Here is a 72,089-nt window from a genome sequence, read left to right on the forward strand (position 1 = left end):
ATAGTCTATCCAATGTTTATTTGTTCTTTGTCTGTTTGATTTATTCTCTTTTGTGAGCTTGTTACAAGTTGTTACAAGTTGCAAACCATTTAAACAGTTGGATATTTAAACAGACACTTAAATTAGGATATATGTGTTTGGACATGGAGTAATTATGCAGAAATCTTTGTTTAACATTTTGCAGGTCTTAAATATATTCCCTAATGTATAATTTAATAGCATACTATTATTCGAACTATTATATTTCATACTACTACAGTATATTAAAGGTTAAATGTGCACACACAAGTATAGAATTTTTGTATGGTGATGTTTTTGTTCACATTGCATTTGGTTGTAAATGCTGAATTACAACCACAATTACAAATATATTGGTGCGTATGTTCAAAATGTAAATAAAAACAGAAAGCAATGATTTGCAAATCTCATAAATCCATATTCTATTTACAATTCAATAAACAAATAAAATGTTTAGAATGAAATATAGACTATTTTAAAGGAAACATTTAGAATTAGCTGGCTGCAACAGTTCTCAAAAAGGGCCATGTTTATCACTGTGTGGCATCATGTCTTCTGTTCGTATACATCTCAGAAGTGGGGAGACCAGTTACTGAAGTTCTGGGAGGGGAATGTTGTTCAATATGTGTCTGACACAGGATTCTAGCTGCTCAACAGTTCTGCATGTCCGTTGTTGCCAAACGTTTTTAAATGTTGAAAGGTCTAGACTGCAGGCAGGCCAGTTCAGGGCAGTTGTATAATGAAGTCATGCTATTGTAATAAATGCATTATGCAGTTAGCATTTTGTTGCGCAAATATGCAAGGCCTTCCCTGAAAAAATGTTTTCTGGATGGAAGCATTTAAAACCTATATACTATACCATTCAGCATTGATAGAGCCTTTCCAAATATGCAAGCTGCCCATTCTACAGGCCCTAATGCACACCCTTACCATCACAGATGCGGCTTCCTGAACCCAGATAACAAGGCGGATGGTCCCTCTCCTCTTTATTCCAGAGAACGTTGTGTCTGGTTTTTAAAAAGAAATTTGTCTGACCACAGAACAGTTTTCCAGTTTGCCTCAGTACATTTTAAATGAGCTTTGGCCCAAAAAGGATTGTACTGTTTACGAATCATGTTCACTCATGCCTTCTTCTTTGCATAATGGAGATTAAACCTGCATTAAATCTACCATGTAAGTGGCATTGCAAACTGTTTACAGACAATAATTCCTGGAAGTGTTAATGTGCCCATGCAGTGATTTTCATTAGAGAATTATGACTGTTTTAAATGCAGTGCTGCCTGAGAAGGCTGAGGAAAGCTCATCTCCCCCCCCATCCTGACCATGTTCTACAGAGGGACCATTAAGACCATCTTGAGCAGCTGCATCATTGCCTGGTCTGGGAACTGCACCGTCTCGGACCACAAGACCCTACAGAGGATAGTGGGGACAGCTGAGAAGATCATCGGAGTCTCTCTCCCCTCTATTATGGACATTTACACCACACACTGCATCTGCAAAGCAAACAGCATTGTGGACGACCACACAGACCCGTCACACACACTTTCACCCTCCTGCCATGAGGAAAACGGTTCCGAAGCATTCGGGCCACCACATCCAGACTGTGCAACAGCTTTTTCCCACAAGCCATCAGGCTACTTAATACACAGAACTGAAAGGGACTGGTTTACTGGTCGGCGCTATCTTGGTTTTGTGTCTTGTCTTGTAATGTCTGTCTGTACTGTTTTTTATCTTCACTGTTTGCACTAGGTTGCACTCGATGCACTTTATGTAGCTTGTGTTATGTTGTAGCTTTATGTTGTTGTTTAGTGTAGCACCAGGGTTCCGGAGGAACGTTGTCTTGTTTTTACTGTGTACTGTGTACCACTGTGTATAGTAGAAATGAGAATAAAAGCCACTTGACTTGACTTGACTTGACTTGAGGGCCCCAAGATCAAAGACCTCCAATATTGATTTTTACCGTTGTCTTTTGTACACAGAGATTTCACCAGATTCTTTGAAATTTTTGATGATGTTATGTAATGTAAATGATGAAATATTTAACTGTTTTGCAATGTTATGTTGCGTAACATTATTCAGATTGGTGAAGCTTTGCTTATTTTTATTTCTGATAGACTCTGACTCTATAAGATACACTATTAATGCAAATAAAATGTAAATAAAATCAGAGTGTAATGATTTGGATATCTCATAAATCCATATTTTATTCACAATATAACAGAACACATATCAAACTGAGGAAATGTACCATTTAAGGGGAGAAAAAAAGGTAATTTTGAACTTGATGGATACAAGAAATCTCAAAGAAGTTGGAACGGGGCGACAAAAGTCTGGAAAAAGTATGTTATTTAATTTTAAACAGTTAAAACTTTTAAAACTAAATTGGTTAATTGACAACGGGTCAATTAGATAATCATCTTGCCTTATTTTTTCCCTAAAATTGTACATACCTGATAAGGTTGTTGCCGGTACGTTACACACAAACACTTACCAGAAATACTCTTTTGGAAACTATTTTTACCAGAACTTACCAGTAGTGATGGGGAAACTGACCAAATAATAATAAAAACACACACACACACACACACACACACACACACACACACACACACACACACACACACACACACAAACATACAAACACTAAACATGTGGTTTATATTGTTTTAATCTAGATATTAGATTTTCAGAATGATGCCTTCCAGACCTTTGGCATATTTTGGGGTCATGGGCTGAAGGAGGTTGCATTTAAAAAGTTTTTGGATGAACACATGGAATCTGCCCGCTCTTAAATTCGCTTTTCAAATCATGCAAAACCTAGCGGTAAACACAAACAAAACTAAAGCTATTATATTTCAAAACTGGCTTAATTGTCAGTGTAAACTATACATGTATTTTAGACACAAAAGAAAACATTTGTTTGGATTTTTTTCGATTCTGTTTTACATGTTTTATCCTCAAAATTCCCATCTTATCCAGTTGGCACAGGCTGAGAGACAGAAAAACTCCCTATAACGGAATATCACCGTAAATTTACAGATTCACATAAAGGGGGTTTTTAGAGTCAATAATTAATTTACCAGCATATTTAAGGGAAGGGGAGAGAAAACCCAAAGACATACCATTACATTCACAGAGAAAACCTCAAGCTTGCAGTATGCATTTAGAATTTTAACATTAAATTGTACATTTCCTCAGTTTAAACATTTAATATGTTTTCTGTTATATTGTGAAAATAATATGGATTTATGAGAAATCCAAATCATTGCATTCTGTTTTTATTTACATATTACACAGTGTCACACCTTTTTTGCAATAGGGGTTGGAATTTTTTTTTTATAAGGAAAGGAAACTGTTAGATCTAGTATGACTGCATCTGCATAAAACACTTAAATTCAATAAATATTTCAGGATTTTATAAAATAGACTACATTTCCTTCCCCCCACTGATCTTTAATTTTTTTACATGTAACTGATCACACACATCTGATTTCAAGTCATTGCTGATTAGCACTTACAATATGTACTATATACCCACACTCTTTACAGCACTCATTGTTGCACATTAGTCTCCCGAGGTTGTTTTAGTCTTGTTTCAGGTTATGCTCTTTTGTCTCACTGTTTTGTTTTTAGTGTTTTACTGAGATTATTGTTTTTATTGCACTTTATTGAACCTTATGTTCTTTGTATATTTCAGCTTATAACATTTATACTTAAAATATCTAATAATCAGATTTTTTTTTCTAATCAAAAGAAATTATTAATGAAACCCTTTACAACTAGTGAAAGAAACAATTTTATTTTATATTTCTTTAAATCAAGCATCTACACAGAACAGTTCACAGTTAATACATTTTACAAGTTGTCATACAGAGTAGTTCACAGTAAATACATTATTATTATTAGTAGTAGTAGTAGTAGTATTAGTATTAGTATTAGTAGTAGTAGTATTAACGGATATGCGAATTACAAAACTGAATTTCATACTGGATTGGTCGTGGCCCGGTATTGTTTGCCAACAGGGTACCGGTGGAAAATTTGGGCTAATTACTAACTAAATTACTAACAGTAGCCAAAGGAGGACAAGGAGATGATGTCTACTGAGACAGCAAGGAAGGGAAAAGCAAAGGAGATTGGAGGTTAGTGTGGGCACATTAAATGTTGGTCTATTAAGAGGATGAAGAGTGGAAAGTCGGTTGGACCAGAGTGATACCAGTGGAAGAGTGCAGATGTTTAGGGAAGATGGCAGTAGAGCTTTTAACTAGATTGTTTAACAAGATTTTGGAAGGTGAGAGAATGCCTGAGAAATGGTACCGATCTTTAAGAATAAGGGACCTGTGCAGACCTGCAGTAACTAGCGGGTAGTAAAGATGATCAGTCACTTTATGGTAAAGAGTAGTGGAAGCCAGGCTGAGAGATGAGGTGACCATCTGTAAAACCATCAGTATGGTTTATTTGCTTTCGGAATGTTTGAGAAGTATAGAGAAGGTCAGAAGGAGTTGCATTGTGCATTTGAGCACTTAGAGAAAATGTATGACAGGGTGCAGAGAGAGGAGATGTGGTTTTGTATGATGAAGTCAGGTGTGTCAGAGAAGTATGTGAGGGTGGTGCAGGACACGTATAAGGACAGTGTAACAGCAGTGAAGTGTGCAGTGGGAACTACAGACAAGGTAGAGGTGGGACTGCCTCAAGGATTGGCTATGAGCCATTTCCTGTTTGGACGAGGTCAGACAGGAGTCTCTGTGGACTGTGATGTTTGCGGATGATATTGTTATTTGTTATGAGAGTAGGGAGCAGGTTGAGAAGAGCCTGCAGAGCTGGAGGTACGTGCTGGAGAGAAGGGGAATGAAAGTCAGTAGGAGTAAGACAGAGTACATGTGTGTGAATGAGAGGGAGGGCAGTGGAGTGGTGTGGTTGCAGGGAGAAGAGGTGGTGAAGGTGGATGAGTTTAGGTACCTGGGGTCAACAGTGCAAAGTAATGGAGAGTGTGTTAGAGAAGCCGAAAGAAGAAGAAGAAGTAGTAGTAGTATTAATAGTTGTAGTATTTACATTGTATTTTGCTGTGATCAACAATTCCAACAATGGATGAGAAACCTGTGCATTTTAGGGCAGATCACATACATTAACACCTAGTGGAAATTTTAGATAACCAATCCACCAACTGCCTTGTTTTTGGAATGTGGAAAGAAACCAGACAACAATGAAAAGACCTCCATCTGAGCCAAAAAAAAAAGCTGTATGTCTTGATAATTAATTGTATAGACACATTTATGATAAATGTTCTTACAGGTGCTGCCTAAATTTTGGTTAACAGATTTTAATAGATTTAAATAATAGGTGATAAAATAGTCAGTGGTAATAGGTAGCCAGAGCTATCTGGTACAGGAGCATGGATGGATACGACAAGATCTATGGTATTTCCTTGTCTTTCTTCGTGATTTATCATTTAATATGATGTCTAACCTGATGCCATACACTAATGAATTAATTGAACACAAGCGTCTTGAAGCCATTCCATGTGCATGTATTTCTGCATTTCTTTTAAAAATAAATTCCTGTTTGGATGTCAGAATGACCATTTTGTCAGAAACACAAAGATAATGTTTGTCAGCTAGCACTGAACCCAGGCTACCATACTCTCTTGATCCATTCCATTGAAACAGGAACCTGTCAGGGAAGTTGTCAAATGACTTCTCTATTGGCCCCTCAACCTGTAAAAATGGGCAAAATATAGCATTTAAACTAAAATAAATAAAATAAAACTTATACAACTTTTTATAATTCAGAATAGAATTTTGTGTAGATGCATAGAAATACCTTTATGTGGAATGTTTTGGTGTCCGAGTTCTGCTCCACCACTGGATAATAGTATTTGTCTTTTATCTTAAAGCAGAATGCCATGTGGACCTTGTAATTGGTAACTGGCACTCTGTACACAGTCACTGAACAATTAAAAGACACAACAAGAACAATTACTAATTTTTCCATTAATTTTGTAAATACCAGATTATAATAATAATACCAAGTTATTAAGCTTTTATGATAGCACTTAAAATAAATCCAACTAAAATATGTATGATTGATGATATTATTTTATTATCAAGAATATCTTTGCTTACAGTCTGTTTCATTTGTCTGTGAAGTTTTGACCACTAGATTGGCAGGCGGTTTTGTTCTTGATGTCTGAATCGCTGCATATTTCCCACCAATGATCTCTAGACCATTTGAGACGTTTATTGCCACAGCGGGTAGCATGTTTCCTCGGCCTAGACCTAAACACATATACGCACATTCATATAGAAAGTCAAACGATTGCAAGTAGAAAAACAAGTACTAAGCTTCCAGCTCACATTCGTGCCTACTCAATAAGGGTACAGAAGCAGAAGGACCACAGCTTGGTACCTTGGTCAGTGTCCACAGCATGACTGAGGTACTTCTAAAATAACTTTTCGGTAATTTTAGGAGTGCATAAGACTTGGACTCCTAAAATGACTAAACCATATGTTCTCCAGGAAGGTCTGCACCCTATCAGCCCTGACAGGAATATAATAAATAGACCTCTTAATCCAAAACCAAAGAGCAAAAGACACATTTGGCATGCATAATAATTTATAACAGAATCGACTTCTTGCTATGACCCTTCAGACCTTTGAGGTTGGTTTTTGGTTTAAATATTGAAATGAGATTGAAATGTCCTGCATTTATTAAAAAGCATCCAAAAAAGTAGTTAGATTCCCAACTTTAACTTAACTTTACCTTTTCCTAAAAGAAAAAGCAAATTAATTAAACGTGTTAATAATACAGCGACCTGAGTTATATAATCTAATCTAATCCTTTTTCCTCTCTCTCTCTCTCTCTCTCTCTCACACACACTCACACACACACACACACACACACACACACACATTAAAAAAGCAGTTGCTTAACACTTAATCACTGCTGTTTAATGTGCTAATAGCGTGCAGCAATAGCATTTCTCTATTATACACTGACCTTGCCTCAAGACTTCTCGGAATGCGAACGAGCTCGTGCAGGTTCAACTTCGATTTGCAAAACAACGCGTGCTTGCATGGCTTTTAAGGCGCGCGCAGTCCACGCCCCCGTCCCCCCTCCCCCGCCCCCTTGCTTATCAAATCAAGATTATGTAATGCAACCAATCAATAAAGCTGTCCATGTATGTTTATTTATTTATTAATTTATTTTTACACGAATCGAACAGCGTAAATAAAACAAAACCTTGTCAGGATGTTGGGGTCAGACATGACATGGCACCCCTGGAGTAGAGAGGGTTGAGGGCCGTGCTCAAGAGCCCATTGGTGGACGCTCTTTTTGGAAAGCTCTGTAGATAGCACTGTAATTATAACAATTTACTCCTATTCAAGAGATGACAATTTCATTCATTTAATCGAAATCATCCACTTGTATTTTAGATCTCTTACCTACAAGTTTGACCACATCACCCCTGTTTTAATCAATCTACACTTACTCCCAATTAAATCTTGCATCGATTAGAAAATACTACTACTGACGTTTAAAGCACTTAAGGTTCTCATGCCATAGTATCTAAATGAACTTCTATACCAATATGATTCCCCATGCCTATTTAGATCAAAAGGTGCAGGCTATTTGTTGCTACCTCAAATAATGAAGACTACAGCAGGGGAGATCATTCTCTTATAAACCCCACAGTTATGAAATGTTTTAGTTATGCTGCCATAGCAAATCTTGCCAGAGACCCCAACTGCACAGTGTTCTTTTTTATTGTTGTATAAAAGAATACTTAATAATCCATATATTTCTCTTCCTGTCACCCCTCTTCTCTCTCTCTCTCTCTCGGTCGAGTTAAACATGGTTACATGGTTTAACATGCTTTGTGGTTCCAGTGACCACTGTTCCTGCCCTTCTCCTCGGATCTGGCCGCTTCATCCCGGCCTGGAAGGTGTTCTCTTTGATTGGAGGCCACTCTGTGCAGCTGGGGCTTGTTTCTCATCAACAACCTGGGGATCCATGAAATTCCAGAGTAAGAACAGGAGCTTTGAGAATGGATTTGGACTGTAGTTGATCTCAACAGTCTGCTACACTGACGCAGGACTACAGTTTGCATCTGATTACCATTACTGCACACTTTAAAATCGTTTAGCTGTAATAAATGGACATTTGGTGAAACCCAAATGAGGATGTTCCCTCTTGAGTCTGGTTCCTCTCAAGGCTTCTTCCTTATGCAACCTAGGGGAGTTTTTCCTTGCCACAGTGGCCACTGGCTTAGGAAAAAACTTAAAGAATGAATAAAAATGTTCTTTATATCACCGCATTTACTCTATAAAGTTGCTTTGAGACAATCAATTTATTGTTAAAAGCGCTATACAAATAAAAATTAACTGAATTGTGTGCATGCTCTATGTGTGCACATTCAGAAACATAGATTGGATATGGAGAGTCTCAGCACTGCCATCTTCAGTCTCGAATTGTTCTGTAAGCAGTGGCTTACAAAATGAGGTTTAGAGACACCTAAGGATCCATGAAGTATAGTAAGGTAACATTCGAATAATAGAAAATTTGTTAATGTTCTATAGCTTCATATTATATATTATTTGAAAAAGAAAAAAACAAGAAAAAACAAGAACTAATCAATAAAAATCTATTTGTCTATCATCCGGTCTGAATATGTATTAAGGCTCTTTCACTGTATCAGATATTAAGAAGGGTATTGAAATTAGTAAAAAAAAAATAATAATCTCACTGGCTCAACTTGGGTAAATCTATAAAATAACAGACTAAAGGACAATTCACATACTTTTAAGAGAAAAGTTTTTCTCAGATTTCTTTTTCTTTTACAGTTTCACTAGGCTATCCAATTACTCATTGCATTTCTTGGAGCAGAAACTCTATTGAAATCCAGTCATATAAAATAGTCTCTTTCCCACAAACACGTAGGCTAAATATAATATTTCCAAATAAATATGGTTTCAGAAACACTTTGGGGATTTATATCAATGACATTCACTAGAATATACAAAAATTGTGCAAGAAAGAATCGTCAGAGTAGAAGGGTCAGGTTTCAAGCTGACTGAACGTGTACAACAATGAAATATCTCTTTAGAACTAATCATTAATGCATGACTCCTGCCAGACAAGAGTAAAATTCTAGTTACAGTGTAACAGGCTTAAAGGAAAGTGCTGAGTCAAAGATTGAAAAAAAAATATTGCCTGTTGTGAGGTAAAAACGTACTGTTGATGCAGCGTAAAAATCCATCAAATGATTAAATTTGATTTCTATAGCACCTTTAGTATTGTAAGTATTGTCACAAAGCAGCTTTACAGAAATATATAAGGATATACATTTAAAATGAATAAACATCCCTAATGTGCAAGCAAGATGAGACAGATGATATTTGGAAGAACCCTTAAAGGGATGCCATCCTAAGCTGGGCAACAGTGAAAAATGCAAGTATAAATATTTCACTGTGGATTTATGGAGACTTCAACTATACAGTGGTGTGAAAAAGTGTTTGCCCCTTTCTGATTTCTTGATATTTTTGCATGTTTGTTACACGCAAGTGAACACAACAGGCAGTTTTTAAATGAAGGTTTTTATTATTGAGGGAAAATTAAATACAAAACTACATGGCCCTGTGTGTAAAAGTGTTTGTCCCCTGTTAAAACTGTGGTTTATCACACCTGAGTTAAATTTCTCTAGCCACACCCAGGTCTGATTACTGCCACACCAGTTCACAATCAAGAAATCTCTTAAATATGACCTGCCTGACAAAGTGAAGTCAACCAAAAGATCCGCAAAAGCTAGACATCATGCAGAGATGAAGAAACAAATGAGAAAGAAAGTAACTGAGATCTATCAAGGAAAAGGTTATGAAGCCATTTCTAAAGCTTTGGGACTCCAGCAAACCACAGTGAGAGCCATTATTCACAAATGGCAAAAACATGGAAGAGTGGAGAAACTTCCCAGGAGTGGCCAGCCGACTAAAATTACCCCAAGAGCACAGTGACGACTCATCCAAAAGCTAACAAAGACCCCATAACATGTTCCAAAAAACTGCAGGCCTTACTTGCCTTAATTAAGGTCAATGTTTAAGACTCCACCATTAGAAAGGGACGGCAAAAATAGTCTGCATAAGGGTTGTCTCAATTTTGCCAGAAAACATCTTGATGAGCCCCAAGACTTTTGGGAAAATACTCAATACTGTACACTGACGAAACAAAAGTTGAACTTTTTGGAAAGTGTGTGTCCCCCATTATGTCTGGTGTAAAAGTAACACCGCATTTCAGAAAAAGAACATCATACCAACAGTGAAATGTGGTGGTGGGAGTGTGATGGTCTGGGGCTGTTTTGCTGCTTCAGGACCTGGAAGACTTGCTGTGATAAATGGAACCATGAATTCTGCTGGTCACCAAAAAATCCTAAAGGACAATGTCCGGCCATCTGCTCGTGACCTCAAGCTGAAGTGAACTTGGGTTTTGCAGCAGAACAATGATCCAAAACACACCAGCAAGTCCACCTCTGAATGGCTGTAGAAAAACAAAATGAAGACTTTGGAGGGGCCTAGTCAAAGTCCTGACCTGAATCCTGTTGAGATGCTGTGGCACACTTTTTCACACCACTATGTGGTTAAGACAAAAATTATAAACATAATAGAATACAATTATCAGAATTTAGACTGATTACCACAAAAAAAAATGTATAGAATTCTAAAGCAAAACATTATAAATACATCAATAAAAATTACACCAAAAGTAGCATATCAGAGCCACCAATATAAAACTCCTGCATCTGGTTCTTCAGGAGAGACTCCTGATACTAATGATTTACTAATGCTGCTTCAGGTATGTCTTTTGTGGGCATGTAACATCAGTTTCTTTCTTTTCCTGGTGGCACGCACTGTGTGTGTTTTTAATTCTGCTAAATCCTTTGATTTGTTTTTTATTTCTGTTTTTTTTCCCCCCAAATACAATCTACAGAGTAATACTGCCATGTTACTATCGCATAAAATGTTTTTTAATATTAAGATGAAGCCATGAAAAAACTTTTAATGAAAAAAACAAAACATATAGGACTAAACAGAGACGTGCCTATGATGTAATATCCAAATAAAAAAGGTTCATTTTTACTTTCACAAAATTTACAATGATATCATCATTATCCCATATGAAAGATATGAAAAAAAATATATTAGAAAACGTCACTACTGCTTCGAGCACTACCAGCCTGCACAAGCAGCTATGAGTCAAGTTCCCACATTTATTTTTCTTGGATCAGACTGAAAATATGTATTTCACTTTCATTGCCCAGTGAAAGTGTAGTAATGCAACTGAAAAAATAAACAAAACATTTAGAGAGAAAATTGTTTCTCTAAACAAATCTTGACATCTATCATTTTCATCACTGTGCATCATCATAAACCAGTTGGATCTGCACTTGCTCCTTCAGGGCATCGTTCTCTCGGTACACGTAGAGTGGAGAGGTATGTGTTTCTGCTGTAGTTGGGATCTCACTTTGGCCTTCGCTTTCAGCCAAGAGATCATGAAAAGAGGTCACACAGTGGTCGTGCTCCTGCAGCACTGCTGGGTAACGGGAGGCTGTTTTCTGGATACGTAAGGAACGACGCACTGGAGTGAAGAAACGAACTTCCTGGCCATTAACTCGCCCAGGCCTCTGCTGGCTCCTTTTCCCACTAAAACAATTAGGTGTATATTTCAGCACCTTTCATTTCCTGGTACTTTTGCATGTCTGATCACTTATTACTCATTATTACAAATAAATATATATGTAACTTATGCTGGACATAAATGTTTAAAAGTATAATATGTTAAAAATCTTATGCAACAGAGCTAATGCATTAATGTAGTCACATATGTTGACTATATGGACATATGTTAATTTATCTGCAAAAATATAAACAATAAATATTGGTCAGTGGTATTTATTGCTGTAATTGAAATAAATATACAGTTATATACAGTAAAAGAATGATCATATACCCAGGAGTAGCTGTGATCTTGTATTTTATTACAGACGAGTCTCTTTTCTCTCCACGAATCAGGGCGCCGACGGGTTTAGGGGTGCACGTGTTGAAACTGTGTTCCCTATCTTCATCACTGCTGACATCATTCTCTCTCTCTGATGATGAGCCTAAAAACGCGGGCAAGATGATTACTCGCACTATATCAATGCATTCATTTCAACTATTCAGATTTTTTTTCTGGTATTCCACCATATACAACTTGAAAACAAAAATAATGAAAGATGAAGAGCCATTTTTTATTTATTTTTTACCTTTTGCTTCTTTCTTTTTAAGGATCTCGAATACCACAGAGCGCAGTTCATCAACTGGCTGTAAAAATAAAATAAATTGTTAGTTAGACAGGGCACTTCTGTTGGATAGGTAACTAAAATGTAGATTTAAAGAAGCATATCAGGATTCATAAAGGTAACAGAAGTCTTTTAACAGTCATTGCTTTGGTTTATTTATCTGAGTGATAGATGATGCAATGATGATTACACACACACCCACACCCACAAAATAATTATCCAATTACCATGGCATGGCATTTCAGCTAGAGAAACTGACAAGATGTCAAATTTTTAGAGGATTTTCATAGAAAATAAAGTTTAGCATCCATACATTTATATACATTGGTGTGAAAAAGTGTTTGCCCCCTTCCTGATTTCTTTTGCATGTTTTTCACACCTCAATGTTTCAGATCATTAAACTAATTTAAATATTAGTAAAAGATAACACACACAACATGCAGTTTTTAAATGAAGAATTTTATTATTGAGGTAAAACTAAATCCAAAACTACATGGCCCTGTGTAAAAAAGTGTTTGCCCCCCTGTTAAAACTGTGGTTTATCACACCCGAATTCATCTTCTCTCACCACAAACAGGCCTGATTACTGCCACACCTGTTTACAATCAAGAAATATTTTAATTAGAACCTGCCTGACAAAGTGAAGTAGACCAAAAGATCCTCAAGAGCTAGACATCATGCCGAGATCCAAAGAAAATCAGAAACAAATGAGAAAGAAAGTAATTGAGATCTATCAGTCTGGAAAAGGTTATAAAGCCGTTTCCAAAGCTTTGGGACTCCAGAGAACCACAGCCATTATTCACATTATTAACTTTTTCACTGTTTGGTCGAACTAAATCTTCATTCCATTAAATTCCCTTGTTTGCATATAAACAAAAGTACAATCAAAGTTATGAAATATTTCTCAAATACCTTATAAATGTAACTTAAGCAAATAAATGAGAGTAAGTAGGAGTTGACCTTTGTCACCTCTTGTCATATTTTAATTCAAGGAAATGTGAAAGATATTAGTAGTGTGTGTGACCTGCCTTTAATGCTTGATCTTGTGTGCAATATTTGGTGTGCATTTGGACAGCAGCAGGAAGACCAAAGTTTTCATTTCAAATCTCATGGTCCCCCAAACACTTAAAAATAGGGATTATGTTCTTTTCTATATGAATCATAGAATGGTCGCTTCATAAAACAAACTGTTTATCTGACCAAAGAAATAGGGTCTAATCAAAATTCTGCCAAATCTGAAGAGTGAACTGTAAAAGCTTATGCCTGTGATAAGATTAACATTTTCCTTCTCATAGTCTGCAAGGACACAAATTCACTACATTTTATGGCATTTAGCAGACGAACTTATCCAGAGCAATGCACAAAAGTCTCAAACAATAAAAAAATTTAAACTGGTTCACTAGGTTGCAAACTTGACACGTCATCAAAATCATTACAGCAGTAATTATTTTAAAAGGTCTAAATTGTATATGGAGTGATATTGTACACTCCTAGTGAATATGGAAATTTACATCTATTGTTTTATTTTTAATAAAGTTGTTGATAAAGAATTTCTAATTTTTTTGAATGCATGTATTTCTATTAAGTGTATAATTTCCCCATTGCCTCAGTATGAGAGTACAGAGTATGTTTAAAAAAAAAAAAAAATTAAAAAAAATAAATAAATAAATAGTTATATATATTCATTTTTATAGTTCCATAGTCCAAACCCAAACAAAGGGATTGAGGGAAATGATCTGGGTGTGTCTGTGTGTTTATTGCTTCACACCTTGCTCAAACCTCTTGTTAAGCACAGTTTAGAAATAAAAACATTGCTTTAATATATGCACTTGAGACTACAATCTAACAACATTAAAATCTTTATCATCTTTCTTAATATAAAACAAGTCAATTTCAGATGACACTTCTTATTTCCTTTTTACTTCTCTTAATTTAAAATCTTCTATGCTTATCAGAGACATGAAAGACATTTCTGACTCTTTTATTGTTGAAGAAAAAAACCCCAGAAAGTGCATAGTAATCAGTAAAAAAAAAAAAAAAAGTGTGTGGGGATGAAATGAACACCACATACCTCTCTAACTATACGAACAGCCTCTTCAAATGTGGACAGTACATCAAAGTTCCCCTCTTGCTCCAACAAGCGCACCTGGCAAATCCAGTATTTTGCAAATTTTTGTGCCATTGGTACCCGAGACAGAACATCTCTCACCTGGTCTACAGGACAGCCCTGTTAGGAAGCACATAAAGATAAAACTAATGACTCAATGTTCATGTGAATCAAATTTAAATTTTGCAATCATTTGTTTGGTGAATTAGACAAACTTCCTTTAGAACTTCTTGTACATTGTAAGGTGAGGCCTTAATGGATCCGATTGGTTTGTTCAGCACATAACAAAGATGATTAATCAGATTGAGATCTAGGGAATTTGTGAAGGTTAAACAACCAATCTTGAATATTCCTCAAACCATTCCTGAACATTATACTGCTAAAAGAGGTCACTTGCATTACGAATGCTTTTGCCATGGAGGAGTGTACTTCTCATGTGGCCCATGTCAAAGTAACATCCACATAAAGGTTAGGGCCCAAGGTTTCTTCTCAAAGTGCATCCAGAAAGCGGATGCAGCACTCAGTTCTGCACAAACAGCTGTTTCCAGCTCGTGGTAACTGGACTTTGTTTACAAAAAAAAGAAAAAAAATGGACAGTCAAAAAATTGTTTTATAGGAGCTTTGCACAAAGCAGCGATGATAAAAATATTTTTGGGGCGGAGTAATAACAGCAACTTGGAGATCTGCATGGGGATAAAACATCTGTGCCTATTTTACAATTGTAAGTAACAACATATCTCCCTTTACAGTTTTATATGATGTTATGGGTTTTATTGCCCATTTGATTTTATAAGAGAAATGCTTGAAAAGTGTGTTTATGTGCGTGTGTGTGTGAATATTTTAGATAAGGAATGGCTGCACATCAATATGAATGGTCATGACTGTAAAACAATAGCTTGTCTGCACTGTTCTGGATTGCTCCAGGACTGCATTCATGTATTTATATATGAAATAAAAATAATGTTCAATTCAGGAAATTTATATTCACGGTACCACATCATCTATAACTTTATAACTTATCTTTTTGAGCAATATTAACTTATAATACGTCTTAATGGACAGTAAAGCTCAAAGTGTCTTTTTTTAAATATTTAAATTGTTTATGTAGCCCACTTTTATCAGGAACTGTTAACATTTAAAGTTAGGTAGCGCATTTTCAGCTGAGAGTCCCAAAAGCTGTGGCGAAGGCTAACAGGTTAGAATATCACTCATATAGCTAATATTAGACATGTTAGTGTTCTGTTTTAAATTCATTGCAATGCTAATAAAACACAATTTGCAGTAATGAAATGAGCTGTAATGTAATGAGCTGCTATGGGAGGAAAAGTGAAAACTGATTATTTAACTTTCACTACAGATCAGGAATGTCAGTAAATATGGAAAAGAACAGGCCATTGTTGTGTTTATTTATTAAAAAAAAAAAAAAAAAAAAAAACACAAGGTTTCACAAACAAGGATTGTGCTAAATCAGTGTATTTTACTCTAATATGGACAGGATGTTTCTGGGATTTTACAGTAATACAGCTTAGTACTGTAGCCTCTTACTGGTCAGACAGCTTTGATTCTTTCAATGATGCCAGCTTTAGTTTCATAGCATGTCAACTAGTTTTAAAATGCATTTTAAATCTAAAAAGCATACCAAAAACAAAAAGCAAAAGCATGGTTATTTAGCTACCTGCTGAAGTAGTTTGATGCAGTCATTTAGGGACTGGTCAACAGCACAGACAAAGCCTTGGACTTCATCTTCCTGTTCCATTGTACTCCAGTATCCCTGTGGAGGAACAGTGGTCGTCTGCCTTCTTGTTGGCTGTACAGGCATTGGTGGCCGTTTATACGTGATGCCTTTTGCCTCTCGCCACTCTTTAAGTTTACGCCTGTTCAAGACAAGTAGTTTGGGAATGTATAACAACATATTAAAGCTTAGTCCAAAACTAATATCATTAAAATTCTAATATTGTGATAAAAAAATTAAATAGTTCTCTTTCATAAGTTACAATGTAGATTTCTTGCATGATAATACAGATGTATTTCTAAATGTGTGTTTTAATAATAATAAATAATGACAATAAATAATGAATTTTCTAGTATAGTTCATTCATTCACTTCCTCTATATGTAGAATTGTCAGTATTTTCTCCTTTTAGAAGAAATTCTTGAAGCTAGACATAAAACTAAACATAAAACATGGATTCTATAGCGTTTTCATGCATACCAAAACAAATATTATTACCGGTATGGAGTGACACTGAGCTAACTTTTATAACCCTGGTATTGTTGTGTATGTTTTTTGTATGTGTTTTACAGTTAACAGTGCATGTCAGAGCACAAACCAAACCATGAAGCCCAAGGAATTGTCTGTAGACCTCAGAGACAGGATTGTATCAAGGCACAAATCTGGGGAAGAGTACAGAAAAACTTCCCCAGCTCTAAAGGTCCCAGTGAGCACAGTGGTCTCCATCATCCATAAATGGAAGATGTTTGGAACCACCAGGACTCTTCCTAGAGAGGGCCGATCTGGCCAAACTGAGTGATCGAGGGAGAAGGGCCTTAGTCAGGGAGGTGACCAAGAACCAAGAGCTTCAGTGTTTCTCTGTGGAGAGATGAGAACCTTCCAGAAAACAACCATCTCTGTAGCACTTCACCAATCAGGCCTGTATAGTAGAGTGGCCAGACGGAAGCAATTTCTCAGTAAAAGCCACATGACAGGCCGCCTGTAATTTGCCAAAATGCACCTGAATGACATTCAAACCATGAGAAACAAATATTGAATTTGTCTGGAGGAAACCAAGCAGTGTTCATCACCTGGCCAATACCATCACTAAAGTGAATCATGATGGTGGCAGCATCATGATGTGGGGATGTTTTTCAGCATCAGGAACGGGGATACTAGTCAGGATCGAGGGAAAGATGAAATGTAGCAATGTACAGAGACATCCTTGATGAAAACCTGCTCCAGAGTGCTCTGGACCTCAGACTGGGGCAACGGTTAATCTTCCACCAGTAAAATGACCCTAAACACACAGCCAAGATACCAAAAAAAATGGCTACAGGACGACTCTGTGAACTTGAACACGAGAACTGAAAATTACTGGGCACCCACGCTCCCCATCCAACCTGGTGGAACTTAAAATGTTCTGCAAAGAAGAGAGAAAGATGAGAGAAACTGCCCAAAAATATGTGTGCCAAGCATGGCAGCGGTTTGTGAGTAGAGGGCAGAGCCAGACGAAACCAGCAGTAACACTTCACCTGTAGCTGATGAGACTAATCAGTGCGCTCTGTTTGAGTCCAGCGACGCTAATAACTAAGAGAAGGACACCAGCCTCAGGGAAAGAGAGCCACCAAGCGGAGGTGAGCGTAAGGGTCTCCGAACAGTGACTGGGCGCAGGTGGATGGCAAAGCGAAAGGCGTGCCAGTCCGCAAGTGTGCTCGGGCAGATGTCGAGAGGAAGGCGTGCCAGGCGGGTGCCAAGGAAAGGCATGCTGATCCGCAAGTGAGACGGGCGGACGCTGCGGAAGGGTATCCAAAACCACGAGAGTGTAAGTGTGATTTTAAGTAAACGGTTTCTGTCAAGTTCGCTCTCAAAATGGCAGGATAAAATGCACAGTAAAATGAAAATATTAACATACCTGAACACAGGACGTTTTTAACAGAGTGGGATATTATCGGATATTAACACGGCTATTGAATCACAGTTGCACTCTGACCTGAAATGCCAGAAGTCCCCCTAAGCAACATGCATAGTAAAAGAAAAACGCTATTGTAAATAATGATATTTTTGATTGTGGACTTGGTTGAACTGACAGTGTAAGAGGAAGGAATGGGTGATGTTCATGTGTGCCCATGTGTATGATTGTGGCTCTTTGCGTTAACACAGTAAAAACTGTGGCTCTTGGTCTCTGACTGGTAGGCCACCCCTGTTATAGCATCATACTCAAAATGCTTAAGGCTTTATTTGGTGCCAAAGGTGCTTCAACAAAGTATTGAGCAAAGGCTGTGAATACTTATGTACACGTGACTTTTTCAGGGTTTTTTTTTTTTTTTTTTAATAAGATTTAAAACAAAACTCTTTCATGTTGTTATTATAGGGTATTGTTTGTAGAATTCTAAGGAAAATAATGAATTTAATCCATTTTGGAATAAGGCTGTAACAACAAAATGTGGAAAAAGTTAAGCGCTGTGAATACGTTCCTGATGCACTGCACATAACTGTTCTACGTATTTCATCATACTTTAGGGAATCTTTCTTCATTCCTTCCGAAAGTGTCAGGACTTTCTAACTTTAAGAAAAATTCTTGGTTAGCCAATAACCAGCCGCTATACCCCTTGCATTGTTGTGTATGTTTTCAAGTTTGATCATTTTTAAAAATGTTCTCAAAATGCAAGCCAGAGACTAAACAAACTTGTGGTCTGCCACTTGAAAAGTAACTGAGAGAACTCAGAGTATAACTATGTTCCGCATGTAGAAAGGATTGCCTTCCGCACACGTGTACTGAACCGAAAGTCATGTACCATTACACCCCTATCTAAAACACTGTTAAAAAAAAAATAAAAATAATAATTCAACATAACATGACAAACTCTATTTAGATTAAAATATAAAGAGACAAAAAATGTGAAACGTGAAAATAATGAATACCTCATAGCCCAGTAATATGCCATACATCATTAATGTCATATATCATAGTCAGTATCAAAACTTCAACTCACAATCTCTCTTCTTGAGCCAAAGTTGATTTTTTTCTTCCATCCAAGGGGACAGTCCTGACACCATCAGTTCCAGGATTAAATGTTGACTTGGGAGTCTTCGGCTGCACAGGCACCTTGGTCAGACTGGACATCTTGCTTAGGCGTGTTTGTGGTACCGGGGCTTGAACAGTGGGTTTGATTGGAAGTTTAAATGTGGTACACTGGCGCTGTTGAGTTGGGGCTGCTTTTTTAAAACCTGCCACTGGTGCACTGGTGGATTTTGGTGCATCTTCAGTTTTAGAAAATGCAGACAAGAGAGATGATTTTTGCTTGCCTGTGATTGGAAGACTTTTTTGTGTGCAAGTAAACCCTGGTTTATTTCCTAACTTGTTTAATGCTTGCTTGTCTTGGGATTTAGTTTGTTTCTTTACTGATGCATCTGGCTCTGTTAATGGATTGCTGTTCAATGGTTTTCTCAGATTGTTTTGTGTTTTATTTAAATTGTTAGTTTCCTTAGAAGACTTCAGCACCACTGTGGCCTGTTTACTAATTAAAGATTTTGAGTCTGTACAGCTGGGAACAGTGTTGGCTCGGTATTCTTTATTTGTGAGACATTTGACCTGAGATTTGTGCACTACCTTTTCTGAACGTTTGACTAAATTCCTTCTGAGAAAATCTGTTTTGATGCTTGTATGCGCATTTATAGAAGACCTGTGAAAAGGTTGCGCCTGGCTAGGCTCAGGTGCTGGACCCTTCTTAACAGTTTTGTCTTGCTTGGGAGCCATGACATTTCTGTGTAAACCTGGTTTAGTGTGTTGTACTTTAAAAGTAGGATTTTTTACTGCATGAGCGGTTTCTTGGCAGCGTGTTCTTGCCTGTTCAGAGGATGTTTGGGAAAGAGTGGATTTGACTGGTAAACGTGGAATATTAAGAGTAGGAGCTTTGCTGAAGGGTATCAAATGTTTGTTATTTTCTGCATGTGCATTTCCTTTTGATACTTCTTTTTTGCCACCCGTGGAACTGGGGACTGAGTTCTCCTTTCCTCTTTCAGACTAAAGGGGAAAAAAGGGGAAAAGTAAAATGTCTATTAAAGAACCTACTGCTATATCAAGCAGTTTAAAAAGTTGCAATAAAAGTGTATAGTATTCAGTACGTACTTTCTGAATATGCATTTCACAGTGGTTAAAACTTTGATAAGCTTTACAAGCACAACCTGAATTAAAAAAAGTCTAAACCCCGTTTCACCTCGTCATGCACAAATGCAGACTAAAGGTATATTATTAAATGAAGCCATATGTGAACATGGTCCAGAAACACTGTTGTTTTTTCTTAGCCAAAGCTCATTTTAAATTTAACAAATCAAAATTAGAAAGTCTTTTTGGAATTCATGGATGCCATAACCTCCAGACTGTAATCAGTGCTCAGTACAAAAGCTTCTGTCTCTGATGGTATGAGTGCACATTATTGCATTACACCATCAATGCTGAAAGGTATATGCAGGTTTCAGCGCAACATATGCTTCAAACCAGACAAAGACTTTTTACCATAGATGATCTTACATATTTTAAAAAGACAATGCTAAACTATTATTGCTACTACTTCAGCACCCATACTATAAAATCATGTTGTTGTAATAGACAACAACATGATTTTATAGTCTGGGTGCTGAAGTAGTAGCAAGAATCCTGTATCAGACATGAGTTAGACAACATCCTTCTTCCTACAACAGCAACTGGTCTCATCGCCGTGTCCCAAGATGTGTTGCGGCCATCAAATTAAACATTACCTTATTTTTTTCTTAAAATGGTACATTTCATCTGTCTAAACATTTGATATGCTTCTATGTTCTCTTTTTCGGTTTCGGCCAAGAATTTTCATTTCGGTGCATCCCTAGCAAAAACATATGTAGGTAAAATATGTAGATAAAAAACTAGGTTATAAAATTCTAGGCTATAAAAATGTCTAGAATTATAACTACCCATATACGCAATTTATCAAGGAGGATAGAAATTTAATTATTCATAAATACATTTTTTTACACGTCTTGAAAATCCAATAGTAAAAAAAACAAAAACATTCTACTCATGTTCCTGCATGTCTGAAAATTACTTGTTAGGAAATTAATTCTTAAGTTGGGTGCAGTTTAAGTTATGATCGTGGATGGTTCATTAACTGATGAAACTAAGCATTTTCAAACCAGCTTGAACAGGTATGTTTCTGTCATGACTGCATGTACCAGAAATGGTTGACGTTCGTCTGCATGACGTTCGTCCGGTTCTTAGACTCTCAGTGCTGGATTAGACTAGTTTGTTTCCAGTTGTGTCACAAATAACAAATCTGCAGTCAGTAGTAGCAGTGTAGTTTTAATGACAGGTCAACATCCGAGTCATGCCAAAATGCCATCTGAGCCATCTTCATGCCAAAAACTGAGTACCTCAAGTGTGAGTTACATAGATTAAATAATTTATATAATATATGAAAATAAAGAATACAGCAGTTGTACTTATAAAGATGTTTTACATTTAAATATAGAAGCAATTTTAAGACCTTTGCTGTTGATGGCTTAAGTACTTAAGAGAGCTTACTAGATAAGTGTTGTTTACTGACATTAAAACTAGAGAGAAAAATAAAAAATGTTTAATAAAGAGAAGGGTCTTGCGGAACATAAATAATTATGCATATATGTGAGTTAATTTTAAACGGCCTATATCAAATCTATCACATTTTAAAGAGATTAAGAATAGGAGGTCTTTTAGGTTTTCAAATGTAAAATAAAAGTCATTGTATTAACAAAGAGAAAGCCTAATAACTTTTCTACCTTTACCAACTATAATGGGGTCTATTTTCATGAAAAGCTCTGGATAATGAAGAAGTAATTGCTGGAGGCAGAAACTGAAATACGTATAGATACAGTTCTTGTGCAGGATTTTCCTATTTATAGATTGAAATGTCTATTAAACAGGAAAATGAAAATGATTGTGCCCTAAGAACCATTTCGTAAAGGTCTTTCATAACACTATAGCTCTTAGTTTATCATATACTTTTTCCTGGATCAGATAAAAAGCAAAAATGTGCTCCGTCCTAATAAAAGATTCTCAGATGTAGGATTTTAGCATAAATAGATGATCTAACATCAGTTTGTAAAAGACTTTAGATAAGAGATGCTTGATAAATTCCTTCTGTTCCTTCTCAGATAAGACAGGAGTTTTTTTTGCTAGGACCACATGCAGCTAGAACTAAACTTTCTGATTATGTAGCATCTCGGGATGGTTTTTTGTCTCAGCAGTGTGTACAGCAGTCAAAGATCTGCCTGTAATTATTGACTTTCATCTTTCGAGTGCACACACACTCGGGTGTTCGAGTAAGTGCAATAACTAAGCTTCAGTTAGTCCAGAATGCAGCAGCAAGAAAATATGAGCATATCACCCGTTTTAATCAGTCTACACTGGCTCCCAATTAAATCTCGCATTGATTATAAAATACTACTACATATATTTAAATTAACTTAACAGTCTCGTGCCGCAGTCTCTGAGTGAACTTCTGTACCATTACAATCCCCCATGCTTACTTAGATCAAAAGGTGCAGAATATTTGTTGTACCTCAAATAATGAAGAGTACAGCAGGGAGCAGATCTTTTTCTTATAAACCCTACAGTTAAGAAACAGCCTTTCAATTAATGTCCGGGAGTCCGGGAATTTGGTCTGTACTAATTTTATCAGTCTGCTACACTGACTCACAGGTTGCATTTGAGTCTGATTCCTCTCAAGGTTTCTTCCTTCTCATATCAAGGATTTTCCTTGCCACAGTCACCACTGGCTCGCTCATTAGGGCCAAACTTTAATTAATTATAAATAATTGTAATTATAAAGAACAATGTTATTTATTCCTTATTAACACATTACCTGTGTAAAGTACTGTTGAGAATGTTCATTGTTAAAATGCGTTATACAAATAAAAATTAATTAAATTAAACTGCTCTTTCCATGGCTAAAACCACATTGGAAGTGATTTATAGAGTATTACAGTTTCTTTGATTCTAGTATCCAGACGAGGCGATTGTTTAAAGGCAGCTTGTAAGAGCGAGTGGTCAATAGTTATTTTGGGTAGAATGGGCTTTTCCTGAGCATCGAGAGGCTCATGAAATACATCAAGAGCCTGCTGCCCCCTCACTGGACCCACTGCAGTTTGTGTATCATCCTAACCGCTTTACTGACTGCACACTCCAACCACTCCTCAATCATCTGGAAAATACTGCCACAAACATATGAATGATATTCATTGACATTGACAGCTCAGCATTCAGCACCATTATTCCTCAACATCTAATTGGGAAACTGAGCCTTTTGGGCCTGAACACCTCCCTCTGCAACTGGACCACAGACTTTTTGACTGAAACCTCAGGCAGGCCAGACTGCAGACAGCACCATCACCATCCACCTCCATCACATCAAGCCCCCAGGGCTGTGTGCTCAGTCCCCTGATGTTCAACTGCCTACTCACGACCGAGTAGAAATGTACAGCTTCCATCACCTCATCAAGCTTGCTGATGACATGACCATGGTGGGTCTCATCAGCAAGAACGACAAGTCAGCATGCAGAGATAAAGTGCAGAGTTTAGTAGACTGGTGCAAAGCCAAAACCTGTCTTTGAATGTTGATAAAACTAAAGAGATGGTTTTGACATTAGGAGGAGATGCAGTGATTACTCCAAGCTGAACATCAACGGCATCATGGATATAGTTCAGAAAAACTAAATTCCTTGGTGTTCACCTAGTTCCTCAATACTAGCTCCATAACACAGCCCAGCCCGTCTCTATTTCTCCTCTCCAACCACATGTCCTTGCAACATTCTACAGAGGGACCACTAATGTTAATGGGCTATTTTAAAGGTCAGGGTGTATGTATCTGCTAGTTATCCTTTAAACATCATTTACACCTAGCTGTTTCAATAATGACATTATTTCAGATTCATTCTCTCTCACACAGTTCTCTGGTGCAGATCACATAGTTGCTGTTATTCAGGGAAGGTTGATAGAATTTCTTTCTTTTTTTTTAAAATTCATTTAATAGTGACTCTAATGGAAGTAATATTTGCCAGTTTTTTAAAAAGAGAAAATTAGAGCGGTGGCTAGTTTAAGGACCAGGCCTAAATTCATTGTTTGTATTACTTAACTGACCCCATGCCAGCAAACTCTGGGGAATTATTAACAAATGTATTAATTGTAATAACATGAACCCGGGGCAAGTTTGATTAAGTCAACTGACAGGAACCGGCTTTTCCAACCTCTCATCTGAATGAAGTTAAGGAAATAAACTGCCACATTTTGGCATCAGGAATGGAAATGTATTATTCTTCCCTTGGTCACCCTGGGGTCATCTGCAGTAAAAAGTCTGACTCTTACTATTGACCCATCAATGAGGCAATACACGCTTCAAATCTGTTGTGGGTCTGTTATAAGCCAAAAGAATTCGATGACAACCACTTGACCGATGTTGCAATAACATTCTCATTTCTATTTAAGTGCATTTAATTGTTAACGGGTGTTTCAGAAGCTAGACTACACCTTGATTCCCAAAATACATGTACTGACAAATAAAGAAATACCTAATACACAGCACAATAAAATAAAACATGGAATCATATCTACAGGGCCATCTGTGCCTTGATTGGGATGTAAAAATATGTATCAATTTAACTATGTTCTCATTGTAGTCTATATGAACCCAAAGCCTCTTTAAATAGTTTAACAAATTTTATCATTATTATAGAATTTCATGACATTTCCTAATTAGAAAATTAAAAAGATCTTTCCAAAAATGTGTTTTTGCTTTATTATTTTACTTATTCTTTAATGATGTATCTGGTGGCTGATATGACATGACTACACACATGTTAATGTTTGGGGTCAATACTAACCCCAGTAATAAATGTTATTGAGGGCTTTTTTGTTGAATATGGCATATATTGTAGAACCTGGCTCTGCTACTTCATCCCAAACTTCTGAATATCATTAGGTCATGCTGTCTAATGCAAAAATCTTCCAAATCAGACACATTTTCAGAATGACTGTGTGAAAACTTACGTTTGCAGTACCTTGGAATGAACCAAATTCAGTTTCTCTTAGTGCAAACTGTTTAGTGTGTTTATTTCTAGGACAGGTGAAAATACTTTCCTGGTATGTATGGAGTGGTGTATAAACTTACATTGTGGGATTTCTGGATGACTCCTGGGGGCTTCGTCAGACTAGCACAGTTCTTTAGATAAGGCCTTTAAAGAAAATTAAGGAAAGAAAATGAGCAAAACATTTCTAAAACCAACTGTCCCAAAACTAAGGATTAAAATCTTAAAACCATAATGACTTACTTCTGATTTAGGGGTTTTAATCTGCCTTTTGCTGCCAGATATTCTGCAAGTTTCTGCTTACGCAATTCTGTAAATCGAAAAACAATTTGTTTTCGTGTTTGGCATCTCATGTCAGGTTTACTCAGAAGTGCAAGTATCTATTGATGCCAAGTGATGTCACACAGTTAATTTACTCAAACAAGAGAAAGAATGTAGATAACCACTTCAGCACATGACTGAGGGCTATAGGAGATTACAGTGTAATTATGACCATAAAAATGCATACGTCAGTTTAGGCCTTCGAGTCTACACCTTAATTGTTCTATCCTTCCTATAATATAAACATAAATATATAAAGGAGTACGCATCTTAATTGAAAATTAATTTTTTTATCTAGGACATATTAAATCACAAACAGTTTTTCCTTCATTAAACTTATAGTTGTACTTTAAATGTTGGTACTATGACTGGTAAAGGGAGAGAGGGAGCTGATATGATGGAGAGGAGAAAGGTGGATATGTTGTGTGTTCAGCAGACCAAGTGGAAAGGGAGTAAGACCAGGAAAATTAAAGGTGGGTTTAAACAGTTCTATCATGGTGTGGATGGAAAGAGAAATGGTGTAGGTGTGATTCTGAAGGAAGAGTACAGTAAGAGTGTAGTGGAGGTGAAGAGAGATTCTGATAGGGTGATTAACAAGAAGTTGATGTTTATGCTCCACAAGTGGGGTGTGAGATGGAGAAGAAAATATTCTGGAGTGAGTTAGATGAAGTGGTAGGGCAGATGGTGGTAGATTTTGCTAAAAGGATGGAAATGACAGTGGTAAACATTTATTTTCAAGAAGAAGGAGGATCATGTATATGCATGACGTATAAGAGTGGAGGAAGGTGCACACAAGTGGACTATGTTCTATGTAGGAGATGCAACCTGAAGGAGATTGGAGACTGTAAGGTGTTGGCAGGGGACAGTGTAGTTAGACAGCATCGGATGGTGGTCTGTAGGATGGTTTTAGAGGTGAACAAGTAAAGGAGGAGAGTGAGGACTGGAAGAAGAATAAGATGGTGGAAACTGAAGGAGGAAGACTGTAGTGTGAGATTCAGGGAAGAGGTCAGACAGGAGCTCGGTGGTGTTGAAGAGGTAGAAAATACAAAAAAGACAAAGAGACTTGGTGGTGGAATGAAAAAGTGCAGGAGAGCATAAGGAGAAAGAGTTTGGCAAAACAGAATTGGGATCGACAGTGTGATGAGAAAAGTCGGTAGGAGTACAAGGAGATACGGCAGCAGGTAAAGATGGATGTGGCGAAAGCCAAGGAAAAGGCATATGAGGAGCTGTATGAGAAGTTGGACACTAAGGAAGGAGAAAAGGATTTGTACTGATTGGCCAGGCAGAGGGACCGAGCTGGGAAGGATGTGCTGCAAGTTAGAGCAATAAAGGATGGAGATGGAACTGTGTTGACTAGTGAGGAGAGTGTGTTGAGAAGATGGAAGGAGTATTTTGAGCAGCTGATGAATGAGGGAAATTAGAAAGAGGAGAAGGTTGGATGGTGTGGAGATGGTGAAGCAGGAAGTGGATAGGATCAGTAAGATCAGTGAGAGCAGCAATTAGAAGGATAAAGAGTGGCAAGTCGGTTGGACCAGATGACATACCGGTAGAAGCATGGAGATGTTTAGGAAAGATGGTAGTAGGAATGCACCGAATATTCAGCCACCGAAAATTTTCGGCCGAAAATGGCCCAAAAGAAAGACTTTGATCACCGAAAAAACACGGCCGAAACAGTTTGTTGTGATGACGCAAACAGAAACCGCGGCCTGCACGTGCATGTCTAAAAGCAACATGTCTGCGGTGTGGACGTATTTCAGTATATCTGAGAAAGACCCATGGATAGCGATTTGCAAAACATGTAATGCCGAAATTTCAAGATGGGGTGCGTCTGCAAATACTTTCTCCACGTCGGGTTTAATTTATCAGCTGAAATCCAAACATCCCGATCGCTATGCTGAATATGAGAGAAACTTTCTTCTCCCGTTAGGGAGTCGCCACAGCGGATCCTCCGCATGTTTTGATTTGGCACATGTTTTTACGCTGGATGCCCTTACTAACGCTTGGGAACGGCTGGATGCCCTTACTAACGCTTGGGAACGGCACTGAGAGTGTCCCCAGGTCTGCTGGGGATGGTTCCCTGACCGGGAATCGAACCCGGGTCGCAGCGGTGAGAGCGCTGCATCTTAACCACTAGACCACCAGGGGACCGCTTAATATGAGAGAAACACGGCACAGAAAAGCAAAACTCCTCCGAGCATGCGCACTCAATCTGTGGTGGAGGTTTTTGAAAAGGCAGGAAGTTTCCCAGTGATAGTGTTGTATTGTATCTTTAAGCAGTTGCACTTGTTCTGAATGCACTTTGTTTTTATGAAAGAACATATTTAATTTACAACCTTTCAGCAGGCCAGAGGGCCTGTACATTATTATTTAATGTACACATGAGTGCATTTAAGTTAAACATTTAAGACTAAATTTTAATTTATTTTATCCTGTGCATTGCTGCAACGTGCTATAAATAAATATTTTCATAATTTGTAATTGATTTATTCTTTAAAACTTTAATATGAATTCATGCAATTGAAATGCCTTGATTTTAGTAAGTTTAGTACACAGTCATAGACATAAATGCACTGGTAATAATTATTAGCACAATTTCTTTCGGTGTTTCTCTTTTTCGGTTTCGGCCAAGAATTTTCATTTCGGTGCATCCCTAGATGGTAGTGGAGTTTTTAACAAGATTGTTTAACAGGATTTTAGAAGGTGAGAAGATGCCTGAGGAATGTAGAAGGAGTGTACGTGTACCGATCTTTAAGCATAAGGGAGATGTGCAGACCTGCAGTAACTACAGGGGAATAAAGTTGATCAGTCACACCATGAAGTTATGGGAAAGAGTAGTGGAAGCCAGGCTGAGAGAAAAGGTGACCATCTGTGAGCAACAGTATGGTTTCATGCCGAGGAAGAGCACCACAGATGCCTTATTTGCTTTGAGAATGTTGATGGAGAAGTATAGAGAAGGTCAGAAGGAGTTGCGTTGTGTGTTTGTGGCTTTAGAGAACACGTACGACGGGGTGCCGAGAGAGGAGATGTGGTATTGTATGAGGAAGTCAGGTGTGTCAGAGAAGTATGTGAGGGTGGTGCAGGACATGTATGAGGACAGTGTGACAGCAGTGAAGTGTGCAGTAGGAACAACAGACTGGTTCAAGGTCTGGGTCAAGCCCATTCCTGTTTGCAGTGGTGATGGACAGGTTGACGGACGAGGTCAGTCAGGAGTCTCCGTGGACTATGATGTTTGTGGATGATATTGTGATTTGTGGTGAGAGTAGGGAGCAAGTTGAGAAGAGCCTGGAGAGATAGAGGTATGCGCTGGAGAGAAGGGGAATGAAAGTCAGTAGGAGTAAGACCAGAGTACATGTGTGTGAATGAGAGGGAGGGCAGTGGAGTGGTGCAGTTGCAGGAGAAGAGGTGGAGAAGGTGGAGGAGTTCAGGTACCTGGGGTCAACAGTGCAAAGTAATGGAGAGTGTGTTAGAGAAGTGAAGAAAAGAGTGCAGGCAGGGTGGAGTGGGTGGAGAAGAGTGATAGCAGGAGTGATTTGTGATAGAAGAGTATCTGCAAGAGTGAAAGGGAAAGTGATGTTGTATGGTTTAGAGACAGTGGCATTGACTAGAAGACAGGAGGTGGAGCTGGAGGTAGCAGAGGTTGAGGTTTTCGTTGGGAGTGACGAGGATGGACAGGATTAGAAATTAGTTTATTAGAGGGACAGCGCATGTTGGTCGTTTTGTAGACAAGGTGAGGGAGGCGAGATTGGGATGGTTTGGACATGTGCAGAGGAGGGACATGGGGTATATCAGTAGAAGACTGCTGAGGATGGAGCCACCAGGAAGGAGGAAAAGAGGAAGACCAAGGAGGAGGTTTATGGATGTGGTGAGGGAAGACATGCAGGTAGTTGGGTTGAAAGAGGCAGATGTAGAGGACAGGGGGTATGGAGACGGATGATCCGCTGTAGCGACCCCTAATGGGAGCAGCCGAAAGAAGAAGAAACTTATAGTTATCACTTTAATTCTGTTATAACAGTCTAGAGTACAATTGGCTAGTATTGTTGTAATTAGTATCTAGCAGTTATAATTTGCAACCTGACATCAAATGAATAACAAATACTTAATTCTGAATGTGATTCATTATGTCCTGTCAGTCACAGTAACTCTTGCCAATCATCTGGGATCTGATTTAATTTATCTGGAGGAAGATAGACAGCACTTTCCTCTGAATGTGTTATGCAGCCCTATAGTTACACTATGAGCAGTAAAAAACTGCACATGGCTGTCTTAAAGTTTTACAATATTTTAAATCAATGTGTGTCAATATTATTAATGATCGGGTGTTATGCACCAAAATGCTCCCCTGCCACAGACTGCCCCAACTTATCTCATAATTTTGAGATATTAAGTCATTAACTCATAATTATGAGATCCTTTCTGTGATTTTTTTTTTTTCTCTTTGTGAAGGCAATGCGCTCAGTAAAAACCCAAACTCTGCCATTTTTAAGAATCCCATATTTACTACAGTTTTCAATGAATGCCATTATACTAACATTATACACTATTTTCCTAAACAAACTTTAGCATTAACTCCACCAACACTAATAGCATTTTACCATTTCTTTGCAAAATTAAAGACAAAAATTATATTTTTATAAATGATAAAATTATGATAAGGTTTTTGTTAGATGGTTTGCAACAGCTTGAGCAGTTTCCTTAATAATGCATTATAACGGTCATTTTCTTTACACTGTTTCTCATAGTGAAATAAACACATCATTCAGACTCTCTCTTGATGTAAACTGCTTAAGAAGCCCTTCACTAAATATATAGTATATTTACAATACTGTACATTACTGCAAACACATTGCACAGGGTATAAATAAAAAGCTTAATCCTTCATTACACAACAAACTCATCTTCATCACATTTATGGTACATTTATCTAATTTATAAACAGCTATAGGGTTCAGGGCCTTGATCAGAGGACCAGGAGTGGCAACTTGGTGTGGCTGGAATTTAAAATCACAACCTTTTGATCTAAAGTCCAATGCTTTAACCACTAAGTCTGAGCAGCCAGTGACCTCACCCAGTCTCAGACTAGTACTCAGCTTATTAAAATGGTTATAATGGGATTTAAAAAGCACTTATTAACATGACAATACAACTGAAATCAACAATATTACACAAAAACAATCACAAACCGAACACAGTGTGTTGTATAAGCATGCCATGCTCCGATCTAACGAAAGTCACGTTCAAAAAAAAAAAAAGTGTTTACAAACACTTTTTCGAATAATAAAGTTTCATATCCACCTGTTCGAGAAAGTTTGGACGCGCCTTCACCCTTTATATCCATTCTCTTCGATTAGATTCTATAATTTCTCTCAATTGTTGATCAGCAGCTTATCGCCTGCACGCCACACACCAAAACAACGACAGTTGAATTTTTGCGGGTCCACGCCCACTTCAACGCTATTGGTCAGTTCAAAGATTTGAAAAGGCGTCATTTCTAACCCGCCTGTATAGCGACAAAACAACGACTTTTCAAACCTCCAGCTGATTGGACTGTAAAGAAGTCTACGAAACTACTAGCCAATCTAATCGCAACAACCGCACAGGTCTAGCCAATCCTGGAGCAAGACACTGAATATTCTGAATATGGGTAGGAAAACAAAGGCTTATTTTATTTTCTCAAATATTGATAGATAAATAAATAAATAAATGAATTAATTAATAAATTAATAAATAAATTAGTGTTTCGAGTCATGGACAACACAAAATCCTAGATAATAAATGATTATTATAAAATATATAGAACTGTTCACATGCTTATTTGTTTTTATTGAAATTATATAAAATATACAAAATAAATAATATAGTAAATCAAAGACATTTTAGTAACCCAGAAGTGTGAACTAAGGATGGGAATTCTGACTCTTTGTAGTGTGTTATGTGAATAAGCAGCAATAAGTACTGACTCTAGCAGTTCCCTGATACACACAACATATGACAGCACAATGAAACCACACTTTTAGCAACAGAAAATGTAACCATTAAGATTATTCAGCTGTATTAGCGCTGCGTGATCTGCTAGACTTTATTGATTCAGATGGTTTTGACGATGCACATGATTGCCTTAAACACCTTGGGATATCCAAGATGGCGGCGCGGCAGTAGCTCGCAGCGGCCTCTCCGGATCCAAAAATGGTGCTTTCACCATATTTAGCCCGACCTTCCACAATACATGGACACCAGAGTCAGCTGTGTTCATGTGTACGACCACCAGACACTGTTACAGTACAGGCATCATGCAACCAACAATCTGCATGATGATCTTATCAACAACCTTCCCGACCTCGGCTTGCTGCGACCTCGGCCACAAAGACCAGGCCCCCAGCCCTCGGTGTTACCTGATGCGGTGGCGGAGAGGAGACCTCAGCGCTGTTCGAGGAAGCGGAAGCGCGGCAAGCGGGCGGGTGTCCGTGCTAGGCTAAATGCTAACCCTAGCCGGCCGGCTATCCCGTCCATTTTTCTTTCCAACGTCTGCTCCCTGGATAATAAACTGGACTACATCCGACTCCAGCAAACCACACGGCGAGAGTTTAGAGACTGTTGCGTCTTTGTTTTCACGGAGACGTGGCTCAGCAACAGAGTTCCGGACGCCGCCATCCAGCTAGACGGGCTAACCGTGTTTCGAGCCGACAGAAACACAGCTCTGTGCGGTAAGACTCGCGGTGGTGGCGTGTGTGTTTATATTAACACGGAATGGTGTAAGAACTCTGTGCTTGTTTCATGCTACTGCTCATCGCTAGTGGAGTTTGTGACTGTTAGATGCAGACCTTTTTATTTACCACGGGAATTCACCACAGTTTACATCGTCGGAGTGTACATTCCTCCCAGTGCTAATGCTAAGGAGGCACTGTGTGAACTCTACGGCGCTATTAGCGACCTGCAGAATGCTCACCCCGACGGATTGTTTATTATCGCCGGAGATTTCAACCATGCGAATCTCAAGACTGTGCTTCCTAAACTCCATCAGCATGTGGACTTTGCAACGAGAGGAGCGAACACGCTGGATCTTGTTTACACAAACATCCCGGCGCGTATCGTGCGGAGCCCGCCCCATCTCGGATACTCAGACCACTGCTCTGTTATGTTGATTCCAGCATACAGACCGCTCATCAGACGCTTAAAACCGGTTCTGAAACAGGTGAAAACCTGGCCAGAAGGAGCTACTTCTGCTCTTCAGGACTGTTTTGAGTGCACTGACTGGGACATGTTTAGAGAGGCTGCAACCTCACGGCGATTCCATCAACTTGGAAGAGTACACGTCATCAGTGACCTGCTACATCAGCAAGTGCGTTGACGATGTGACCATCTCCAAGACCATCACTACACGCCCAACCAGAAGCCGTGGATGACTGCAAATGTGCGTGCGCTGTTGAAACAAAGAGACTCTGCCTTCAGAACAGGGGACAAGGCGGCCTTAAAACAGCAAGGGCCAAACTGTCTCGTGCCATCAGAGAGGCAAAGCGCGTGCACGCGAAGAAAATCCACGACCACTTCCAGGACAGTGGAGACACTCGGCGCATGTGACAGGGCATCCAGGCGATCACGAATTACAAGACCACATCACCTGCTTGTGACCGTGACGCCTCCCTCCCAGATGCGCTGAACGACTTCTACGCCCGGTTTGAGGTACAGAACAATGTGGTGGCGAGGAAGACCATCCCTCCTCCCACTGACCAGGTGCTCTGTCTAACCACAGCTGAAGTGAGGAAAACTCTATGCAGAGTTAACCCACGGAAGTCTGCTGGACCTGACAACATTCCTGGCAGAGTGCTCAGGGAATGTGCAGAACAACTAGCAGATGTCTTCACTGACATCTTCAACATCTCCCTGAGCAGTAACGACCATCATTCCTGTGCCAAAGAAATCGACTGTCTCCTGCCTCAATGACTATCGTCCCGTCGCGCTCACTCCCATCGTGATGAAGTGCTTCGAGAGGCTTGTCATGAGGCACATCAAGACACAGCTTCCACCCTCCCTGGACCCCATGCAGTTTGCGTATCGTCCAAACCGTTCCACGGACGATGCCATCTCCACAACCCTCCACCTGGCCCTCACCCACCTGGATAACAAGGACTCATATGTACGAATGCTGTTCATTGATTTCAGCTCAGCATTCAACACAATCATTCCTCAGCACCTGATCGAGAAGCTGAACCTTTTGGGCCTGAACACCTCTCTCTGCAACTGGTGGTGGGTCTAATCAGCAGGAACGATGAGTCAGCATATAGAGAAGAGGTGCAACGGTTAACTGCCTGGTGTGGAGCAAACAACCTGTCTCTGAACGTGGACAAAACAAAAGAGATGGTTGTGGACTTCAGGAGAGCACAGAGCGACCAATCTCCACTGATTATCGATGGATCCTCTGTGGAGATCGTCAAGAGCACCAAATTCCTTGGTGTTCATCTGGCGGACAACCTCACCTGGTCACTTAACACCAGCTCCATCACCAAGAAAGCCCAGCAGCGTCTCTACTTCCTGAGAAGGCTGAGGAAAGCCCATCTCCCTCCCCCCATCCTGTCCATGTTCTATAGAGGGACCATTGAGAGCATCCTGAGCAGCTGCATCACTGCCTGGTTTGGGAATTGCACCGTCTCGGATCGCAAGACCCTACAGAGGATAGTGAGGACAGCTGAGAAGATCATCGGAGTCTCTCTCCCCTCTATCATGGACATTTACACCACACGCTGCATCCGCAAAGCACACAGCATTGTAGACGATCACACACACCCCTCACACACATACTTCACCCTCCTACCATCAGGAAAACGGTTCCGAAGCATTCGGGCCGTCACAACAAGACTGTGTAACAGTTTCTTTCCACAAGCCATCAGGCTTCTCAATACAAAGAACTGAACAGAACTCACAGAACTCACACACACTCACTTACACACACACACACACACACACACTCACTGTGTGTTACTGTTACTGAACTGTACAACCTGGACTAAACACAATCATCATCTCATCTCGTCCACTCCACCACCATTTATATATTTATTATTATTTATACTCGCACCTTGTATTCAGTATAATGTTTACATGCTGTTTTTGCACCTTTTATACTACAGTATAATGTTTACATGCTGTCTTTGCACCTCCTTGCTGCTGTTTTTTTGCACTACATTGCTCTGTTCTGTTTATACTTTCTCCTGGGCATAGTTTTTACATTCTCCTCACACAGTACTGTATATGTAAGTATACAGTAGGTTTACTAGTCGGCGCTATACTTGGTTTTTGTCTTTTGTCTTGTCTTGTGTTGTCTGTCTGCACTCTGTCTGTCTGTACTGTTCTTTTGTTTGCACTGTTTGCACCAGGCTGCACTCGATGCACTTTATGTTGTTTTGTTGTTCAGTGTAGCACCAGGGTTCCGGAGGAACGTTGTCTCGTTTTACTGTGTACTGTGTACCACTGTGTATAGTAAAAATGACAATAAAAGCCACTTGACTTGACTTGACTTGACTTGACTTGAACAAGAGAGCTCTTTTAGGCCTGATATTTTAGAAGAGGGGGATTGCCTCTATGTATTCTAATGCGTATTTATGTAGATATGCGGTTGTAAGATTACCTGATGAAATAGTTGAAGGTAAATCATTACCATACACATCTGCACAAGCTGCAGAGTTGGTGGCACTTACAAGAGAATGTCAGTGGGGTGGTGTGTTAGAACTTAAGCAGGTTAGGCAACACGAGTCACACAGCTGTTTGTATCATTTGCAGAGGACACAGAAGAAAAATTGCATTCAGAGGTAAACCTGCCAGCAGAGAGTTGCAGTAAGCCAGTCTCGAAATGACAAAAAACTGAACAAGCACTTGAGCAGCTAAGGGAATAAAACTTAACTTAAAAAATGGTTAAATCCTTCTGATGTTGAGAGAAGGAACTGACAGGAGCGTGTCACGTTAGCAATATGTGAGGAAAAGGACAGTTGGTTGTCCATGATTACCCCAAGGTTGCAAGCAGAGACTAAAGGCAAGATTAGAGAGTTGTTCATAGATATGATAAGATACTGACCTGAAGTTGAATCACCTGGGACGACCAGCAGTTCAGTTTTGCTAGGACTGAGTTTCAGCTGATGAGAGTTTCAGCAGATACACAATGATATGTCTGCCAGACATGCTGAGATCTGAGCAGAAGCTGTGGTATATAAAGAAATGGAAGGAGAAGATTAATTGAGTGTTATCAGCATAGCAGTGGTAAGAAAACCCATGTGAGGATATGATTTTGCCAAGAGAGTGCATATAGCGGGAGAAATGAAAAGGACCGGGGCAGATGTCAACCCCCTCCATGGTAGAGCTGACAAGAGAGTCTTCTGGTTGACCATGTCAAATGCTGCTGAAATGACAAGGAGGATGAGGACAGATAACAGCTTGGATGATCTACCAGCATGTAGTTTCTCAGTGACAGCCAAAAGGGCAGTCTCTCTGTGGAATGTGCCGTTTTAAAGCCAGACTGTGTAGAATAAATAGTGCTGGATAAATAATGCTTATTGATACTTAGGAAAATCACCAATTGAAGTAAGCAAACAATATACAACACATAACACAGAGCTCTGAAAAGGATATTTAATTCTACAACAGAAAGTGACACATTAGATGACCCATCAGAGGTGGAAATACCCAACTGAGCTGTTACTGTCCTGATCACAAATAGGTGAAATGGGACCATAATCATGTACACCGAGATATAGACACAGGAAGCCACACTGTCACTATCATCCACACTGATAGTATCACACTTCAGTGGAGGGGAAGTATAAGGGTGAGAAATATCTGGGTAAAAGCATCAGAAACTTGGGGGTCACCCACAAGACCACAATGGCCACATCCATAGGTTAGGAGCAGGTGTGGAAGACAGCAAGATCTACAGAAACAAGAAAAAAAATCAGCAGCCACATGTGAGAGTAGAAATTGACGATACAGTCACTTTACTGAAGATATGACACCATTTGGATGGGTAATAGTGTGCAGAAAAGCACCTGGCTGGCAAAAACATAATAATTATTATAATAGAATTAATACGAGCTCATTTTAGTGCTTAAGCAAAATGATATACTAAATAAATAATAATAGAAGATAAGGTACTTACACATAGTCAAAATAATGATGAGTAAAGAGCACTGTTCAAGATCAAAAGCAAGAATGAAACATAACGAAGAAACTGTTTTTGGTACAACCCTAAACAGGTTAAAGATAATAGTAACAAAAAAGGCCAGGCAAACCTCTAAATGACGTATTAAGGAAGAATATTTGCAAGATAATGGTAATAAGTGTATCCATATATTTGTGTGGTTCCCAAGCTAATGGTAATTGGAGCCCAATTTGGGGGAGTTTTCGAAGTTAATGGTTAACAAGGATGCTCAAAGTGTATAAAAGAAGACGGCTTGTCATGTTGATTTCAGACCATCTCTGACATGTCACGAGCATGCTCTTGGGTTGATTGTGGTTTACTGTGCTCTCCTCATCCACGTTTCTTGCAGTCTTTTGAAACAGATTACTTTGCAGCATTGAATTTGGATGTCCCATCTGATTTCAGGAACGTTTGGCCTAAAAATATTTTCTGACATTTTGTTGGCTTTAACACAGTACCATGAATGGTGTATCATTAGTGGTTTTTCCTTTTTTTTCCTTTTTTGAGGAAGACACAATCACTCTTTAAGACACAACCCCCCAAAAGCCATTGGGGCACAAAAGCTCACCTTCTATAAGTTGGTTTTGAGATTATTGCAAGCTAGAATTGCTGCCAAAAATTATATCACCCCATGTTGCAAATCATTTACATTTATGGCATTTGACAGACACCCTTATCCAGAGTGACTTATTCCATTCAATCCAATTCATCTCAAGAGGGAACCCATCCTCATCTGGGTTGCACCGAATATTCATTTATAGCAGATATACAATGTTGCGGGGAACAGTGAAGATGTGACTTATCGCCCCTAATCTCAGTTACACACCTAAGCAATCGGGGGTTGAAAGCCCTGCTCAAGGGCCCAGCAGCTTGTTGGTGCTGAGACCCAAACCCATGACCCCCTGCTCAGAACATCTCATCCACTGTACTACTGCATTTACAACAGCAGCCCAACAAGAGTCAGAGTCTTTGAATACACTTGTGTACATAGCACAAGATGAATTCTGATTGGGGGATACCTTATTTTGAAATTATAGTTATTTATTAAGTTGTATTTATTTATTATTATTTGAGCAAAATGTATGTTTCAATTGTGAACTGATTGTGAATACATTATTTGCTATTTAGGTAACAAAATCAACCCTGTGTGGCTCCTTTTGTACTGAAAAGCACACAGATCGAACATTGCGCAATGACAAGCATACAAAGTGAGAACGGGGGATTCTGGCGTTCTTGCTACTAAATTAAGTAATTAATTATTGTATTCTTGGCACAAAAGAAAATATTCACAGTCCATATTTCACAATAAAATCAGTCGAATGGCTGTTGACATTAACTACAGTCCAATCCATCCTCAAAGCGCCTGTTTTTACTCCGGAATTTAATGGAACCACCCAAGGTGTTGATGAGAAACCGTCCACAGCTGCACAGAGTGGCCTCCAGTCGAAGAGAACACTATCCAGAGGCAGGTCTGGACGAAGTGGGAAGATTCATGGAGGGAAGAAGGGCAAAATCAAAAGGTCAAACAACAATTCATATGAAGCAGGGCCAGATTCAATACCTTTGATAGTACAGGACTCCCAGTGATAGGCGATGGCTAGCTGGTGTTCTTTTTGCAAGTGACTTAGTTTTTAAGATTTTTTTTTTAGAATGTCCTGTACTACTGGGGTTAATAGACGTATAGGGGGTTAACAAACAGCTGGAACCAAATTCCTTGTGTGTGTCAACACACTTGGTCAATAAACCTGATTCTGATTCTGATTCTGATGTTAGGCAGTTTAATATTGGATTTAGCAAACTAGTTTTGAGAATTCTTAGTGTGGAACCTTAGCCGTAGGAATAAAGAGATTGGTCCTGGTACTTGCAATGAAATTTGCCGTTTGTTTACATTTTATGGATTTCTTCACACATCATCAACACTACCTACAACATTCAAAATACCGAACAAATTAAACAATACCACCATTCAATCAGATACTGGGATACATTTTACATTATACAATATTGTCCTCGGTTATCACTCACCAATGTCTATAAATTCATTTATGGCAAAATCTAACCCACTGGTGGCCATTAGACCAGGAAACACCTCTTCATCCACCTCTCTACCAGTTTCTTCTGCTATATTAAACTGCTCTTTTTCCTGATAAGCAGATGTCACAGATTAGGAATAAGAGACTTCATAGTACTTATATGCATTTATGATTTTATTTGGCTAACACTTAACATGTATACAGGCTTTATAGGAATGAATGATAAATAAAATGTATAAAAGTTTATGACTCAAAAATATATGTAATATTATCTGTAAGCATTAACTCAGTGAGGGCTGGATTCAAAATCACACAAAAAAATCTAAGTAAAAAAAAAATGTATTACAGGCTAATTCATTCATGAATTTCATCATGACAACTTACAATTAACACACACTGAATGCACTCCTAACTTTTTCTGGGCTTGCTCCTGATGAGAACCTGGGGGAACTCCAGATCAGTAAATCTCCTAGACAGTCTGTGGTCCTACCTGGTGGCTTGAGATACTGCAATGATTAATGTCTCAGAGGTTCTCAGTTAAACTCAGGTCTGAGGAATATGAGGGCAAAAATGCCTATGTGATCCAAAAACTGCCTACACACACTGGTCACATAAGGCTAGGGATTTTTATGCACCAAGAGGAACCCAGGGTCCAGTACATTAGCATAAAAAGACTGACAGTGGCTCTAAGAGTTTCATTCTTGTACCTAACAGCATTAAGGTTATCTTTGGCAAAAATGTGGAGGTCTGTCAAGAACAATAGTTAATATTTATGCTACAAAATCTTATGTTTAGTTACGCAAGAGATTTTTCCACTGAAACGAGATTGCGTTCTATTTTCTCTGATACAGCCTTTCTCATTTTGATGTTTGATACAGCAAATATGGAGCCAATTAAAAAAGAAAGCTAGACTCAATACCACATGGTCTATTTCAGATTGAATCCCCTGGAGGAAAATAGACCACAGATTGCTGATAAAACAACAAAGAATTTCACTTGCAGTAGACAAATACATGGACTCAAAGCCAGATGAAATTTCCACATGACTCACATTTTGCCAATTGCTTTTCAGGAACTTCTAATGATGCATAAATGCATGTTCTTTAGTAATAATTCTTTTTAGATTGTTTTAAACTTTAGTACCATTTTATCCTCTAATATACAGTAAAATACGTCCGATTTATACATTTGTATTTGGTAGTCTTCACTAAATGATCAGAAGAAAAGATAATTTTATATCTAACAAGATACAAAGATTAGTCAAGGTAGAAATGTAGAATAGCTGTTTTAAGAATGTATTACATCTCAAAAATACTATTTAAAAACATACAGTGGTTAAATGGTGTCTGGAACCGAAAAGAAAAGTTTTTACTCGCCATGATTTTTTTTAAAAATATGGTTTACTATGTGTGGTTTCTTAAATGCACTTTTAAGTTCACTGGATGCGCCACAATTGTTTCCATCTCAAACAAACAAACAAATTAATAAATACCAAATTGGCTTTGTCACTTGCTATATATTTCACCATCTGTGCTATATATTAGGCCATTTATGCTATAAAGCTGACTATAAACTGTGTATGTGACCTGATCTGATCACTTCTCTTTTTCCTGATGACTCTGTAGACGGCTTCCTCCTCTTCTTCTTCTCCTTCTGCCAACAGTAGCTCAATTTTCACTGGTACCTTGTTGGCTAACAATACCTGTGGCGGTCATTGGTAACCCAGGCCTCGACTGTTTTGGTATGAAATTCTGATTCTGCAGATTTGATTTGGCATATGTTTGAGTGCACTGGCTTGTGCAACCCTCATGGCTGGGTTCTGTGTCATGTTAAATATTTATAAACGCAACACTTTTGTTTTTGCCCCTATTTTTCATGAGCTGAACATAAAGATCTAAAACGTTTTTTATGTACACAAAAGGCCTAGTTATCTCAAATATTGTTCACAAATCTGTTTAAATCTGTGATGCTGAGATAATCCATCCACCTGTGGCATATCAAGATGCTGATTAGACAGCATTATTATTGCACAGATGTGCTTTAGGCTGGCCACAATAAAAGGACACTTTGAAGTTTTATCACACAGCACAATGCCACAGATGTCACAAGTTTTGAGGGTTAGGGTTATGCATGCTTGTCGTCCTCATCAAGGTCTTGACCTGACTACAGTTTGTCGTCTTAATGAACTTGAGAGGGAAAATGCTCACATTCTATGGCATCTGGCACTTTGTAAAGGTGTTCTCTTCACAGATGAATCCCGGTTTTCACTGTACAGGGCTAAATACATGAGGCAAATAGTGGTCACACCAGATACTGACTGGTTTTCAGATCCCCCCAATACTGTAAAACTGCCCATTTCAGAGTGGCCTTTTATTGTGGCCAGGCTAAGGCACACCTGTGCAATAATCATGCTGTCTAATCAGCATCTTGATATGCCACACGTGAGGTGGATGGATTATTACGACAAAGAAGTGCTCACTAACACAGATTTAGACAGATTTGTGAACAATATTTGAGAGAAATAGGCCTTTTGTGTACATAGAAAAAGTCTTAGATTTTCGAGTTCAGCTCATGAAAAATGGGGGAAAAAACAAGTGTTGCGTATATAAATGAGTATACTGTATGTTAAATATCAAGAGCAGCTACTTCGCCCGCTACTGTTTTCAAATGTAAATGCATCTGGAAGCTGAGTCATTTCCCCTGGACTTTTATCAGGTTCATCAGAAAAAAGAAACTGCTACTTCTATTTAACCAGATAGAATTTGAGTTGACATGACGTAGCTTCTAAATAACTGCACCTAAATGACTGAAAAGGCACAATATAAATGCATGTGGTGGGCAATATGATATGATATATGATATAATAGGAAACACATCATTCACTTTCTCTGGCTTTACCCTCCACCCACAAACCAGAACTAGACCATGCACCTTTTCCAAACTCAAATTTTATTTTGATTTGTAACATACATATTCATAATGAGTTTGTGTACATGTAGTTAAATGCTTTTTACGACTGTCTAGCATCTAAACATGAAATAGAATATTAAACTAAAAATAAAATAAAGTATATACGTATATTAAAAGTATAAAGAATAACAGTATAAAACTATATAACGCTTATAAAAATAAGGTCAAAAATGTATATTCTATATATAAATGTATATATTATATTGTATAATGTAGATATATATTATCTAATTTGTGTATATATTTATATATACACGAATTAGACCTGGTTTTGTTTTAGTATAGATTATTGATGCTAACTTTCCTGTGCCAGATGATGGGATGACTCCAACAGTAGTTGACTGTTGCTAGGGTCTAATTTCCTGTAGACCAGAATGATCAGTTTCTGGTGCTTTGCTTGAGATGACCTGCTTGAATGTCACTGACAATAGTGTTGGATTTCACAGCTGTGTAAATGTTGCTTTTTTGAAATCTTACAGAAAAGTTAAGCTCATGTGGGAGTAAAATTAGTAGTATTTAATTGGGTAATACTTTAGATGCAGGCTGTTTAACCTGTCTTCATATGCTCCTCATGGCCTTCTGGGGTTTTTACTAGGACTATTTGACAGCCAGTGTACCTCTCTTTATGAAATATAATTTTATAGAGAAAATAATGAATAGCCTAAAATCTTGTCATTTTCAGAATTTATTTAAACCCAGTCTTACAGCATTTCATGATATAATCACGAAATTTAATCTATTGACTTGTGTTTATGGACACGAATTTCCCTCTTTTTTCATGTCATTCAGCACGACTTTTCATCGAATGTTTTTCAATACGATGTATTTTTTGTGCCTCCGCCACATTTTCTTTCTGCCATTGGGCGCCACAGACGCTGTATTTTTTTTTTGTATTTGTATTTTTTCCTTAGTTGTTGTTTATATTTTAAATATTCTTCAAGCACTATTACTCAACATTTAATTAGCAATTTTTTATTGCTTTTTATTCTGTAAGCTACTCGGAAGTATAAAGCATCATCAGTGGCTGCTTTGAGTAAATATAGTAAATATATTCTCCCAGTAAATTAACAAGTCTGCAGATTTGTGCTACGGCCATCGCTTCTTAATTTTGCCGTTTCTATTTTGCAAAATACCATTTTCCCATCGGTTTGGTGTGTGAAATCTAGCAGTAAATCCTACAGTACCTACCATGAGAGAGAGAGAGAGAGAGAGAGAGAGAGAGAGAGAGAGAGAGATGGTGGCTCTTAAAAGTGCCTTTGGGTTCTATAAATCAGGTGACAGGTGACTCGTTTGACAGGATCTGCAGGTATCGTTAGCTAACAAGGTACCAGTGGAAATTGGGCTACTGTTGGCGGAAGGAGGAGAAGGAGAGGAGAAAGACGTCTACAGAGACAGCAGGGAAAGGAGAAGTGTAGGAGATTGGAGGTTTGAGTGGGTACTTTAAATGTTGGTACTATGACTGGTAAAGGGAGAGAGATAGCTGATATGATGGAAAGGAGAAAGGTGGATATGTTGTGTGTTAAGGAGACCAAGTGGAAAGGGAGTAAGAGCAGGAACATTGGAGGTGGATTTAAACTGTTCTATCATGGTGTGGATGGAAAGAGAAATGGTGTAGGGGTGATTCTGAAGGAGGAGTACAGTAAGAGTGTAGTGGAGGTGAAGAGAGATTCTGATAGAGTGATGAATGTGAAGCTGGAAGTTGAAGGGGTGATGAAAAATGTCATCAGTGCCTATGCTCCACAAGTTGGCTGTGAGATGGAGGAGAAGAAGAAATTCTGAAATGAGTTAGATGAAGTGGTAGAAGGTGTACCTAGGAATGAAAGACTGGTGATTGTGGCAGACTTTAATGGGCATGTAGGTGAAGGAAACAGAGGTGATGAGGAGGTGATGAGTAGGTATGGTCTTAAGGAGAAGAATGTGGAAGGGCAGATGGTGGTAGATTTTGTTAAAAGGATGGAAATGGCAGTGGTGAATACTTATTTTAAGAAGAAGGAGGATCATAGGGTGATGTATAAGAGTGGAGGAAGGTGCACACAGGTTATATGTAGGAGATGCAACCTGAAGGAGATTGGAGACTGTAAGGTGTTGGCGGGGGACAGTGTAGCTAGACAGCATTGGATGCTGTTTGTAGGATGTTTTAGAGGTGAAGAAGAAGTAGAGGAGAGTGAGGACTGAAAGAAGAATAAGATGGAGGAAGCTGAAGGAGGAAGACTGTAGTGTGAGATTCAGGGAAGAGGTCAGACAGGGGCTCGGTGGTGGTGAAGACGTGCTGGATGATTTGGAAACTATTGCAGAAGTGATAAGGGAGACAGCTACAGTAGGAAGGTACTTGGTGTGACATCTGGAAATAGAAAAAAGACAAAGAGACGTGGTGGTGGAATGAGGAAGTGCAGAAAAGCATAAGGAGGAAGAGATTGGAGAAACAGGATTTGGATCGACAGAAAGATGAGAAAAGTAGGCAGGAGTACAAGAACTGGCGGCGCTATTTTGTATTTTGTCTATTTGTCTTACACTCTCTTGTGTTGTCTTACTGTCCTGTATTGTCTTGCACTGTCTTGTGTTGTCGTTGCACTGTTTGCACCATGTTGCACACAATGCACTTTATGTGGCGAGGATGGAGATAGAAATGTGTTGACTAGTGGGGAAAGTGTGTTGAGAAGATGGAGGGAGTATTTTGAGCAGCTGATGAATGAGGAAAATGAGAGAGAGAGAGAGAGAGAGAGAGAGAGAGAGAGAGAGAGAGAGAGAGAAGGTTGGATGATGTGGAGTTGGTGAAGCAGGAAGTGGATAGGATTAGTAAGGAGGAAGTGAGAGCAGTGATTCAGAGGATGAAGAGTGGAAAGTCGGTTGGGCCAGATGACATACCAGCAGAAGCATGGAGATGTTTAGGAGAGATGGCAGTGGAGTTTTTAACCATATATTTTTTTAACAAGATTCTGGAAGGTAAGAGGATGCCTGAGAAATGGAGAAGGAGTGTGCTGGTACTGATCATTAAGCATAAGGGAGATGTGCAGACCTGCAGTAACTACAGGGGAATTAAGTTGATCAGTCACGCCATGAAGTTATGGGAAAGAGTGGTGGAAGCCAGGCTGAGAGAGTATGGTTTCATGCAGAGGAAGAGCACCACAGATGCATTATTTGCTTTGAGAATGTTGATGGAGAAGTATAGAGAAGGTCAGAAGCAGTTGCATTGTGAGTTTGTGGATTGTAGAGGACAGAGTAGTATGGAGACGAATGATCCCCTAATGGGAGCAGCCGAAAGAAGAAGAAGAAGTAGTTATGTGTAGTAATGTTAGTTGTATTGTTATTACTGACACATTCAGGGGTATAGCCATCATTTCAAAAGTGAGAGGAACAGAAGTGTCAAATGTAATAATAATTAAAAAAAATGTGTTATAATTGACAGGGTTTATTTTCTCTTACTCCTTTTAGACTGGGCCTTGAAAACATAAACACAAGAACTTACATTGTTAAATGTAAATGTCGCCCAAATCCCCCAGGTATTCTACACCAGATCAAATGATCCCTCAACACTCACATGGGATGCAGACAACACAAATATTATTTAAAATACAAATATATGGCTTGAACTGACACAAAACAATAAAGTATATACACAACCAAAATACAAATCAAAGTCATAGACTACTAAAATAGTTTGGCATCAACAAATGATTAAATCTAAGCAGACAAACAAAAATCAGAATTCTTTTTAGAAGAGCTTGTTTTAGCAGCTGTCTTATGGAGTGATAAGCAAAGAGAATCATAAAATAGTTTTAAATCAATACAAAAAATATATATATATTTTTTTACTTTACATTTATGAAATACCAAATACAATCCATCCCTTTGACCCCAATGCCCAAATCAAAAACAGTACATTATTCCAAAAATAACAATTGTGTTGTAAACAGAGAAATCAATCCAAAACATTTCTTTCCAAAAGTCCTTTGCATAATCGCATTCCAAAAAAAAGTGATATTGTTTATTATTATTACATAATAGTAAAGAATTTAATTTTATTGTTAAAAGTTCTTTCATCTTGATACATTTGCATTTATTAATCCACAACTGATCCCACAAACAACCTTTTTCTCACACTCAAAACAGAAACAATTAAAACTGATGGTCATAACTTTGTATTGTTGAAATATAAAGCACTATTTCGTGTTTGTGTTGAGAAGAGATGACCATATCATTAAAAGAGAATCAGCGGTGGGTCCGCAATGAGCTTCAGCTGGCGTCTTTACCATAGCAACGGTCGATAAGGCTCATGGTAGGTACTGTAGGATTTACTGCTAGATTTCACACACCAAACCGATGGAAAAATGAAACAGCAAAATGAATCAGCGATGGCCATAGCACAAATCTGCAGACATGTTAATTTACTGGGAGAATATATTTACTATATTTACTCAAAGCAGCCACTGATGATGCTTTATACTTCAGAGCAGCTTACAGAATAAAAAGCATTAAAAACAAGAATATAATCTCCTAATTAAATGTTGAGTAATAGTGCTTGAAGAATATTTAAAATATAAACAACAAATAAGGAAAAAAAATACAGTGTCTGTGGCGCGAAGTGGCAGAAAAAAAATGTGGCAAAAGCACGAAAAATACATTGTATTGAAAAACATTAAATGGAAAGTCGTGCTGAATGACATGAAAAAAGAGGGAAATTTGTGTCCATGAACACGAGCCATTGATTAAATTTCATGATTATATCAGGAAATGCAGCGAGACTGGGTTGTTTATTTTCATGCACCATTCCATAATGCACATCATAACATTTGGTGAAATCAAAACACAGCATCAACATCATCTGAATGCCAGCAGAGAGGTATATTTGTATTAATTTGTTCCCAACAGTTTATTCACTTCATTTCGTAGCGTTTCTCTTGGCTGCACTGATTCCAGTACGTGTATGTGTATGTTTTTTCCAATCAGATTTCAGCCTCTACGTGCTGCCATGTCAATCTAATCTGCCTTTTTTACCTTAGTTACTATTATCAACAGGTCTGTTTCTTTAATCAGTCAGATTTCATATTCGCCTCACAGGGCAGCTAGCTGGCCCAGAATAGCGTCAGCATTTTATATCCTCTAAATGGTTGGTCAGAGGGAAACAGTTACAACCAAGTTTGACTAGAAAAACACGTGTAGCGCTCTGCACACATTAATACAGTGGTACCTTGACCTACGAGTGCATTAATGTACGAGTTTTCCGAGGTACAAGTGGTCACTCGGTCGATTCTTTGCTTTGTTACGCGAGCAAAAAATTAAGGTACGAGTTAGAGACGCCGCTGCTAGATGGCAAAGCGACGCCAGAAAGCAAAGATTGTGATGAAAATTAAGATAAGCAAAGAAGAAAAAGTAAAAAATTAAAAGTTTAGGGATACGTAGTGTACAGGAGTGATAGATAGAGTAGCAAAAAAACGAGTTTTCCCTCCTCCGCCTCTTATTGCCTCTCCCCCCCGCCCCCCAACGGCGTCTTCGTTAGCTCAAGTCGTTTAGTCTCCAAGGAAAAAACACTGAATAAAACCTTATTATATCTTTACATACTCTTTCTATTATGTTTTTATACAAGATTTGTTATTTAGAAATGTATTTTCCTAATTTAATAACATGAAACATAAAAACGGGGTCATTTTGAGGGTTGGAACGGATTAAGGCCATTTTAAGTATTTTCAATATGGAAAACTGATTTGATGTGCGAGCAAATTGAGATATGAGCTCGTCCACGGAACGAATTAAACTCGTAGGTTAAGGTACCACTGTACATCTGAGTTAGACTTTTTTTATGCCTACAGAGAAAGAAAAATTGATTTGGTCTCAGACATACTACATACACTGGTTAGACCTAAACTGCATTTTGCTGCCTCGTACTTGTACATGTGTAATGACAATAAAGTTGAATCTAATCTAATCTAATCTACAGACATACAAAAATCCATGTTTAAAGCAGAGCTAGACATCGTGAGGAGAGGTCGGCCAACCCCGAAGCTAGCTAGCTTGTTTTAACCCGAGCGGAACGACTGGCTTACATCCCCTGAGGAGTGCATGAGTCTGCATCTCTGGTAAGTACGTTGTATTTTATTTAAATGTTAATGTTTTTGTCATGTTTTAAGACAAATATTGATTCTGAACTGCTCCAGATGATGTAGGTGCACAGTTGTGGTTGTAGTGTAGAGGTTTTGAGGTTGCTTTAGTAAAATGGTATTCACCTTCCACATGTGAAATTCCTCTCTCTGTAATGCCACGAGTTGTTATATTGCGTTTTTGTGTTGTATTTATGGTTTTCCATAATTGCGACATGATAGTGGTGGTATTAAGAGGTCGATTAAGTCAGGTAAGTCCTCACTGAAGGCCCAGGTACCAAATGCACAGCCCACCACTGTATGTGTGTGTGTGTGTGTGTGTGTATGTATGTATGTATGTGTATATATATATATATATAAAAATAAATAAGTTAGAGATTACATTTGTTTCAAGGGCTTTTTATTTATTCTGAAAGGTACAGGGAAGGGTTGCAGGGGGCTTCCAGTATAAATTGTATAATTTTGCCAGATTAAAGTGCTATAAAATTTCTAGCGCTTTTCTCATACAAATCTGGAATCTGTCCCAATGGTGAATCCACCATCTGTACAGAATTCACTCCACGAACTCTGAGCTCATAGTCGATCAGCTGTCTCCAGAAGCCATGGTTAGGGCGAATGATCGGCCTGCACGTCCTGAGCAGCGCGTGCGCCTCCGTGAGCGACATCTCGCGATATTTCATGAGGTAAGCGAGACACAGTGTGGCGGAGCGGCTGACTCCGGCGCAGCAGTGGACCAGCACGCGGCCGTGCAGCGCTTTAACACCAAGTATTTTATCTGCAACTGGATCAAAATGTTCTTGAATCTGAGCTGAAGGAGAATCAGAGACAGGCACATGAACATATTCTACAGAAGGAAGGCGGAAATTGTCCGTCTCCTGTGTAGCGTTAATGATGCAGCTGATTCCGATGCGGGTTAATACCGAGCTGTCTGTGGCCGTCTTGCCGTTGCTGATGTACAGGTAGTCGGTTATCTGACTCGGTCCAGACAGTCGCGGTGCACGGGTCCAGCATGCTGTGTCCATCACGTGTTTACCTATTAAACAAAAAAAAAACGGGTTAATGCTTGGATTTGGCCTCATAGATAGCGTTAGCTCTCTGATTACTTTATTTTGTTATTTACTGCGCTACCCGGAAAAGACAGCTAGGGTTATAACCCTTTAACCTTTTAACCTTTTACCTAATGACCTGTAGTCGGAGTTGTATGTCCGAAATTGCTCACTCATTCACTGATCTCTAGCGATTTCCAGAGAATTTAGACACTGACGTCAAAATCCTGCGTCACCCAGACGCTGTTTCATCAATTCAGACAATGTCGTCATAAATGTTAGTCCTACCTCCTATCAACATCTGAGGTGCATCATGAAACTTCTATAATAGTAGATACTTTTTTTCACCATGTGTATTCAGAATTAAGTTTATTTTATATATATATATATATATATATATATATATATATATATATATATATATAAATATATATAATTAATAATGATTTAAAAAACAACACATTACTGTCAGACATATTAATTGAATCAATTTAAAACCAGAAAGAAAATCAACAAGAATAAAGAAGTATATTGTTGTAAACTTTTTTCCAGTGAAGACCAGGAGATCTTTCAGCAGTAGTCTTTATTGCAGACGTCACAGCGTACTGCTTCGGCTCTGCAGTCATCAAGTCCATCTTTAAGAATTAGCATAGTTTTTCTTTTTTTTTTACATCATCGTGTAATTTATGCTGTTACTTAATGTCTCCTAAAGATTTTATACGGTGTATATATGTACGTGTAGTTCACAAAACAGAATAATAAAATAAAACAACTATTTAAAAATTACATTCCAAACTGCATTTCATTGCCTCTGTACGTGTACCTTGCACAATGACAATTTAATCTAATCTAAATATAAACCTACATTATGTACAGAGCTTTGCTGCAGGATTTCCTGTCAGTGTCCTTGAGCTGACACCACAGCTAAATAACATCAAATTCTGGTAAAACTTCTGTTCATAGGGAGATTTTTGTTTGTGATGTGTCATGGTGCAGTATAGGGATGTAGTACATTATTGAGTGTACAGCAGATGTACAGAGTGCATTGTGGTAGAAACGAGTGAGTGAAAGTCTTGAATGATGTTCACTCTACGTTCAGACAGCAATACAAAAATGCTGATACTTGATATAGGAGATATCTAGGAGATAGAGAACAAATTTGGAGCACGTTTGGGTGCTTGATTATGATTGCCATAAACACGTGACCACATTCATACATTGATCTCATCTCTGTAGTCATTAAAAGAAGACATGGTTGGATGAGACAAAAAGAGAGGTGTGAAACACCATCTCCTTGACAGGTTAACCCACTACCTCTACCTGTTTCTCCTGGTGAGTGAGAGAAAGCATAGGCAGAAGACATGGCAGATGGTGTAGCTTTGTTCTGTGGGGATATCCACATCTCAGTGAGCGAGTCAGCTTTCCTTACAGCAGACTGGCAATTCCAGAGTCCACCTACCACCACTGTCTGAGATTGCGACAACCGAGGAGGTTGATGAGGTTACTGGCAATGTGACCTCTGTTCTGTGAATGAGAACATCTGTGTCTGTGAGAACAGACATCTGTGTTCTCATTCACAGAACAGAGGTCATATTGCCAGTAAGATGACTAAAGTCTGTTAGATGGGAGGTTGAAGTCACCAAGAACTGTCAGAGGGGTGCTGTCAGAAGGGAAAGTGAGGAGTGTGTCATTGTATCATGACAATGTATCATGACAATGATGAAGAGTTTGATTGGAGAGTTAACAGAAACTGAATGGAAATTAAAAGAAGACATGGTTGGTCTCTCTCTTTTTCATCCTAACCTCCACTCCTTCTCTGTATCTTTTTGTACTCTTTTATCTTTTACTGACCCAGACTCTTTTTCCTCTCTACCCTTGGACTCTGCCACTGACACTTTCCACTACTTTCTTTCCTCAACCATGGACCTCCTCTGCCCCAACCATTAAACACAAGAAGACTTCTTGCCCCACCCCCTGGCTGTCAGAGGTTTTGCACAGCAATCGGTGAGAACTCAGATCATCAAAAATTTATTTTTTTGTATATTGTTTTTATGTGAATTCCGCTAAAACCTGAGGCCTCTGCACAAGATTCTTCTAAGACATAAATCATTTCACTACTTAACCTTCCCTGCTTCACCTGTTCCATCCTCCCTGACTGCTGAACACTTTCCCTTCTTCTCTGATAAGAAGATTGAGGAAATCTGCCAGACCTTCACTTCCTCCCGAACAATAACTACACGACAAACCCAGTAATTCCCTACGCCTTCGTTTTCAAGCTTCTCAACCATAGCAGAAGAAGAGATACTGCAAGTCATCCAATCTTGCAGTCAGACCACCGGCCTTCTGGATCCAATCCTTTTAACTACACTTCAGAACATCTTACAAGACTTCCTGCCGTTCATCTCCACAATCAGCAACGGGTCCTTAACATCTGGCCATGTGCCAACTACCTTCAAGCAAGCGAGGGTTATTCCCATCTTGAAAAAACCTGCTCTGGATCGGACATCAACAACTTTAGACTAATATTACTTCTCCTTTCTTTCTAAATCTCTGGAACACACTGTTTTTAACCAACTGTCTGTCTATCTCTCACAGAACAACTCCCGTGATCCAAACCAGTCTCGCTTCAAAGTGGCACACTCCACAAAGATGGCCCTTTGGGCTGTCACTAAGAAACTACATGCTGCTCGATCAGCCAAGCTGTCATTTCTACTCATCCTCCTTGACCATTTAGCGGCATTAGACGCAGTCAACCACAAGACTCTGTTATCTACCCTCAGGAGCCTCTGTATCCATGGAGCAGCATGGGAATGGTTTGCTACCTACTTGGAAGGTCGCTCATACCAGGTAACATGAAGGGGGTCCACATCTGTCCCACGCAGACTCTCCACAGGTGTCCCATAAGGCTCAGTACTTGTTCCCCTTTCTTACTCCCTCTATATCCACTCTCTTGGTGAAGTCATATCCTCGCATGGGTTTTCTTACCATTGATATGATGTATGAATTTATCACACCTGATTGTATATATAACACAGTTCATAATGCCAATTGAGTGCCTGGGCCATGTGCAAGATCTAATTCAGTCAATAGTATATTAAAATTTCTAAAATAAAGTGACACCTGGTTCAAACAATTTAACATATTTAACATAAACATTTTAAATTGCCACGGACTATTGCTAATGGTGGCCATGTTGGTTGTGGCAAAACGGCTTTGTAATCCTGACTTCAATAACATTTTCAGGCTCAGAAAGATGATCTGTCTCTGACTTACAGGCTCCCCTACTTCTTGTGTCCTTGGTTTAAAGATTCCAATGTCTATGTAGGTTTTAAGTAGACAAAAAATCATTTTCAAATACACATAGCATACGCAGTAGTTATGAGTTACACTATATGGACAAATGTATTCGGGTAGCTGACTTTTTCAGCTATCTGTGGTGCTTCCCTAAACTGTTTCCAAGTTAGAGGCACACAATTGTATTTGATGTCTTTGGCTACAGGTAGCATTACATTTTTCCTTCACTTGAACTAGAAGACCATGAGTGGCCTGCCGTAGAGCTCTGACCTCAACCCTACTGAACGCCTTTGTGATGACTTGAAACGCTGACTGCATCTCACATTAGTACATTACAGAAATAATCTATTTATAATATGTATAGTTTCTATTTATAATCTATCTATTTCTTTTTCACCTTTTGCACTACTTCCATATGCTGTCCAGAGGGGTGCCAAGGAGCTCAAAGAAGGTCGAAATCGTTTTAGTAAAAATGTTCTTTTTATGATATGGGTTCCCTGGTGGTCTAGTGGTTAGGATGCGGCACTCTCACCGCTGCGGCCCGGGTTCGATCCCCGGTCAGGGAACCAACCCCAGCCATTAGGGTTGCACAAGCCTTAGTGCCGGTCTCAAGCCCGGATAAATGGGGAGGGTTGCGTTAGGAAGGGCATCCAGCGTAAAACATGCCAAATCAAACATGTGGATGGTCCGCTGTGGCGACCCTTAATGGGAGAAGCCGAAAGAAAGTTTAGTTTTATTCTTTTTATGATATAGACAAAAGTACTGGCACACCTGACACTTCCAGCCATATGTGGTTATTCCCTAAATTGTATTTTCCACCCACAGTCCAAAAATCTAGTAAAACATTTTCCCAGAAGAGTGGAGGTTATTATAGCAGAAGTCCCGTCCTAATTAGTTTTTTCTTTGCATATTTCATCACATATTTTGTCACACTGGACGAATAGTTTTAGATCCATCCATCCATCCATCCATCCATCCATCCACCCATCCATCCATCCATCCATCCATCCTAGCACTAATTGGCCATTGATAGCAAATAACTTTTTTCTGTTTATAAGGTACAGTAAATGTGACTATATTCAAGATATTTTACTGTCATTTTTATACCAAGTAAGTGTTGTGAGAGCTCTTTACAGCGGCATTCCTGAGTCTAGTGCACATTCTCCCACAACAAGACCCACAGTATGTACAGTTGTTAATTTTCTCTGATCGTTTATTTCTCCAGCTTTCTTTAGCTACATACAACAACCATCAAGGTTGTAGCCTCTATAACTATCAATGAAAATCACTTCAGTCCCCACCCATTAATAAAACTTAAGCATTTTTACAGAATCAGTTTAATTTGGTTCAGTTGCAAAGCGCTATAATAATTAAGTAGAAAGTGAATATATCTCAGAGAAATATTTTCAAATAATATGAAATCAAAAATAGCACATAGTGAGTGCTGCATGTATGTTTAAGTTTCTGACTGTGAGGTAAAGCCACCTGTCACTTGCACAGCACTTAACACATAACTCAAATCCAAACTTCTGTTCACATCACACTCGCACAGACTCTGGCACTTTTTTCTTTGCAGTGTGAGAAGAGATTAATGCTTCAATTCAATCATTAGTAATCTGCATCTGTCAACTTGAATACTATCTGGTTCCCTGTTTGATCTTTTCATGCTCTCTTTCAGTTGTACTTCACACAGGGCAAAAAGCCCACCATATTTATCTGCTGTCAGCATCTGCCATTCCTGAATTAACTGAAACAGCATAAAACGTCTCTAGGTTACGTATGTAACTCTAGTTCCCTGAGGGAACGAGACGCTGCATCAAAAACGCTTTTGGGGGCGTTCCCAAAGCATTCCCAAAGCGTTTCGACGCAGTTCGAGTTCCTGATAGGGAACTGTCATGTATGCTTAAAATTGCATAATTAAATAAACCAGAATTATGTAGTATTCCTCTAACTCTGACAGAATGCAGTGTGAGCAAACTATTAGATAATTACAGATACAGCCCAGAGCTCTGCAACAAAGACATCGATTTGGTTAGCCTGCTAGTCTGTTAGCCTGTGTTTTAGTTTATTGCTGTAAAGCCTGTGGGGGCATACAATATATGAATGTGTGTGACAAGCTGTCTAATTGTGTATGACAATCAGATTGTGAAAACAAAATAGAGACAATTATGATAAAAAAAAAAAAATGGAATGTACATTAACCAGGACTGAGCTTAGAGCTCAGATGGTTCAGACACTGGCAATCTTCTCTTCATATACCTTCTGTGCTTTTGGTTAATTCCAAATTTGCTGCTGGACTAAAAAATATCCTTCCATACCAGACACAAATTCAGCCTCCCATTCTCCTGTCTCCCTTATGTTCTCTCTCACTCCTGATCCCTTACCTTTCTCTCTATCTCTCTCTTTCTCTCTTATTTACATTTATGGCATTTACCAGATGCCTTCATCCAGAGCAACGTACATTTATCTCATTTATACAACTGAGTAGCTATAGGGATAAGGGCCACACTTAGGAGCCCAGGAGTGGCAGCTAGGTGTGGCTGGGTGACCTTTGGATCCAAAGTCCATTGTCCTAACCACAATGGACTTTTGTGGATGGATTGGATTTAGATGTGAGATACAGTGCCTGTCAATAATTTGGAAACTCCAAGAGTTGGACAGTGAAAACCTGGAAGAAAGTTCTGTGGACAGATCAAAATAATTTTGACACTTTTAGCACTAACAGAAAAACATATGTAAGAGAGAGAATAGGAGAGAAGATGTTTGCATTCTGCTTCACACCCACACTCAAACATGTGGGGTCAACCTTAATGCTTTGGTGGTGTTTTGGAAAAGGGAAGGTTGGAGACTTATTCCATGTGAAAGGAACCAAATTATCCAATATTATACCAACATAGCTACTATTCCATATATTCAATGCCATGCAATTCCATCTGGCTGCAGCTAATTGGAACCAAAACAGTCAGCTGGATTGTTATCTATCATTGAATGGCCTGCCCAGAAACTGCACCTAAATGATGCGCACCAAGAATATAACTAGTTAAGAACACCTTTGGCACGTTTATACATTTTTTTTATTGTTTCTGGGCACGCAGAAAAAAGTAAAGTTACCTATTTTTTATATATATTATTTACACACAGTGTAGTTACCAAAGCATCAAAATACCAAATATGATCAATGCTTTAAAGTACAAATCTTTTCTTGGAAGAAATGTCCAATATTATTTTTGTGCAATGATAATATGATACAAACTTAAGCAGCATATTCATAGATTGCAAACAATCTAGTACGACATGGTGTGGCATAAAGTTGTTCCACAGTGTCAGTGTCCAAAGATTTTGTTTTCGCATAACATTGTGAGAAGAGGACAAGTATCGGATTGCCTTTTAGAACGGGCACTAGCTACTGTTATGAGTGGGTTAAGGACAATGACTGGCACGATAATAATCTTTTCATCTATTTGGTACCTAATCATGCAACTGTGTATATTTAATTTAATGTCAAATATATATACAGTGAGGAAAATAAGTATCTGAACACCTTACTATTTTGCAAGTTTTCCCACTTAGAAATCATGGAGGGGTCTGAAATTGTCATCGTAGGTGCATGTCCATTTTTATTTGTATGATACAGCTGCAAATAAGTATTTGAACACCTGAGAAAGTCAATGTTAATATTTGGCACAGTAGCCTTCGTTTGCAATTACAGAGGTCAAACGTTTCCTGTACTATTTCACCAGGTTTGCACACATTGCAGGAGGGATTTTGGCCCACTCCTCCACACAGATCTTCTGTAGATCAATCAGGTTTCTGGCCTGTCGCTGAGAAACACGGAGTTTGAGCTCCCTCCAAAGATTCTCTATTGGGTTTAGGTCTGGAGACTGGCTAGGCCACGCCAGAACCTTGATATGCTTCTTACAGAGCCACTCCTTGGTTATCCTGGCTGTGTGCGTCGGGTCATTGTCATGTTGGAAGACCCAGCCTCGACCCATCTTCAATGCTCTAACTGAGGGAAGGAGGTTGTTCCCCAAAATCTCGCAATACATGGCCCCGGTCATCCTCTTCTTCATACAGTGCAGTCACCCTGTCCCATGTGCAAAAAACACCCCCAAAGCATGATGCTACCACCCCATGCTTCACAGTAGGGATGGTGTTCTTGGGATGGTACTGATCATTCTTCTTCCTCCAAACACGTTTATTGGAATTATGACCCAAAAGGTCTATTGGGTCATCTCCAAGACCATCACTACACGCTCCAACCAGAAGCCGTGGGTGACTGCAAATGTGCGTGCGCTGTTGAAACAAAGAGACTCTGCCTTCAGAACAGGGGACAAGGCGGCCTTAAAAACAGCAAGGGCCAAACTGTCTCGTGCTATCAGAGAGGCAAAGCGCGCGCATGCGAAGAAAATCCACGACCACTTCCAGGACAGTGGAGACACCCGGCGCATGTGGCAGGGCATCCAGGCGATCACGAATTACAAGACCACATCACCTGCTTGTGACCGTGACCGTGACCCAGATGCGCTGAACGACTTCTATGCCCGGTTTGAGGTACAGAACAATGTGGTGGCGAGGAAGACCATCCCTCCTCCCACTGACCAGGTGCTCTGTCTAACCACAGCTGAAGTGAGGAAAACTCTATGCAGAGTTAACCCACGGAAGTCTGCTGGACCTGACAACATTCCTGGCAGAGTGCTCAGGAATGTGCAGAACAACTAGCAGATGTCTTCACTGACATCTTCAACATCTCCCTGAGCAGTAACGTTGTTCCCACGTGCCTCAAGACAACGACCATTGTTCCTGTGCCAAAGAAATCGACTGTCTCCTGCCTCAATGACTATCGTCCCGTCGCTCACCCCATCGTGATGAAGTGCTTGAGAGGCTCGTCATGAGGCACATCAAGACACAGCTTCTACCCTCCCTGGACCCCATGCAGTTTGCGTATCGTCCAAACCGTTCCACGGACGATGCCATCTCCACAACCCTCCACCTGGCCCTCACCCACCTGGATAACAAGGACTCGTATGTACGAATGCTGTTCATTGATTTCAGCTCAGCATTCAACACAATCATTCCTCAGCACCTGATCAAGAAGTTGAACCTTCTGGGCCTGAACACCTCTCTCTGCAAATGGATCCTGGATTTCCTGACTGGGAGACCTCAGGCAGTCCGGATCGGGAACAGCATCTCCAGCACCACCACACTGAGCACTGGAGCCCCTCAGGGCTGTGTGCTCAGTCCACTGCTGTTCACTCTGCTGACTCACGACTGTGCACCAACGCACAGCTCGAATCATATCATCAAGTTTGCTGATGACACGACCGTGGTGGGTCTAATCAGCAGGAACGATGAGTCAGCATATACAGAAGAGGTGCAACGGTTAACTGCCTGGTGTGGAGCAAACAACCTGTCTCTGAACGTGGACAAAACAAAAGAGATGGTTGTGGACTTCAGGCGAGCACAGGCGACCAATCTCCACTGATTATCGATGGATCCTCTGTGGAGATCGTCAAAACACCAAATTCCTTGGTGTTCATCTGGCGGACAACCTCACCTGGTCACTTAACACCAGCTCCATCACCAAGAAAGCCCAGCAGCGTCTCTACTTCCTGAGAAGGCTGAGGAAAGCCCATCTCCCTCCCCCCATCCTGTCCATGTTCTACAGAGGGGCCATTGAGAGCATCCTGAGCAGCTGCATCACTGCCTGGTTTGGGAATTGCACCGTCTCGGATCGCAAGACCCTACAGAGGATAGTGAGGACAGCTGAGAAGATCATCGAGTCTCTCTCCCTCTATCATGGACATTTACACCACACGCTGCATCCGCAAAGCACACAGCATTGTGGACGATCACACACACCCCTCACACACATACTTCACCCTCCTACCATCAGGAAAACGGTTCCGAAGCATTCGGGCCGTCACAACAAGACTGTGTAACAGTTTCTTTCCACAAGCCATCAGGCTTCTCAACACAAAGAACTGAATAGAACTCACACACTCACTTACACACACACACACACACACACACTCACTGTGTGTTACTGTTACTGAACTGTACAACCTGGACTAAACACAATCATCACTCATCTCGATCCACTCCACCACCATTTATATATTTATTATTATTTATACTCGCACCTTGTATTCAGTATAATGTTTACATGCTGTTTTTGCACCTTTTATACTACAGTATAATGTTTACATGCTGTCTTTGCACCTCCTTGCTGCTGTTTTTGCACTACATTGCTCTGTTCTGTTTGTACTTTCTCCTGGGTATAGTTTTTACATTTCTCCTCACACAGTACTGTATATTTAAGTATACAGTAGGTTTACTAGTCGGCGCTATACTTGGTTTTTGTCTTTTGTCTTGTCTTGTGTTCTGTCTGCACTCTGTCTGTCTGTACTGTTCTTTTGTTTGCACTGTTTGCACCAGGCTGCACTTGATGCACTTTATGTTGTTTTGTTGTTTAGTGTAGCACCAGGGTTTCGGAGGAACGTTGTTTCGTTTTTACTGTGTACTGTGTACCACTGTGTATAGTAAAAATGACAATAAAAGCCACTTGACTTGACTTGACTATTTTCGTCTCATCTCACCACATGACTTTCTCCCATGACTCCTCTGGATCATCCAAATGGTCATTGGCAAACTTTAGACGTGCCTGGACATGTGCTGGTTTAAGCAGGGGAACCTTCCGTGCCATGCATGATTTCAAACCATGACGTTTTAGTGTATTACCAACAGTAACCTTGACCAGCTCATCCCGTGTAGTTCTGGGCTGATTTCTCACCTTCCTTAGGATCATTGAGACCCCACGAGGTGAGATCTTGCATGGAGCCCCAGTCCGAGGGAGATTGACAGTCATGTTTAGCTTCTTCCATTTTCTAATGATTGCTCCAACAGTGGACCTTTTTTCACCAAGCTGCTTGGCAATTTCCCCGTAGCCCTTTCCAGCCTTGTGGAGGTGTACAATTTTGTCTCTAGTGTCTTTGGACAGCTCTTTCGTCTTGGCCATGTTAGTAGTTGGATTCTTACTGATTGTATGGGGTGGACTGGTGTCTTTATGCAGCTAATGACCTCAAACAGGTGCATCTAATTTAGGATAATAAATGTAGTGGCGGTGGACATTTTAAAGGCCGACTAACAGGTCTTTGAGGCTCAGAATTCTAGCTGATAGACAGGTGTTCAAATATTTATTTGCAGCTGTATTATACAAATAAATAGTTAAATCATATATTGTGATTTCTGGATTTTTTTTTTTTAGATTATGTCTCTCATATATATATATATATGCAGTGAGGAAAATATGTATTCGAACACCCAGCTATTTTGCAACTTCTCCCACTTAGAAATCATGGAGGGGTCTGAAATTGTCATCGTAGGTGCATGTCCACTGTGAGAGTTTTCTAAGTGGGAGAACTTGCAAAATAGCAGGGTGTTCAAATACTTATGTCGATCGGCGCTGTGCAGCCGCAGAAGAACTCGCAAAAGTGGCGGAAAATTCAAGCCTTACAGATGATACAGGTGTTGTATTGTATACTGGTGAATCTCTGCTGTTAGTTAGTGCACATATGCCTTTTGTTGTTAAATGTTATGCGATGAACAGGAGCGCGGCACTTGGTAGGAGCGCGGCGTGGAACGTGGGATAAGCAGCAAAAGCATAGCATTAACAATGGCAGGATCGGGGGAACCGCGATGCGCTTGGGGAAGAAAAGAGCAGCCGTTGAGAGAGTGCCGGTGGGAAGGCACGTACCGGGATACGCATGAACGATAATAACAACCGCCGTGAACCAACATATACCAACAATAACGGACAGTGAGAGTGTGGAAGTTTAAATAGGAGCTGGTGATGATGCTAAACGAGCACCATATGTGCGCGATTGAAGCCTGGAGCTTCAGAGAAAGCGGCCGAGAAAGCACCTGCCACGCCGAAGGGGGCGCCGAAGAGGGGCTTGGCACGTGGATTCCTGACAGTTAACAAACATGTACTGTATGTATTTTTATAGCATGCCTTCATCAAACAAATCGCAGCAACGCTGTTGTGTAAAAAAACCCTTCAAAAACACGTGCATGCACATTCTCATTTATCAACACACATCATGTACATAAAGAAATTTCAAGCACGTGTATATATATATATATATATATATATATATATATATATATATATATATATATATAAGATATATATTTTGGTTTGTACTTAAAAGGTCAACAGCTTCTGCACATTGCCTATAGCCTTTATATTATTTGCTGTACATATATTTACATATTTAAATTTTCTACAGTGCTACTATTTGCTGAACTGCATTTTGTTGCTGTGTACCTGTAATATGCAATAACCCAGCCGTTAGGGTTGCACAAACCAGTGCACTCTTAGCGCCGGTCCCAAGCCCGGCGTGCGGAGGTTGCATCGGATTCATCTCCTCCCTCGCGTCTGCTGAAATCAGCACTGTTTAATGCGCGCTCTGTCAACAACAAAGCTGTCATTTTATCTGACATTATTTTAGAACAAAAGCTGGACCTTGTCTGTTTAACTGAGACGTGGCACAAAGAATCTGATGGTCTTCTTTTTAATGAACTAACATCTGCTGGCTATGGATTATTTGACCTTCCGCGTTTTTCTGGCAGAGGTGGGGGTATCATTGTGTTACACAATCAACAGGTCAACATGCGTCTGGTGGCTGCCCCCAAATTTGACTCATTTGAGTGCCTTGTTTTGAGTGTTTCTGCCCCCATTTCTACTGCAGTGGCTACAGTCCACAGGCCTCCTAAGTCAAAAAAAAGACTTTTTATCTGAATTTTCAGATATGTTGTCTTTTCTCTGCCTCAGATTTGAAAAAATTCTTCTCCTGGGTGATTTCAACATCCATATGGATGTAAAAGACTCAATAACTAAAGACTTTTTGTCCATATTGGAGTGCTTTGAATTAGACCAACTCATGGACTGTCCTACACATGACAAAGACCACACTTTAGACCTCATTTCCAACAGATCAATTGTGTTTCATTTGTCAACCTCTGATTTAGGTCTGTCTGATCACTGGGCTGTCTTTTTAAAAATGGAGTTACCTGTCATGAATACTACCTCTTCTAGCATCATTAATTATCGCAAGTGGAGATCTATTGAGCCCACTGATTTTTCAGACTTTATTGACTCTTCTTTGAGTTGTGATTCTCTATCTGATGATCTGGATGATAACGTTTCTATGCTGAACTCCGTCCTCCTGTCTGACCTGGACACATTGGCTCCCTTAAAGTCACGATCTGTTTCTTTTGCACGCTCTGCTCCATGGTACAATGATGATTTGCGTACAATGAAGGCTTTGTGTCGCAAAATGGAGCGTAGATGGCGCATTTCAGGTTTAACGGTTCATCACCAGGCCTGAAAAGTCAGCTTACTTGAATATAAGGCTGAATTTGGTTCAGCAAGATCTGTGTATTTTTCCCAGATAATTGTCAATAATCAGAAAAACCCTAAACAACTGTTTCTCATAATCAGTAAGCTGCTTAAAAATCAGAGCCTCTCTAATGTTCCAGCTTCAACTCACCTATGTAATATGTTTTTGGTGTTTTTTAGCACCAAAATTGTAAATATACGTAATCACATTGTTAACACTGCTTCCTCATCCTTAAGTGTGTCTGCATTCTCTGGTATTTGTCTCTCTAACTTTGCTGTTCATGACTCCCAGTCATTATGCAACATGGTTTCAAAATTGAAAGCCTCAACTTCCAGAGTTGATCCGATACCATCTTGTCTTTTTAAATCTAGTTTTGATTCCCTCTCTCCTGTTGTTTTGAGAATTATCAATACCTCTCTGTATACCGGTGTTGTACCATCAGCACTTAAAACTGCTGCTGTCACCCCAGTACCAAAAACTAACAACATTAACTTTGATAATCCGATAAATTTTCGTCCTCTCTCTAATCTTCCATTCTTTGCCAAAATTTTAGAACAAACAGTGGCTTCTCAACTACTTTCGCATCTCTCTACTAATGATCTTTTTGAGCCACTTTAGTCTGGCTTCCGTAAACTCCACAGCACTGAAACAGCGTTAGTTAAGGTCACTAATGATTTGTTAATGGCTTCTGATTCTGGCCGTCTATCTATACTGATTCTTCTGGACCTTAGTGCCACTTTTGACACTATAGATCACGCAATTTTGATTAACCGCTTAGAGACTATCTTTGGGGTTTCTGAATCTGCTTTAGAGTGGTCCTATCTTTCTGACCGTAAGCAGTTTGTTGTGATGGGTGATTGCAAGTCTAAGGTTGGTGTGGTGCAATCTGGTGTTCCTCAGGGATCGGTTTTGGGCCCATTACTTTTTAATATTTACATTTATCCATTAGACCAGATCACTTGGTCTTAACTATCACTTTTATGCCGATGACACTCAGATCTATATACATTCTAAACCAGATGTCAATATGCCTGTGTCTTTTCTCTCTCAATGTTTTACTGAGATTAAGAAATGGATGTTGGAAAATTATCTTTGTCTGAACAGTGACAAGACCGAAGTGATGCTTACTGGTTTACCTCATCAGTTGTGTAAAGCAGAGTCCGTAACCTTAAGTTTGGATGGCTCTGCTTTACAATTCCAAACTAAACAAAAAAATTTAGGGGTGATATTTGACACCAATTTAACATTTGACCATCATGTTCGTAGCACTGTCAAAGCGTCATTTTTTCATCTCTGAAACATTGGCAAATTACGTCCCATGCTGACTTTCTCTGTTGCTGAAAAGTTGATCAACACATTTGTATTTTCACGTTTAGACCACTGTAATGCTTTGCTGGCTGGAGTTCCTAAAGCTACCCTAAGTAAATTACAGTTGGTACAAAATTCTGCTGCTAGAATTCTGACTAGGACCAGTACAAGGGAACACATCACACCTATCCTGGAAAAATTCCACTGGCTTCCAGTTAGTTTTTGTATTGAGTTTAAAATTCTCATGCTCACCTATAAGGCCTTGAATAATCTGGCCCCTCAATATCTTTGTGATCTGTTAACCCCCTACACACCTTCACGTGCTCTACGGTCCTCTGAAGCTGGTCTTCTCACTGCCCAAAAAACACAGCTAAAAACTATGGGTGATCGGGCTTTTTCTTCTTTGGCTCCTAAACTGTGGAATTCCCTGCCCTCAGAGATCAGGAATGCAGAATCCCTGGGTGTTTTTAAATCCCATCTTAAAACATACTTTTTTAGGGTAGCTTTTATGTGACTTCTTTGTTTGTTATTTATTGGGTTTTTATTTTTTCTATACAGTGGAACCTCGGGTTACGAACGCCCCGGCATACGTATAATTCAGGTTACGAATCGCAGTTCATCAAAATTTTGCCCTGGTTACGAACAATATATCGGGATCTGACGTCGCTCACCAAAAATCGCAGGCAAGTTGGTTGTTTTTGCTCTATCCACGCAGCTCGTCACATCAGTTAGCGTCCTGTGTCCCTAGCGAGAGCATCGTGTTACTTATCCGCTTGAACTTTTCCCGGCGGCAGCGTAACAACTCGTTAGTTGATGCTCGTGGAATGATGAGATGGACAACATTAGCCGATGCATAACCACTTTACTTGTTTTTATGAAGATAGATTAGCAGGGTTACAGTCTTTTTCCGAAGTACAATACCCATAATGAATTTCACTCTGGACTTCAATACCAACTGATAGTAGCCTTAAAGAAACAGCTCTCATTTTCCTCTAATGCAACAATTGTCTCAGCGTCGTGTTAATAACACTGTCTTTAATATTCTATAATATAATATATAATAATATATAAATAATATAATATAATAAGATCCTCCTTCCAAACAATAACTCTCCCTCCTCCCCCTTCTACGAACGTCGTCTCCTGCAGCGAGTCTTCTCAAAGGGAAAGTACCCGCTAAAGATCTTTTCCTCTTTTGTATGTTTTTATGTGGTATGATTTTAATATAACGTTAAAAGTAAATAATATTAGTGAATATTGGCTTTATTTTTATTTAAGTAATATTTTTGGTTGTCCAGAACGAATTACCGAGGTTTCTGTTCATTATAATGGGGAAATTTGTATCGGGATACGAACTTTTCAGGTTACGAATAAAGTACCGGAACGAATTAAATTCATAACCCGAGTTTCCACTGTAGTTAGTTTTAGTGTTTGCATTATTATGTGTATCTTTTGATTTTATCTGTTATGTCAAGCGCTTTGAGAAACTCCTTTTAAAGGCGCTATACAAAATAAAGTTTATAGTTTATATGATAGGGTGATGAACAAGAAGTTGGAAGTTGAAGGGGTGCTATGGCTCCACAAGTGGGCTGTGAAATAAAGGAGAAGGAACACTTTTGGGGTGAGTTAGATGAAGTGGTGAAGACTGTACCTAGGAATGAAAGATTGGTAATTGGGGCAGACTTTAATTGGCATGTAGGTGAAGGGAGCATAGGTCATGAGGAGGTGATGGGGAGGTATGGTGGTAGACTTTGCTAGAAGGATAGAAATGGCAGTGGTGAATCTGTATTTTAAGAAGAAGGAGGATCATAGGGTGACGTATAAGAGTGGAGGAAGGTGCACACAGGTGGACTGTGTGGACTGATGTTCTATGTAGGAGATGCAACCAGAAGGAGATTGGAGACTGGGGCAGGGGACAGTGTAGCTAGTCAGCATGGTGACACCACGGATGGTGGTCTGTAGGATGGTTTTGGAGGTGAAGAAGAAGAGTTGGAGAGTGAGGACTGAAAGAAAAATAAGATGGTGGAAACTAAAGGAGGAATTGTGTAGTGTGAGATTCAGGGAAGAGGTCAAAAGTGATAAAGGAGGCAGCTAGAAAGGTACTTGGTTTGACATCTGGAAATAGAAAGGAAGACAAAGAGACGTTTTGGTGGAATGAGGAAGTGCAGGAGAGCATAAGGAGAAAGAGGTTGGCAAAACAGAATTGGGATCGACAGAGTGATAAGAAAAGTAGACAGGAGTACAAGGAAATACGGCAGCAGGTACAGAGAGATGTGGTGAAAGCCAAGGAAAAGGCATATGAGAAGTTGGACAGTAAGAAAGGAGAAAAGGATTTGTACCGATTGGCCATGCAGAGAGACCGAGCTTGGGAAGGATGTGCTACAAGTTAGAGCAATAAAGGATGGAGATGGAAATGTGTTGACTAGTGAGGAGAGTGTGTTGAGAAGATGGAGGGAGTATCTTGAGCAGCTTATGAATTAGGAAAATGAGAGAGAGAGAAGGTTGAATGATGTGGAGTTGGTAAAGCAAGAAGTGGATAGGATTAGTAAGGAGGAAGTGAAATCAGCGATTAAGAAGATGAAGAGATGAAGTCAGTTGGACCAGATGACATTCCCGGTAGAAGTATGGAGATGTTCAGGAGAGATGGTGGTGGAGTTTTTAACAAGATTTTGAAAGGTGTTAGGACACCTGAGGAATGGAGAAGGAGTGTGCTGGTACTAGTTTTTAAGAATATGGGAGACTGGCCATATGTTGACATCTTTTATCTTCCATCTTTCATTTGTAACCCTGCCCTTGTGGTGCCCCTCCAAACAAAACTGTACAAAAAGGGATGGGTGTCTAGCACCAATGCTGATGTCACCTCCCCCGCACTATCCTTTAGGAGTGTGATAAGGGTTCAGCCTCCAAGAGGCTACCCAGCATTAAAACTCTCTCAAAAATAATCAATCTAGGGGAATGATTATCAGAGATGAAGCCATCAAGTGTGAATCTAGTGATAGTACCAGATAAGTTATTGGAAATGTATCTTTCATTTTAGACCTGGCTTCTGTAGATGTTCTAAGAGCATAGCTGTGTGCTCTCACACTTCAAGTGCTGACTTTGCATGCTGTTCCCAGCTAACTGTCTATGTATTTCACAATACTTATGCCATTTTCTATAAGCAAACCAGAGTAGCTTGTGCACATTTAAGAAACATTTTTAATTGCCTGGGCACGTTAATTTTAAGAGTGTAGAATAAATAAACTTGTACTTCCTTAGATACCTTTTCAGTGAATGCTCAAGTCTCTATTTTGGCTTGGATTGGCTTTGATCCCTCACTTTTATTGCTTTTATGTTCAGCAGAGAGGAAAGGAGATAAGCGTTGATTCAACTGGCTGCAGGCTGCCAGTTGTTCATATGTGGTTTGTCAGTGACATCTAGTGTCTAAGTTGCAACCAAGTGATTTGTACTTTGTATACACAAACACTCTGCACTCAGAGTGTGAGGGACGGGATGATTCCCTGTGGGTTTTTTTTTTTTTCGCATTAATTGGGGCAACAAAACATTTTAGCTTGAATAAGGGCTTATAGTGGGTGTGCACCACTGCATCAAGTTTGATTCCTTTCTGTGCTCTGCACTGCTTCACTTTCCCCATTGAAGAACTAGGAACTGAGTTGAGAACGCATTCCCTCTTAAATGGATGGGGGATGGCTGGTACTCCTGGTCTGTAGCAGGTGGACAGGTCTTCCAAGGCCAAGCAGCTTTCTGTACTGGAATCCCACTCCAACCTGCTGCATTGCATGTGGTCACTGCTGTCTAGGAATGCTGAAACTGGGAGAAGGGCTTGCCACTACTTGTGCAAAGGTTTGTTTAAGGTAGAGTGGCAGTCTGCACCCTTCTTTGGCAGGCAAAGTTTGTCGTTCTTTCTTTTCTACTCACACCGCCTCTGCATGCATGTCAGGGCTGAGTCAAATACTGTATGCCCTCTAAGCCAAATGGTGCATCCACAGTGGCTTTCTTCTCTCTGTCTAAGAGTTTAACCAAGATTTTCTAGCATCTTTTCTTCTGAATGACCATTATAGCCATAATGCCTGACCTGGAACCTTGTCTCTCAGCTCCACTTGGTATGCAGTTAGCAGAGAGATTGAGTTCAAGCTCTGACAGAGAAAAATGACTTATTTAATGGTGCATTCTGTTAGATTAGACTGGATTAGATTAGGAACTAGTCTGCCTTGAATGGCATGGTTGAGCTCACAGCCAGTGTGCACCTCAGATGGAAATATATGCAGCCACAAGTGGGTCCATGGGAGGCATGTGGAGAAGGCCTTCTCCATCCCATCTATGTTGAGAGCAGATCCTCTCTAAATGGTAAAAAGTTTGTCCTCCCAGGTAAACAGCAACCTTCTCTAAGATCTCTGGAAATTGTGATTGTGTTTGATTTGCTCTCAGCAGTCCCTTTCCCTTGCAGCATAACTTTCCACTATTGTAGTAGGCCATGTAATGTTTAGCTTCTCTGCCACATGTTTGCAGAAGTTCTACAAATCAATGTTGAAAAACAGAAAGGATGTTGCCCCCACCATCTCTTCAAGGAAATCCCACTGCAGTAAGGGGAAAGGGAGCCATTAAAGTCATCCTATTCTTTGGAGAGAAGAAAGTCTAAATGTTCCTCTTCTTTGAACTCAAACACCTTATACTTATCCTCTGTCTGTGTACTGAGAGCAGATTGACACATATATCTAGCTGTTCAGAGTGGTAAGCAACTCAAAAGGAATGGGTACCTGCAGGGTGTTAACCAGAGAATGGCTAGATGAAACAAGGGAGTTCAAGCCCTAAAGGCAGACATGCTGCTTGGGCATGTTTCAGCTCAAGGCATACAAAACCTGTTGTGTCTTTTTTTTTCCCACATGTGCAAAGTAGCAGAGATAGCAAAAACATTTTACATTGCTGCAGCCATTCACTCTCTCACAAGTCCAGTAATTCACTCAAATTCTATTCAAGGATTAGCCAAAAACTAGTGTGAAGTCTAGTCAGTGACAATCCAAAAGTAGTTCAGGTTTCTGGAGTAAAGAGAGAAGAGTTTTTTGAATTCATTGTGTTGCTCCCTTTATGCTGATAGAGGGCAGCCACTCCAAGACACAAAAGTGAGATCTGTCAGCCAATGTCGTTGGTTTAATGTGATAGGGCTTCTCTGGTATACATGAAAGGGGTGTATCCCATATTTTACATCTTGGTAATTCAAGAGTACTGCAAAATAAAATAACTGAAATATATTATATATTTTTAGCAAAAAAAAAAAGTTTTTTTTAACATAGTTATTTCATGGTATGTTTTCCATTTTTTAATAACTAAAAATAATGAAAGTATCCTAATGAATTATTTTTTTCCAGTTGCAAATCAATAACTAATTTTTGCCATTAATAAGTTGCTGGATAATATAACATAACATATAATTTTCTTGAAAGAATTTGAATCCTAAATTCAATATAGAATAAAATCTATATCAAACTTAATTTGCTAATGTTGCAGCAGGTGTGTGCTTGAGGAGCTGTACACAGTGTGCCCTTTTAAACTCTTTAGGATTCTGAGTGCTGGGAGGTAGTATCTCACTTCTTAGATCGCCCACAGAAGGGGTTCTTGTTTAACAAAAGCATAACACTATTTATGGGCCAGCTTCCTACAGTACAGTACTCAATTCAGTTCATTTTTATTTGTATAGCAATTAGAAGAATTGACGTCTCAAAGCAGCTTTACACAGATACTGTGGAAAAAAAATGAATATGATTATATTATCCCTTATAAGTGTAAGTTTGTTGTCAATGAGCAAGTACTAGGTGTTTAGTTCCAGGAGAGCATAGTGCCTGAACTGCTCTCGGAATACAAGTGTACAATTGAAAGGCTGGTTGAAGTCAGAGATCCTAAGGACCAATGAGCTGGTGAGCGCCTGTTTCAGGTCCTGGAACAGCTGCTCAGGTTCATCTTACCAGTGTACTTGATCTACTTGACCTTTCTAGGTTAGGTCTAAGAGGGGAGAGGCTAATAAGGGGAACCTAGGTACACATCTCTGGCCATGCCCTGCTAACACCAATGATGCACATACATGTCATTTTGTGGTGGTACATGGATCACTGCCTACCACAATGCAACAGCAAGCAAAACTCCACCTGAAAAAACATTAACTTATATTTAAATCAATTGCAAAAGAGCAGACTGATTTGTGATACCATATTATTCTATACCTTACCCTCTTCCAGCTGGGTGAGCTGGTGGTTCAGGCAGATAACAAAATAACAAACACTCATTGTCCCCTTTATTAGGACTACGATATAGTAGTGGATATACAAATTAAATATATATATATATATATATATATATATATATATATATATATATATATATATATATATATATATATATATATACAGTGGAACCCGGTTATGTCGACGTCCTAGGGGGTCGCCAAAAAGCATCGAGGTAACCGATGATCGAGATAAACGAAAATCAAAATAGCGGCAATATATTAACGTGCTTGAAATTTCTTTATGTACATGATTTGCGTTAATAAATGAGAATGTGCATGCACGTGTTTTTGGAGTTTTTTTTACACAACAGCGTTGCCGCGATTTGTTTGATGGAGTCCTGCTATAAAAATACATGCAGTACATGTTTATCTGTCAGGAATCCACCTGCCACGCCCCCTTCAGCCCCCTTCAGCGTGGCAGGTGCTTTCTCGGCCGCTTTCTCTGAAGCTCCCGGCTTCAATCGCGCACATATGGTGCTCGTTTATCATCATCACCAGCTCCTATTTAAACTTCCACACTCTCACCGTCCGTTATTGTTGGTATATGTTAGTTCACAGCGGTCGTTGTTATCACGCATGCGTATCCCGGTACGTGTCTTCCCACCGGCACTCTCTTAACGTCTGCGCTTTTCTTCCCAAAGCGCACCGCGGATTCCGTTCCGTGCTGCGCTTCTACCAAGCGCGACTTTCGCCTCCCGTTCTGTAGCATCTGTAAGCCTTGATTTTTCCGCGCCGATTGACATAACTGACGTTAAATGGCAAATTTTTCCCCCCTGGTGCTCGAGATATTAGGGTTCGGCAACATAAAAAAGTCGACATAACCATTAAAAAATACTGAGACAAAGCGAGAATTTGGCGGTTCCACTTCAAAAACGTCGACTTAATAGGGTTGTCGAGATAACCGAGGTCGAGATAAGCGGGTTCCACTGTATATATATATATATATATATATATATATATATATATATATATATATATATATATATATATATATATATACAGTGCCTCCACAATTATTGGCACCCTGTTTAAGATGTGGTCGTGGACTTCTAAAATTCTCCTTTTTTAAAACAACATAGAACCCAAATGCAAAAAAAGAGAAAAATCCAACCTTTCATTTAAGTACATAACTTTGGTGGTAAAAAAAATCATACATTTAGAAAAAAATAACAACTTGAAATCATGTGTCCCACAATTATTGGCACCCCTAACAATTCCTCTGAAAAATTTTATTTTATTTTTTTTATATATATTTTTCTGTAGTTGCTAAGGTTGGTCAGGGTATCTAGGGACTTTTAATTAGTAATTCATGATTTCCTGTTTCCTGGGGTATAAATATGACGTGACACAGAGGCCTAATTCTCTTACCCATTTGTCAACATGGCAAAGACAAGAGAACACACCATTCAAGTAAGGCAGATGTGTCGATCTTCATAAGTCAGGCAATGGCTACAAGAAAATAGCCACCGCCTTAACTTGCCGGTATCTACAGTCAGAGGAATCATTAAGAAGTTTAAAACAACTGGAACAGTGACAAACAAGGCTGGAAGAGGTCCCAAGTTTATCTTGCCACAACGCACAGTGAGGAGGATGGTAAGAGAAGTAAAAAAATTTCCCAAGCTCACCGTCACAGAATTGCATCAAAGAGTGGCATCTTGGGGTCACAGAGTCTCCAAAACAACCATCAGACGCTCTCTACATGCCAACAAGCTGTTTGGGAGGCATGCAAGGAAAAAGCCTTTTCTCACTAACACTCACAAACGTAAACGTCTGGAGTTTGCTAAGCGGTACTGGGACTTCAACTGGGATCGTGTGCTTTGGTCAGATGAGACTAAGATTGAGCTTTTTGGCAACAAACACTCTAAGTGGGTCTGGCGTAAAACAAAAGATGAGTATGCCGAAAAGCACCTCATGCCCACCGTGAAGTATGGTGGAGGATCTGTGATGCTGTGGGTTCAGTGGTTCAGCAGTCACAAACTCAAGGTCCTCCCATGGCCATCTCAGTCCCCAGACCTCAACCCAATCGAAAACCTGTGGGGCGAGCTAAAGAGAAGAGTGCATAAGAGAGGACCCAGGACACTGGATGATCTAGAAAGATTGTGCAAAGAAGAATGGTCAAAAATCCCTCTCTCTGTGTTCTCCAATCTTGTGAAATGTTATAGGAGGAGATTAAGTGCTGTCTTGTTGGCAAAAGGAGGTTGTACAAAGTATTAACATCAGGGGTGCCAATAATTGTGGCACACATGATTTCAAGTTTTTTTTTTTTCTCCTAAATGTGTGATTTTTTTACCACCAAAGTAATGTACTTAAATAAAAGGTTGGATTTTTCTCTTTTTTTGCATTAGGGTTCTATGTTGTTTTAAAAAAAAGGAGAATTTTTAGAAGTCCACGACCACATCTTAAACAGGGGTGCCAATAATTGTGGAGGGCACTGTATATATACACACACACACACACACACACACACACACACACACATATACTGTGTCAGTATTTAACTTGTCATGATTGTATGATTACTTATTTGCACTTAACTGCTGCATATAAGTAAAAAAAATCAATTAATGTTACTAATAAATTACATTCATAAACTTATTTAAACATTTCTGAATAAAAAAAACAAAAACGAAAAAACGTATTTTCCTCACTGTATATATATATATATATATATATATATATATATATATATATATATATATATATATATGTATATATATATATATATATATATATATATATATATATATATATATATATATATACAGTATATATATACAGTGAGGAAAATAAGTATTTGAACACCCTGCTATTTTGCAAGTTCTCCCACTTAGAAATTATGAAGGGGTCTGAAATTGTCATCGTAGGTGCATGTCCACTGTGAGAGACATAATCTAAAAATAAAAACCCAG

General features: G+C 39.3%; 2 protein-coding genes and 1 long non-coding RNA gene across 5 annotated transcripts; 1 reads left to right on the forward strand and 2 right to left on the reverse strand.

The window, feature by feature from the left end:
- Positions 1–11,041: 11,041 nt before the first annotated feature.
- Positions 11,042–31,009, reverse strand: ckap2l (cytoskeleton associated protein 2-like). Its single transcript, XM_046842139.1, has 9 exons — positions 30,870–31,009; positions 25,500–25,566; positions 25,340–25,403; positions 19,157–20,187; positions 16,126–16,324; positions 14,415–14,570; positions 12,308–12,365; positions 12,013–12,163; positions 11,042–11,705 (listed from the first exon to the last, which is right to left on the reverse strand). The coding sequence occupies exons 1-9, from the start codon at positions 30,910–30,912 to the stop codon at positions 11,414–11,416; spliced, it is 2,061 nt and encodes a 686-aa protein (XP_046698095.1). The 5' UTR covers positions 30,913–31,009; the 3' UTR covers positions 11,042–11,413.
- A 17,228-nt stretch (positions 31,010–48,237) lies between these two features.
- Positions 48,238–49,219, reverse strand: zgc:153044 (uncharacterized protein LOC751678 homolog). Of its 3 annotated transcripts, none has more exons than XM_046842140.1 (2): positions 49,032–49,219; positions 48,238–48,887 (listed from the first exon to the last, which is right to left on the reverse strand). In XM_046842140.1, exons 1-2 carry the CDS (start codon positions 49,075–49,077, stop codon positions 48,325–48,327), a joined length of 609 nt encoding a protein of 202 aa, XP_046698096.1. In that variant the 5' UTR covers positions 49,078–49,219; the 3' UTR covers positions 48,238–48,324. The 3 variants fall into 3 exon arrangements, with proteins under 3 accessions (XP_046698096.1, XP_046698097.1, XP_046698098.1); XM_046842141.1 differs by having other exon boundaries at positions 49,040–49,143; XM_046842142.1 differs by lacking the exon at positions 49,032–49,219 and adding an exon at positions 48,983–49,007.
- On the forward strand, positions 49,067–49,686 carry LOC124380859. The gene is made up of 2 exons (XR_006924742.1): positions 49,067–49,206; positions 49,453–49,686. It is a non-coding gene; the product is annotated as an uncharacterized LOC124380859 (long non-coding RNA).
- The last annotated feature ends 22,403 nt before the right edge of the window (positions 49,687–72,089 follow it).

Source organism: Silurus meridionalis, chromosome 27 (assembly GCF_014805685.1).
Source record: "Silurus meridionalis isolate SWU-2019-XX chromosome 27, ASM1480568v1, whole genome shotgun sequence".
In the NCBI taxonomy this organism is placed as follows: Eukaryota; Metazoa; Chordata; class Actinopteri; order Siluriformes; family Siluridae; genus Silurus; species Silurus meridionalis.

Excerpts from the sequence above, each read along its gene's own strand:
- zgc:153044 (XM_046842140.1), bottom strand. The coding sequence starts at position 49,077 with ATGAGTGAGCAATTTCGGACATACAACTCCGACTACAGGTCATTAG. Across the intron at positions 48,888-49,031 it reads CTCCGACTACAGGTCATTAG|GTAAACACGTGATGGACACA; the intron begins GTAAAAGGTTAA and ends TTTGTTTAATAG.
- ckap2l (XM_046842139.1), bottom strand. The coding sequence starts at position 30,912 with ATGGATATAAAGGGTGAAGGCGCGTCCAAACTTTCTCGAACAG. Across the intron at positions 14,571-16,125 it reads GCATCAAACTACTTCAGCAG|GGCTGTCCTGTAGACCAGGT; the intron begins GTAGCTAAATAA and ends GCTTCCTAACAG. Across the intron at positions 12,164-12,307 it reads TAAAAAGAAAGAAGCAAAAG|GCTCATCATCAGAGAGAGAG; the intron begins GTAAAAAATAAA and ends CCGCGTTTTTAG.